This window comes from Benincasa hispida, chromosome 5 (assembly GCF_009727055.1).
Source record: "Benincasa hispida cultivar B227 chromosome 5, ASM972705v1, whole genome shotgun sequence".
Lineage (NCBI taxonomy): Eukaryota > Viridiplantae > Streptophyta > Magnoliopsida > Cucurbitales > Cucurbitaceae > Benincasa > Benincasa hispida.
Genome location: NC_052353.1, coordinates 9,364,655 through 9,436,743, shown reverse-complemented (window position 1 = coordinate 9,436,743; position 72,089 = coordinate 9,364,655). Strand labels below are relative to the sequence as shown.

The following is a 72,089-nucleotide window of genomic DNA, read 5'->3' as shown; positions in this document are numbered from 1 at the left end:
AAATTAAGTTTTTCAAACACACTATAGAAGGATGTTACACAAAATGTTTCAGCACTTGTAAAGATAAATAGTATAGAACAAAGATAAAAGACATAACACAAAGTTTAGTAACCCGGTTCGATGATATGCCACCTATGTTTGAGAGGTAGTATGCCTAGGAAAAATACTTTTACTAATATGAAATCAAGCAATTACAACATAAAACTTATCTATAAATAAATTGCAATTAAAGTGACATATATATAGCTCAACTTATTGAATAATCACTTAAGCTTCCCCTAAGTGCAAGAATTACTCTCAAAAGAATTTAGGCTTTCCCTAAGCTTGAATGTATTAGTAAGCAATCACTTAGACTACCCCTAAGTTTGAGACTCCCTCTCAATTATAATCTTTCTACTTTCAAATGAAGTCCACTTCACTTGCATAAACTTAGGCTTCCCTAAATATGTGACTCTCCTCACACATTCAACCAATTAATCTCAACATGTTTTCGTGATTGTCTCAAATAATACGACGATCTTCTCATACATAAGTTTCATATCATATAAGCTCGTGTTATACAATCAACCACTTCATAGAGAACAACCAGGAAAAAAAACTACAAAATGGTTAACCCTAAAGCAACAACCTCCAACAGATTAAATAATCAGCACATGAGAATTTCCACATGAGAGACAACAAACACACACCAAACTTGAAACAAATATTGTCAATACACAACTTCTTAACATATCGTCTCTATCTCTTCATTTTCAGTAGATTTTTCAACCAGTTCTTTTGAATCATCTTGAGGTACAAATTAGTAGATTGATTATTCAATTTCTCTACCTTAATTTCATTATTATTCCTTTTTGGAACACAATCACCATTTTCTTCCTTTTGAACAAATATTTCAACCTCTTTAAATGTCACCATTCTATCGTTAATAGGGTTGGCAACGGGATCGAGGTATTTTCCATCCCCGTCCCTACCAATTGAAATCGAGGACGGGGCCGAGATTCCAAAATAGAAAATAGCGAGTTTCTAAGCATACCCATTTCACCAAATTTCATCTTTCCATTTTCAGTCGGCACATTTCTGTCCGTCCTTCTCCTTATGGGGGTCTCCCTTATTGCTCTCCCATAAAGATATTGATCCATTTTCTTCTCTTCTGTTCTTGTTCAAAAAATTTGTTTCAGAGCCAAAGAAATATTTCCACATCAAAAGGAACAGGAACCCACCATTTTTCTTTGCAGATTTTGGTTGCTTTGATTTTGGTGTTTTCTTATCGGGTTTTGATTGGTTTATTATGTTTGTGATGGATCGGTGTTGGTAATGATACGAATGTGATTGTTTTGAGTTGTTGTTTGTGATTGTTATGTTTTTATGATCATAGATTTGTGATTCTTCAAGAAATTTGTATTCTCAAATGGGTTTGGTTTCTTTTTTGTGTTTTTATTATATATATAAAATTAAATTGAAAAAACTAATCGAAATCAGGGTCGGAGACGTGAACGGGGTAGGAATATCTTGCTGTTCCCAACCAGGGATCCAGTTATAATCTCCGATTTGATCCTATCTCCGATCAAATTGGAGATTCTCCACTCCAATCAGGATGCATATTTAGAATTTTAAGTCTTGAAATGTTAAATTTAGGGTTTAGACAACTATATTTAAGAAAACTGTATATGCACTATAGATTTCGATAGTTTGTGTTTGGAATGTAAGTATAAAAAGTCATTTTATAATAAAATTATAACTTAAAAGTTAATTAATTCATTATGGGGTAAATCATTATTCATGAATCTAATCCATTTGTCATGTCAACATCAAAGTAAATGTGATCACATATTAGTGTATTTTTTATTCTTTTTACCATATTTTGATGGGAAATTTGTCAGCAAGCACAAATACAAGATAATTCAATAAAATGCTGCACGCGCTATGGAGTTCTATAGTTTCACCTCCTACACTTTGGAAAAGAAAATTACTAAATTTTCTCGCCCAATTAATGAGAGCGTTGTTTAAACGCGCCTACCCGAGAGTAAAACACTAAGATCTTTTAATCTGTTTGATTTTGTTTACCAAATTTTCAAATAAAAGAAAAATGACAAAATTATTTATAAATATAACAAAACATACATTGCATATATATCTATTGTGATTAACATCAATGAATATCAATGATAGATGTCTATCAGGTTTATCACGATCCATCACTGATAGACAGTGACATTTTTGTTATACTTGAAAATAATTTCAACAATTTTACTATTTAAAATAATTATCTTTATTTTCGTCTATTTAAAAACATAATTTCTTTCTTTAAAAATGAAAAAAAAAAACTTAAAATCTCTTTTTCTAAAAATAATTTTGTTTTAGTTTTTTACAAACTTATAAATAAAATAAGGCTAGATTTTTGTTAGGGGAGAATCGAACTTCTAATTTTTAAGGTCAATCATATAAGTTTTATGTCAATTGATTTATGCACACATTAACAATTATATTTAAAATGTTATACTCTATAAACTTGAAAGTTTGTATCTAAAATGTCTTAGACTCTAAAAAGTGTTTAATAAATCTTTTTGTTGGGAGATTTCAAAAATAGAAAAATAAGAGAAACTATTTAAATTTAATCTTCTTTGATAAAGGTTAATAGACGCTAATAGAAGTCTATCAGTGTCTATCAATGATGAAAACTAATAGAAGTCTATCATTGTTATTATGTAATATATGCTATAGAAGTCTGTATATTTTTTTTTTTTTTTTTTTTTGCTATTTCTATAAATAGTTTGACATTTTTGAAAATTTTCTATTCTTATTTTTCAAATTTGACTCCATCAATTTGCGAATTTTAAAAATATCTATTGGATTCCAAAACCTTCAATTTTGTGTCTAATAAATTCCTTACATATCTAGAAACTTTAAAAAAATAGTTGATCTCTAAATTTAAAATTGCATCTTATGAAATAGGACCTTTAACTTAACTTTCAATTTTATGTATAATTACCAAGGTTTAAAACACATATGTCGAGATGTTGAAGCCTTAATTTTACAAAAAAATGTTAATGAAAATATTGATAAAATGTTGATGTCGTGAATTTAAAAAAAAAAAAAGTTATAAAAACAACAAAATTAAAAACATTATTTAGATTCATAAATGAACAATTTACTATGGTTTTTAAACAACTTGACATGTTTATTAATCATATTTTATTTACATAAATGACATTTTATTGTTTTTTTTTTTTTTTTTATGTATCTTAGATTTTGTTACGAATAATGAAACTTTTTTATTTATCTCTCATGATGATATCTATCCTATATAATGTAGAAATATTGATGGAGAAATGTCGATATGTTGATTAAAAATTTAATACGATGGTAGTAAGTTCATGAATTTTAATGTTTATCGAAAGATTATAAGTAAATTAATAATTTATTAAACATAAATTTGGAAGTTAAAATCTGTACAATACTTTTTAAAGGGACCTTGTAGATAGAAACTTAAAAATTTGGAGACATCACTATATACAAATTTAAAAATTTGGAGACTAAATTGTGATTTAACTAGAAAAATAAAAATTAACCCATTTAGTTATACATATGAGAGTATAGATCCAAGTTATAAAAATAAATAAATAAAGACTTAGTTTTAATGTAAAAAAATCAAAATAAAATAAAATAAAATAAATTATACTAAATATCCTTAAACTTTATAGTTTGTATTAAAATATCCTTAAACATTCAAAATGAGTTCAAAAATATCTTTTGCCGTCAGTTTTGGATGAAATCCATTAGTATTTTGTGTCAAAAATATCCCTGAACCTTCAAAATTTTTAAAAAGTACTAGTAAACTTTTAAAAAAATGATCTTACTATTGGATGAACAAAAACCATTAATACCGTCTTACTTCTCTATTTTCCACTCCCTCTCCCCCTTCAATATCCTCTTACTCCCTTTTTTGTTAATTATTTGACTATTTTGGAATTTTTTGAGATTTTATATTTTAATTTTTTATTTATATTTTTTATCTTGATTGCTAAGAAAATTGATGTAAGCTAAGGATCATGAAATTACGAAAAAAATGAGAGCATCTATATGAAAAAAAGATGAGGATATATTTATAATTTGTTTTCAAATTGGTTCTTTTGGAATTTAAGAAAACTTCAAATAAATTGATCGTCATATTAATGATAGGAACATTTTAATTTTTTTTAATTTTAAAGTTATTTTTGCAGCGAGGTATTAACATTTTCTATTCATATACTAATAGTGAATGTATATTTTCTTTATAAAAAAAAAAATTAAGTTAAGGATATTTTTGAAACTTTTAAATGTACAATGATATTTTTGAAGCAAAACTTTAACGATTTTAACGGTTTCCATTCAAAATTAATAAAGGTAGTTGAACTTTTTTTAAAAAAGTTTAAAAATAATAATAAACTTGGATGAGCAAAAACATATAAAAGAAAATGATTTATTTATTATTATTATTATTATTATTATTATTATTTTTGCAAAAAGGAAAATGATATTCAGCATGCTTATTTATTAGAAAAAGAAAATATAAAATATATTATCAAATTGTCCTTAGAAGTTTGGTTGGAATAATAAACAAGGAATTAAATGAACTCCAGACATAGCAAATCAATCAACTTCTTTTGAAAATTGATATAATATTATTATTCCTTTCATGTATCCAATATAGTGAGTTAAATAATAAATACCAAATAATATTATATTTTTATTATGGAAGAAGGTTCTTTTTCTTTTCTTTTCTTTTTTTTTTTCCATCCATCCCACTATGTTTTTGAAAACAAAAAATAAGCTGTTTGAAAATGTTCTAATATTCGTTAGAACAAAAATTTAATGGTAGTATGTTTGTATAACTGTTTTTCTTATTGAGTATTCTTTTATCATAATTATTTAATGTGGGTGACATATATTTTTCCAAAAGAAAAAAATAATAAGAAATAATTTTCTTTCAATATTTCAGAGATGATAAATAAATAGAAATTTATTTTAAATGAAAAAACTATTGGAAAGATTTTCAAATATAATAAAATGTCATAATCTATCGGTGATAGACATCTATCAATGATAGATGATAGTAGTCTATTAGTGTCTATCACTGATAGACATTGATATTTTACTATATATACAAATATTTTGATTTATTTTTTATATTTGAAAATAGCGTTAATAAATAATTATTTTAAATGCAAAATACTAACTTTTGTATTTATTTTTTCAAAATCATCAAATTTTTAATTTAATTTAGCCCTCAATTTTTTAATAATAAGATAGAGGAATTTGAACTACAAACCTATTACTACGAATACATCCGAATGTCAGTTGAGTTATACTCACTCTAAAAATTTAGTCCTAATATGTTTAGTTTTAGTATCTAACTATTGTATATAAAACTATTAAGTAGATGCTTATAGAATTACTATATATTGCAAGAAAAAAAAAGTGTTTTTATGTTAGATTTATATTAAAAGGTTTATTAAGCTAATTAAAAATACAGTTAATTTTATAAAACCAAAAAATGGTTAATTTTGTTTAATATTTGAACTTACAACATTGCATTTATTTGATCCCTTAACCTCTCAATTCACGTCCAATACATCTCAGAATTCTTAAATTTGTGTCTAATAAGTCATTGACATATTCAACATTTGAAAAAAAAAAAAAAAATCTAACGTGTTAGATACAAAATTGAAAGTTTAAGGTCTCATTACACACGAAATTCAATTTCATATACATTAAATTAGTTAATTTTAAAAAATTTTGAATATGGTAAAAAATTATTAAACACATACTTAAAAGTCGAAAGACCTGTTAGACGTTTTAAAATTTAATAGATCTAACTACTAAATATATATTTAAAAGTTTAAGTAGGTATTAAATATTTTTTATAGACATAAAATTAAAAGTTGTAACATAAAAAAATATAAGATTTAAGAATGAAAATATAATAACAAAATAGAAAAAAACTAAGAAAATAATTATGCAAAGAATATACTTGTGAAAACAATAGCCAAACAACCATTTGAAGATCTAAAATGGTGAGAGACCAAAGTGATGAAATGACCTTTGAAGTATGAGCCAAGTAGAAAGCCAACAGAATTTAATGTTGATAATTATGATATGTCATTGTCTTTCTTGTTTGGAAAAGATAACTCTTTCTCTCTCTTGTATTATTATTGCTCTTTTTCACATAGACAATTAGTCCACACCAAATACCATTCATGGAATTTCTTTTAACTTCGCTATTATAGCTTTTAAAACTTCTTCAAAATGTAAACTATTTCTTACAACTTATTACATAGGAAAAATACTTTTTTTTTTTTTTAAGTCTTCTAAATTTCGAATCTAATTTCTATTTAGTTCACGACTTTCAAAATGTTACACAATTAATTTTTAAATTTTGAGTTTCGATTCAATTTTGTCTCTGAACTTCTAAATATTACAATCTTACTATTGACATTTCAATTTTACTTCAATTTAGTCTCTATGTTTCAATATTCACACTTTTAACCTTGGTTATTCACTAAATACTCATTTTTCATCCTTAGGATTTATTTATGTCAACAAATTGAAAATCATTAAAAGGATTATACTTAATTAAGTTTCACTTTTTTTATCCTTTTAAAATAAAATTTAAAAGTTCATTTTATAATTTTTTTAATTAATTAATAGAAATTTACGTCAATGATTGAAAACGAGTATTTAATGAAAAATTGAAGTTAAAAATGTAAAATCTTGAAACCTAAAGACAATTTTTTTTTAAAAAAAAAAAAAATCCTCAAATTTCAAAGGTAAGATTATAATATTTTAAAACCTAAGGACTAAATTGAAATACAATTTAAAACTTAAAGATCAAATGTATAATATTTGAAAATCTAGGAACTAAATAGATACTAGACCAAAATTTAAGGATAAAAAATGTACTTTTTTTAATTAAAAAAAATGTGTAATATTCATTGTTTTGATTAGTGCCTAAAAGGTACGTTCTATTCTATTTTAGTATATAAATTTGGTATATAATTCTAACAAATTTTTAGTCATTCCACACGTTAGTTTTTATTGAAAATTGGTAAATAATAATAATAATAATTTTCATATATATATATATATATAAAGACATCATGTGTGAATTTAATTCTAAAATTTATAAAGGTAAAGTTAATTAATACATACTAATCTTAAAAATAAATAAAATTCTATATAACATTCAAAGTATAGAAACTAAATTTGACCTTTGAAAATATAGAGACTAGAATAGAACGAAATTCAAAGTAACATATAAGATAATTGCAATGGGTAATACTTTAGGACTAATAATTAAGTATATAACAGTACTTTTAAATAATTACAAATATAGTCAAATCTATTCGTAATAGACTCTATTGGTTAGACTCCTATATGAATGATACAGTCTACCATTTATAGACTTTGAGAGCTTGTCTAAATTTTGTTATATCTGTAAATTATTTTGTATTTGTGTCATTTGTTAATACTTTGGACTTAATTATTATATCTGTAACTACCCCAAATATGTAGACGTTTACCAAAGATTTATGTTTTAATATATATTTTAATTTTAGACTTCTCTTAAAATTGATTAAAAGACACTTACTCTTAAAAATTGCATTCTCAAATAAAGATATTATCATTACACTTCATTTAGTAAACTTGTTTGTTTAAAAATAACATTACAAACTTTCCAAATGCCCTTTTTCTCTATTTTTAGAAGCCTTCATGAGGATATATTTTACTTATAATTTAAATAAATTAAATATAAAAAATTATGAGATTATATTTATGTGATCATAAAAGTCAAATATTTCATATTTGTTGTACTGAAAAAACACGAATAAAAATACAACGAATTAAGCTCAATTTGAGAGTCCTTAAACTAAAGTTGCGTATGGAATTGAATAACACTAAAATTGACCATGATGTGAACAAATATGTTAAATGACTTTTTTAAACACAAATTCATTCTCATGATTTTTAAAATTTGTTCCATACTAACTTCTAAAAATAGATTTTTTATAACATAATTTTTCAAAAAAAAAAAAAAAAAAAAAAAAACATTGCACCTATTCCTCTTATATTTACAAATAATCTACCGCAAACAAAATATAAATTTAAGTTCAACACATAGATATAACATTTTAAATAATGATTTAAAAATATAAATTATCAACAAAAAAAAATTGTGTAAATTTTGATAGTGGGTCTATGTAAGTCATTATTGTTAATCACAACAAATCAACATTATTTATCACTATTACAAATTTGGACTTGTTGACTAAAAAAAAATTAATAATAAAAAGCCTTTATTGATGGCTAAAAAAATCAATCAAACCTCTATCAACGAAACCCTTTTCCGTTCAAAATCGAAATTTATCCGATACTAATTTATTTTATTTTGTAGTTGATTTTTTCAAAAATCACACTTTCCAATAATTATTTTAAAGTTCAAACAAAAGACCCTTTAAATATCTCCAACAAAATTGGTCAACGAGCAATAAATTCAATAGTGAAAAAAACAATAAAGCCCTCAAATATGGCTGCGTTTGCCTATTACATTCCCAATAGCTAGGGTTCATAGGATGCATTTGAACTTCATTAGCCCTTTTAGTTATATTATATAGTATGATTAATAATGATATTAATTTCTCCCTCCTTTGTCTACAAAATCATCACATCAATCACTTTCAAAACCACTCTCTTTGTCCTCTTCAAAGTGCCCATCTCATTCAACACCCTAATTAATTTCTCATAATTTCCACAATTTTTTTAAATAGTACTCTAGTCTAAACTAAACTTTGTTATTTATTTTGAAAATTTACTTAAATTTTTTTAAAACTTGCAATATTGTTATTAATAGAGATGTTCAATTTTCCCTTAGGGACGGCATCCCACCTCGAACGGGACGAAAATTTCTCGATTAGGTGGGGAATGGCCAAAATTTGAGTAATTTATCTTTAAATTCAAATTGCATATAAAATTAATCATAATAAACAATTTAGTGATAAAATTAATTATTTAATTAAAATTTTTTCACATTAATGATTTAAATTAATTTATTTTTTATAAAAACAAAAAGAAACGGGAAAAAAATTTCCCGCGGAGAATCCCCACCCCGATTCTTGTGGAAAATTTCATGGGGATGGGGAATGAAATGGGAAGCGGGGACGGGGATGAGGAATGGCATCTCCGACCTCGTCCCACTCCATGTACATCTCTAGTTATTAATCTTTCTGCAAAATTACTTTTTTAAGTAAAAATTCATCAGAATGTTACGAGAAAAAAAATAGATTTGAAATAATGTAGCAATAACCTAGAATATAAATCAGGATATCGAAATATTGCTAGACCTTTTTACGTTCCAATTTTCAGTGGAAGTTTTAATGGTTTCTCGTTTATTCAAAAATAATTTTGAAATCTTTATGGAATGTCAAAGTTAATTACAATTTTTTTAAAAAAGAATATGAGTATTTTTTTTAAACAAATGATAAAGTTTGATTTTTTTTTTTTTTTTTTTTGAAATTTTGCCTTTTATTTACTTGTTTTTTTGACACATTCAAGATTCTAAATTAAAGGAAAAATTATTTTTTTAATCAATGAGTTTTGAAAATTGTGTATATTAATTGATCATTGAATTTTCAAATTGTATCCTTTTAGTTCTCGAGATTTTAAGAATATATACATTTATTCCGAAAGAAAAAATATGCATTAGGTTCCTAAAAACCTATTTGGTAGATAACTCAGATTCTGTTTTATATTTCTAGATTCACTGAGTTGAGCGAATATGTGTTTGGTTGATAGTCAAAATTCTATTTTCGAAAACTGTTTCTGGATTCTGTTTCCCAAACTGTGCAAATTTTGAAAACAACTTTTATTATGTATTTAGTATATTTAGATTTTGAATTCAAAATTTTAAAAATGCATAACTATATTAAAAATGATAAAGAAAATAATAATAACAATTATATTGTTTCATGTAATAAACTCAATCATTTTTGTTAAATTTAAAATATGTAATATATTATATATATTATATGATATTACTAAATAATAATTATACAAACATTTTAACATAAAACAAGTTTAGAAATGAATTAGCAATGATTTATATTCAACCTAATATTTAGTGAATAACTAAATATATTTTCAATCACATTTTGAAAATTTTTTAAATTGAAATTTAATTTCTGAATTTGTTACTAAACTCATCTGAAAATATGAAATATAACTCTGTTTTCATTAAATTTCTTGTTTTCAAGCTTCTGTTTTCAGATTACCTACCATACATGCAGTAAGTTTTCAAAACTTACATTTTTAGTTTTTGAATTTTTTTTTAAAAAAATAGGTTTAAAAGGTCTCTACATTATTTTTTTTTTTTTTGTATTTTTTGAATTAAGAGAAAATAATTTTAAAATTTTAACTTGTCTCTTTAAAATTGATTTTCCAATTCAAATGACATATAATTATTTAAAAAAAAAAAACTACTTAAAGGTGCTTAAACCTATTAATCTTAAGAATTCGACAATTAAAAATGTATATTTTAAAAACTCACGGACCAAATATATTTATTCTAAAAAAAAATTCCAAATACATGTTTATAATTTAGGGATTAAAAAGATACTTTTCCCCTTAAAGATTCCAATTTCTAAGTCCTTACTAAAGCATTCATAGCAAATTGTGATGGGCACTCTAAATATAAATGTTCCATGCATATATTATGTGTACCAATGTTTTATTTGTCTCTTTTATAGTTTACCATATTTGTTTTCAGTAATCATCTCTCAGAACTGAGTATCTGAAATGTCCTGATTGGTCAAAAGAAATAATAATAATAATGATAATGAAAATGTTCATTACAACAAAAAGAAGGGTATGGTTTGTTTGAGTGGTTTAAATAACTTGATGATACATATCATTCAATTACAACAAAAGAAGATGGCCCCATTTCATCTCTCAATTATTTCAATTACACATATCAACCTGAATATAATTTAACTAGTGAAGATATTATATTTTCTCGAAATGTGAGAGGTTTGAATCGTTATGATACCATCAATGAATTTATTTGAAAAGAGAAGAACGTAACCTACAAAAGAGAAAATCTGCAAATTGATGTGGTACTTGCCACACACACTCTGATCCTATGCTTAAGTCAGAGAGTGAAAGAGTGTGGAAGCTAGAGAGAGTTTGAGAGTAAAACTCAAGTTACCTCATATGAAGTTATAATAATATATTTATAGAGAAAGTTGATATAGGGTATTCTCTATGGTTTTCGAGTCGGCTTAAGATAATTAGATAATTGTCGAGCCAAGGGGTGAGCCTGGTTTCGTGTTTGTTTAGGGCGAGGTCGAGCGTCTTCCTTAGGCTATATCTTGGGCCTAAACTGCTACTTTGGACCAAGGCATGTGTAAAACATACCCCATTAGGAATTTGGCAAGGGTCACCCAAGCCAGTCCCCTTTTTCTAGGTCTATTTTGGTCTTTAGTTGACAGTTTTAATATGTATCATGCTCTTCTTGACTTTGTCATTTCGAGATGTCAATTATACCATTCAATCCAAAATCACCCATACCATATATATATACACTTTGAAGAACACCTTTTATATTTATCTTAGACTAAGGCTAAAATGAGTTTAACTCAGTTGGTTAATGCATTATACATTTGTCAAAATTTTTAAATATTTGAATCTTTATCCACACATCGGTAGAAAATAAAGTATTTAAGAAAAGGAAGGTGAAAAGGAGAAGAAGAGATTTTTTTTAAATAATAATAATAATAAAAAATAGTTGACAAATTTTTAAAGGCCGTCAAGAATTAGTCAACTGTGAATATGAATAGTAGGTGTTATTAGAAGGGGAAAAAAATCTTCATAGACCATGTAGATATTGAATATCTTCTTTATTTTGTAGCATGTTTCTTTATATCCTGACTAAATGTCTATGTAATTGATCAATGTAGCTTTTGTTTGAATATGAGTAATGAGAAATAGTTGGACATGTGAAAATGCCCCAATATTATAAATATCATAAAAATAGATGTTCAGTGTTTATTGTCCTAAAAGTTATGTGTCATTTTTCATGTTATTCATGTGACTTGTAATAATTCAGGCTTAGTATTCATGTAAGTCTACATACTACTTACCATTTTGTTTATAAATAGTGACATTTTCTGGATTTTAAAATTATGCACATTAGTGAGAATAAAAAGAAATTTTCATATATTTCTTATTTCCGTTAAATCATATTTTCTATTTCTATTATTTCTATCTAAAAATTTTAATTTTAGTTATTTATAAGTTTAGTTATATTTTATTATTTTATTATTATTATATTATATTTACTTATTTATTATATAACATGTTATCAGCACGAGCTCTTGTTGCTTTCATCGCTGAAGGTAGGTCAGTTTTTTTCTTTATTATAATTAATAAATTAAATGTTATTTTGCATATATAGTACATATTAAATTTCTAATATAAATACAATATTTTGTGATAGTGTTTCCATGACAAACCTTAAAAAATTAAAATTCGCAGCTCTTAACATTAATGGCAATAATTATTTGTCATGGGTGCTCGATGCCGAAATTCACTTGGATACCATGAACTTGGGGGAAACAATTAAAGAAGGAAATACGACATCCAACCAAGACAAAGCCAAAGCTATGATTTTTCTTCGTCATCATCTCCACTTGGAGTATCTTACAATAAAAGTTTCCTGCATCTTGTGGAAAAAATTGAAAAGAAAGGTATGATGATCAAAAGGCAGTCATTCTTCCTAAAGCCCATTATAAGTGAACGCATTTGAGGCTACAAAATTTTAAATCAGTAACGGTTACAATTCTGCATTATTTAAAACCAATTCAATATTGTTGTTATGGGGAGAAAAAATTACTGATGCTGATATGTTAGAGAAGACATTTTCTACATTTCATATCTTGAATATGTTCTTGTAGTAGCATATCAAGAGAAAGGTTTTAAACAGTATTCTGAATTAATTTCATGTCTTATTGTAGTTGAACAAAATAACGAGTTATTGATGAAAAATCATGAATCTCAACCACTTGGAACGACACCATTCCCTGAAGTGAATGCTGTGAATTTTAATAATAATCATGGTCGAGGTTGTGGCCGCGGTTCAGGTTGTGATCGTGGCAGAGGAAGAAATAATTATGATTTTCGTGGTAGTCATTTTAATCATTCAAATTTCAAAAGAACTACACAAACTGGGGATCACAAAGGAAAATCTCCACAAGATAAGAATTAAAAAAGTATTGAAAATAAATGCTTCCAATGCAGTACCTGTCGTACATTAAAACACTTAGTTGACCTCTATCAAGACTCCCTAAAGAAAAAATGGGGAAATGTGAAAGCAAATTTTGTATACCAGGATAATGAGATATTTAACTCATCCCATATGACAAATTTGAATGTGGCGGACTTTTTTGAATCTCCTGAAGAGAAGATTGGTGCAGTCAATGGAACATCAAGTGTTTCTTTTGATTTTGAGAATATCTAGACTTAATGTTGTTCTTTTCTTTTATCTATCTTCATTTTTTTTAGTAACTCTTATATGTTTTAAGTGTTGTTTTTCTTATTGTAATTATTATTTTTTTTTAATGAAGAAACGTGGATCATTTTCATATATTGGGTGTTTAGAAAATGAGCAAAGAAGATCTATGTCTGATAGACAGTGCAACTACACACACAATACTTACAAATAAAAATTATTTTTCCAAATTGACAATGCTGAAAGCAAAAGTAAATACAATATCAGGTTCTACAAACTTGATCAAATGTTTTTTAAAAGCAAATATTATTTTGCCTAGAGGAACAAATTTACAACTGACAATGCATTGTTCTCTAGTTAATCAAAGAGAAATCTACTAAGTTTTAAAGATATACGTTGCAATGGTTATCTTATTGAGAGTAATAGTAAGAATAACGTGGAAGATCTATATATTATCTCTATTGTCTTAAATGAAAAACGTATGTTGGAAACATTGTCTGCTTTACCTTCTAGATTGTATTATACTTATATACGAGTAATTCAAATATATGCAACAATCAACCTGAAGTTCATGGATCCAAACATAGTTACAATTTGGCATGACCAATTGGGTCATCTAGGATCTATAATTATGAGGAGAATTATTGAGAATTCAAATGGACACTCATTGAAGAACCAGAAGATTCTTTAATCTAATGAATTATCATATGATGTTTACTCTCAAGGCAAATTAATAATTAGACCATCACTAGCTAAAGTGGGGACTGAAACACCTGTATTTTTAGAATGAATTTATAGTGATATATGTGAACTTATTAACCCACCAAGTGGACCGTTTAGATATTTTATGGTGTTAGTAGATGCATCCAGTAGATGGTCAACCGTGTGCTTATTATCAAGTCGAAATCTTGCATTTGCAAGATTACTTGCTCAAATAATTAAGTTAAGAGCACAATTTTCTGATTATACAATTAAAACCATTCATTTTGATAATGTTGGTGAATTTACATCCCAAGCTTTTGATAATTATTGTATGTCAATTGGGATAAGTGTTGAACATCCTGTAGCTCGTGTTCATACACAAAATGGTTTAGCAGAACAATTATAAAACGTTTGCAATTAATTGCAAGATCATTACTTATGAGAGCTAAGCTTCCTTCATTTTATGGGGACATACTATTTTGCATGCAGTGTTACTTGTATAAAGGAACTCGTACTGAAGAGAACCTTGAGCGGAAGCAAGATCGATCCAAATCCATTTTTTATTGAATGTAAATTTTACAGTAAATAAAGAACAAGATATGTATTTATATAAATTACAGCATGCTATTAAAAGAGGTTTTAGAAACCTTACTTTTGAAGACTTTTCTTCAAGAATCCATCGAACGACACATGAACGTCTTGAGGACTTTCTTTAAGAAAACTTCGATCAAGAGCACGAACTCTACCACAAAGGCTCCCTTGGTATTCTCAGGTAGAGAATCCAGGAGAGGTGGGCTTTGGCTATTTTGGATTGGGAGAATTTTTAGTAGTAAGGAGGAAGGTTTGAAATTGTTCACCAACAACTCAAACCACACATAAAACTCTTCTGTTTCTTTTCCAATCACTTCAATGAAGAAGAAGACTCTCTTTTTAAACATGCCAAATATATCAACAACCCACTTACGTGGGTGGAGAGAAAAGAGGGGGAAATGAGTTGATATAAACATAAATATGATAACTAACTTATCATATTATATATAATAATATATATATATATATATATATATATATTATATATATATATATATTATATTATATGTTATATCAAATATAACATATAACCTATAGTTTTATTATTGTATCACATACAATATAACCTATAGTTTCTTTCTCTCTTATATGACATTTAATATAAATCACATTTATATTAAATTTAACAATTATGAATCCAATTCATAGAATTAATATTTGAATCATATTCAAATATTCATTTCCTCTCACTAAAAGCTATAATATATCAAATACATTATAATAATTATATCATATATAATTAAAATAACTTAATTATATCATATATAATAAATCCCTCTACTAATTTAATCAATTCAAAATTAATCCAAAAACTAATTCTTAATTAATCCTATTGAGCTACCAAGGGGACCTCATGGACCTATAGCTTGAAGCTCCAACAGTACATGAATAATTAATTAAACTCTTTAATTAAATTATTCACTATCCGTTAACTGTTAGACATTCCATTAAAGACCGACAGTTGCACTCTTTGCACTACAGATATATTTTTGTGTCCATTGGATATAACCAATCAACAGTACAATGATCATTCACAAATTGCTCGTAAGTACAGCTAGGCCAAAATTACCGTTTAGCCTCTGTAGTTACATCTAATTCTTTAAGTACCACTGATCCCTCTAATGAACAATAGATCATAGTCCAACTATGACTAAACCTTCTCGGGCTAGGAGAAGGTATGACGCCACATTGTTCAAGCCTTGGAATCAGCCCTTAAGGGAGCAATTTTTCTACGTACCCCCACCTCTAGGAAATATTGAATTCCTTCTTATGTAGTTGTATTCCCAGCTCCCCAATCAAACGAATCCCCAAAATGGTACGCTTGTTGAGTCAGCGATCTGACCACTCTCATCCATACAAATCAAAGGATCGCCTTCATAAGCAGGGGTTCACAACTCACTTAGGATTCATATCATGTTACCTATGATCATCATGGTGAAATGTAAGTCTCTATTACGAACGGTATTATATAATGAGATTAAACATTTCGTGGTTCGGTCTTATACAAACTCCTTTGTATAGAATATCTCCATTCACATGTCTATATATGAATGATCAGGATCAGATCATTTATAGCAGTTTACAACAATTGTAACACCTACAAAGCGGGTCATACTCGTAGTGTCACCAGGATAAGATGTCCAGCCTTATCCATTTACTACAGACCATTTAGGTTATCACTTAAACATGATTCACCCGTATGTCTCTACATACATATTTAAGTTACAAGATAACCTTGGATGTTAGTTTATTGGTTTGTTGTTAATGCAACTAAAATATCATATATTTTATTAAATAGACAATGAATTTAAATAAAATATCATATATTTTATTAAATCAACAATGAGTTTGTTCGATAAGATTTACAAACTATAGGACCCTACCAGATTTAGAGCATCAACCCCAACATTGTACGCATTAGACAAGTAGTTTATCGTAAGTACTCGCTGTTACAATTAGCTTATGGTCATAAGCCAAATATTTTCCATATGATAATTTTTTAGTGTGCACAATATGTTCCAATCGCTCCACTACAACGCACTAAGATGGGTCCTCAAAGGAGGTTAGGAATATATGTCGGATTTAATTCTCCATCAATTATTGAATATCTTGAATCCCTGATGGGTGATGTATTTACTGCATGATTTGTTAATTGTCATTTTAATGAGATAAATTTCCCAACATTAGGGGGAGGAATTAAGAAATTGGAAAAATAAATTGCATAGAATGCATCGTTATTGTCTTATTTAGATCCCCGTACATATTAATGTGAACTTGAAGTTTAGAAAATAATTTATATGCAAAATATAGCAAATCAATTACCATGCATTTATAGATGCAAAGAAAGTAACTACATCACATATACCAGTTGCAAATGTTCCATAAAAAATTGATATCCCAACATAACAAGTTTTCACTAATGAGTAATGAGTCTGAAACATGCTAGAAATGTGGTAGACCAGTGGGTTCCGACGATAAAAATCCTAAAAATGAAAAATAATTAATAGTAAAAAAGACTTGGTTGAGGATGTAAATAACCATGAAATCCTCAACATGACTAGTGAGGAAGGTGAAATACTTAATGATAATAATGAAATTTTAATACTAAAGATAATAATGAGATTTCAATAAACTATGTCATGACAGGAAAAAGATGGAATCGAACTAATGTAATTATTGACAACATTTTTTCATATAATCTTGCTCTTGATATTATATTTGAAAGTGAGGATCTTAAACCAAAATGTGTTGAAGAATGTCGACATAGAAAAGATTGGCTTCAGTGGAAAGAAGCAATTAAAGCAGAATTACACTCACTTTAAAAACAGTAGATTTTGGACCAGTAGTCCAAACACTAGAAGATGTCAAACCTGTGGGATACAAATGAGTATTTGTTTGAAAAAGGAATGAAAATAACGAGGTCACAAGATACAAAGCAATACTAGTTGCACAAGGTTTTTCACAAAGACCTGATATTGATTATGGGGAGACATATTCTCCAGTGGTGAATGCAATTACACTAAGATAATTAATTGACTTGACTATATATGAAAGTCTGGATGTGCATCTTATGGATATAGTCACAACATATTTATATGAGAATTCTAGAAAGATTTAAGGTATCTAAAATATATACATTAAATTCCCGGGAATGGTATTCAACAAAGTTACAGAGATCCCTATATGGATTGAAACAATCAAGACAAATGTGGTATAATCGCCTGAGTGGATATTTATTAAAAGAAGGATATCAAAATAATCCAATTTGTCTGTGTGTTTTTATAAAGAAATCATAATCAGGATTTGCTATTATTGAAGGATCTCTTACCGAAGAGTTCCATGAGCGCGTTCGGATCGCTCCGACCTCACCGTGACCGAAATACACATTATACATTCAAAACATACAGTTATGCAAACAAACACTAATTATCGGCATGCTATGAACAACAAAATAACAAGGAAAAAAGTGTCATACCAGTTGAAGACGTTTTTCAAACTTCAGCATTCAAAGCAACGGAAAACCTCCACGCGATCTACCAATACCCAGCGGAAGTTTCGACTGCAGCAGCACAAACAACCGCGAACACGAACTCTGTGGAGACGACACCACTAGAAAAGAGCCGGGTATTCTCAGAGTGAGAACCCAAAACATGGTCTTTCGTGAATTTGGTAGAGAAGAAGGAAAGATGTTTAGATTTTATGTAAGCGATCGTTTAGATTTTCACCAAAGATCGTAGAGGCTCTCGTTTTACATAAGCATCGTTTAGATTTTCACCAACATGCGCTCTCTCTATTTCTTTTGGACGACTACGACGGACGATTAAAAAATGAAACAATTTCATTTTTATTTCATCAGTTATAATAACCGACTCATTCCCACTAACCCATGTCCAAACTTGATTTTTGACTTAATTATCATATAATTAACCAATTAATTAATTAATTAATATAATCATATTATATTTTTAACCTATGATTTGATATCACATATCTACTATAGTATTTTCTCCTCTACTTGATATAAATCATATTTATATCTTATTTCCTCCAAAATAATGTATCTCATACATTTAGCTAATTATATCATATATAATTAACCAGTTCAATTATATCATATATAATCGAACTTCCTCTTGTCAATTTGAACATTTCAAATTAACCCAAACACTAGTTCACGACTTTATCCAAGCTACCCAGGGGACCTAATGGATCTGTGGCTCGAAACTCCAACGCTCCGTGAATAGCTGACTAAACTCTTTAGCCACGAGATCCACCATTCGTTAACTGTCAGATATTCCACTAAAGACCAATAGCTAAACTCTTCTTACCATAGATATATTTCTGTGTCTATCGGATATAACCAATCATGAGTACGATGACCCTTCACAGATGCTCGTAAGTACAGTTGGGCCAAATTATTGTTTTGCCCCTATAGTTACATCTCACTCCTTAAGTACCACTGATTCCTTTAATGAACAACACAACATAGTCCAACTATGTGTGAACATCTCTTGGGCCAAGATAAGATGTGTGGCTCCATATCATTCAAGCCCTGGAATCAGCCCTTAAGAGAGCTATCTATCTACTTACCCTTGCCTCGGGGAAGGAGTGAATTCCATCTTGTGTAGTTGAGTTCCCAGCTGCCAAATCAGATGAATCCCCAAAATGGTAAGTTTGAATCCTCGACCTGGCCACTCGCACCCATACAAATCAAAGGACCGCCCTCAATGGCAGAAGTTCCTAACTCACTCAGGATTGAGGTATGTTACCTATGATCATCCTAGTGAAGTGAAGTCTCTTTCATGAATGGTGTTATATAATGAGACGTTAACACTTCATGGTCAGGTCTTATACAAACTCTTTGTATAGGATGCCCCCACTCGCATGTCCCCAACACGAATGATTAGGATCAGACCATCTATGACAAGTCACAACACTTGTGACCATTCCACAAAGCGGACCGCGTCTGTAACGTTACCAGGATAAGGTTTCCCTCCTAAATCCATATACTATAAACCATTTTGGTTAACACTCAAGACATGATCCACTTGTATGTCACCACATACATGCTTGAGTCACATACAGATAACCAGGGATTTTATGTTTATTAGTTTGTGGTAAAGCAAATAAAACAAGTAACCGAGCAAAAATACAAGATGTAAAGTAAATACCATATATTAACAACACAAGCGTTCGTACAAACTATTTACAAACTACAAGACACGAGACTTTAGGGCATCAACCTCAACAATTATAACTATATATGTTGATGACTTAAATATAATTGGAACTCCTGAAGAGCTTTCAAAGGTAATAGAATATCTTAAGAAATAATTTGAGATGAAAGATCTCGGTAAAACAAAATTTTTCCTTGGTTTACAAATTGAGCATTTAGCCTATGGCATATTTATTCATCAGTCAACTTATACAGGAAAAATATTGAAAAGATTTTATATGAACAAAGCACATCCATTAAATATTCCAATGGAAATTTGTTTATTGGATATAAAGAAATATATATTTCAACCTCGAGAAGATAATGACAAACTTCTTGGTCCTGAAGCACCATATCTTAGTGCAATTGGTGCACTTATATATCTTGCTAATAATACAAGACCAGATATTGGATTTTTCAATAAATTTATTGGCTAGATATAGTTCTTCTCCTACAAAAAGACATTGGAATGGAATTAAGCATATACTCCGTTATCTCCGAGGAACAATCGATATGGGTTTGTTTTATTCAAAGAAATCAAAATTTGATCTAGTTAGCTATGCAGATTCTGGATATTTATCTGATCTACACAAAGCTAGATCTCAAACAAACATGTTGAGTAACTGCTATATCATGGCAATCGGTGAAATAGACCATAATGGTTATTTCCTCAAATCATGCTTAAATTCTTGTAATTCACGAGGCTAATCGAGAATGTGTATGGCTAAGGTCAATGACTCAGCATATTCGTGAAGCGTGTGGCTTATGTTCTAATAAAAAAATCTTCCAATAATATTATATGAAGACAACACAGCTTGCATAGCCCAAATGAAAGGGGGATATATTAAAGGGGATAGAACAAAACATATTTCACCGAAGCTTTTCTACACTCATGATCTTGAAGAAAATGGCAACATCACTGTACAACAAATTTGTTCAAAGGATAACCTGGTAAACTTATTTACAAAGGCATTACCAATTGAAAATTTTGAAAAATTGATGCACAACATTAGAATGTGACAACTCAGAGATCTTAAGTGATTTTTTCATGAGAGGGAGTAAATATATTATATTCTTTTAGAAGTATGTATTATATGAAATGTGTATTCTTTTTCCTTCGCTAGGGCTTTTTTCCTATTGGGTCTTTCCTAGTAAGGTTTTAACGAGACATATTTTAATATTTGGGCATCTAAGGGGGAGTATTATAAATATCATAAAAATAGATTGTCACACCATTCCCAGATTATCCTCTTAACCTAAAAGAGAATGTGACAACAGCAGTTACCAATCTTCTTGTTGGCAGTATTGCCTACTAACATGCTTAACCTGTCTTAGAAACACTGAATTATACAAACATACATTTACTGATGTAACCAACATTCAACAGGGTTTTATAACAACCATTCATATACATGACATATGTACATACAAGATCTTGTGTGCCCCAGCTTACTAAACTAGTCTCTGTATGAACAAAACATATGTACAAATATTTATAAAACAAACACCTAATCTTTCCCAAGTTGGAGTCTTTGAATGGTAGAGTAGCAGCAGAGTTAACTTCTGGGGAGTTGACTACTACCTGGGAAGGGCAAACATTTAAAAACAGGGTGAGCTACTAGCCTAGTTAGTGACTTAATAAAAACTAGTTCTCATGCTGAAAACTGAAAGCTAGAAAACTGAATACTGAAATCTGAAAACTTGTCAAGCAAACAGGTGCATAAAACCGAACCTTTTTGCACAATCCCTTGACGTCAAATCTACCTACGTGCAAGGTACAACTGCTCAGATACCTTCTCTAAGTTTTTCAGTATCGAGCTTAACATAACTTTCATTATATAAGCTTACTATACATGGTATCATAACACATAGCCTTTAGTGAAACATGACTTTCCAACGCATGCTTATAAATATTAAAAGCACATGCACTTTAAACATGATAACATCTGCTTATAGCTTAAAACATGCTATAAAACTCCTTTTTTAAAACTAGCATGTGTTAAACAACATTACTGAAACATGCTCATAAACTTTGTAAACTAGCATGCGTTCGTAACTTAGGAAAACTTGTTTGCTTGGAAACTTATTGTAAATTAATTAGCATGAGAATAAACATTCATTAAAACATGGATTCCTAAAACATTTATAAAACAATCATATTCACTTACAGCTTTGGGCAATCCTCCTAGAGTTGATAAGCTTTTCCTATTGGTGTCAGCCCTGTGAACATAGCAACTTACTTTAGCTACTAGCAATGATCTCCCTTTTGAGATTAACTTGCATAATTAAGCCCACATTTTCCTTAACACATTGGTCTTACCTCTCAACACCTACCTTACCATGCATTGAACACTTAGAAATTTCTTTAGGTTTTAAACTTTGTCTATGCGGCAGTCACACACCATCAACGCACACCACACTTGCCCTCAACGCATGACTAGGTGCTCCAACGGCCACAACTCATCGCACAGCCCTACCCTTATGCATCCAAGCCTTTCATGCTTGCGTACACAGCCCCACACTTAGCTCAACGCACGCTGGTGCTCACTTCTGTCCTTGCACGCGCGTCAACCAACAAGATGCCTACTTGTTCATCTTAAGCAGCTGCCTGCTTGTTCAAACTTTCCAGATTCAACTTATAATTCAAATAACTCATTTTCCAGACCTTTTCTCAGAAAATTTTCTTTTACAACCTATTCAAAATTGATATCTTAAAATTTGAGCTCAAAATTTCTCGTGGTTTAGCCAGAAACTTCAAATCTTCATCACTGGCCCATATTCACTCGAGAACTCGAACTTCTTGAAATTTCTTCAGTTTCCAGCTTTGTTCCTTTGGAGTTTCCTTCCGGCAGCCCTATCTCATCAACTAGACTCACCAAGCTTTCAGATGGCTTTGGAATTACCTTCATATCATGAGTAGATTGCTCAAACCATGCATCTGAAGTCAACCCTCCTTCTTATACTCGAGTATGCTTGCTAACCTTTAATTATTAAGTTGCCACCTCATTCCTTAAATGGGATTAATTTATCTGATCGTGACAGTTGGCCACTTAAAATGGTGGTTAAGCTGATTATCTTCCCATAATTCCCAATGTATAGCTACTTGACATCAACACTTTCCATCGCAACTCACTTCCTTTGCCATCGCACAACCCCTTGGCCGCTTGCCTCAAGACCATCACTTGCACCATCACACACTCCTTTGGCCACATGTCTCAAGACTATCGCTTGCACCATCGCACACTCTTTTGGCCGCATGTCTCAAGACCATCGCTTGCCTAAGCCCAACTCCTTGCTCAAGGTCGTCGCCTTGACTTCCCTAACTTGCAGCACCATTGCCTAGACAACATCTTCATGCCAACGCCCGACCAATGTCTTCATTTCATCTCTTGGCCTCATCAACGCCCACATGCCTTCTGAGCACAACATCCCATCGCTTGGTGCCATGCTTAGCCACACACCACTTACCAACGCATGGTGTCCTCATGCGTCCAACACTTAGCCAACAACGCTAGCTCTTCTAGGTGCTCACCTAACCTCTATTGACAAGATCATCGCCTACTAAATCCTCACACCAAAACCTCATGGCATCCACACCTTCTCCCATACTTGGTCAAAATTTCCACTTGCTAAGGCCAAACTCAAAACTACCCGAGACCTCATTTCCAATACTTGGAACTTTTCCTTTATTCTTAAATCATCATTTTTCATTCTTCAATTATTCCTACAATATAACATTAACTCATATTTAAACCTACTCAGCATATTAATTAATATAGTTAAATAGGGTAAATAGGATTTGAGGTTTTCACAGATACCCAATGTTTAGTGTCCTAAAAGTCATGTGTCATTTTTCATGTTGTCCATTTGGCTTGTAATTATTCATGCTTAGTGTCCATGCATGTAAGTCCACATCCTACTTGCTACTTTACCTATAAATAGTGACATTTGGTGGATCTTAAAATTACGCACATTGGTGAGAATAAAAAGAAATTTTCATATATTTCCTATTTCCATAAAATCATATTTTCTATTTCTATTATTCCTATTTCCATAAAATTATAATTTTAGTTATCTTTAATAATTATTTATAAGTTTAGTTATATTTTATTATTTTATTATTATTATATTGTATTATATATATATATATATTATATTTTCTCCACATCTGTTGTGTTCCTTAATTTCTACAAAAATTATTGTAGCATGCTATTAAAAAATCCTAATTAGTCCCACCAAACAAATATTTCAACTCATATAATTAAAACCGAGTTAAATTATTATTTTGGTTACCCTATTTGAATTTCATTTCATTTGAATTTATGTATTTTCAATCATTTAGATTTAATTCATATATTTTCAGTAAATCTTAATTTAATCTACCAAAATTATTATTTATCACAGAGCAACTTTCATACCATAAGACATGTAAATATATTTTCAAAATTTATAAAAAAAAAAAAAAAAAATGCACACAGTATAGGCTTCTTTATTAAACAAAATCAACCATAAACTAAACATTAGAAGCTATTTTGAAGATTTTTTTAAAGTTTATTTCAATATTTGAAAGCATTGTGCCTAAAATAATATTTTAACAAATTAAGTTAAAATCTACAGTAGTTTTAATGACATGGCAACGATTTGTAAGGCATAAATTGAAGTTACTAATCTATGTATTCAACAAAAGACATTTCAAACGAAATTTTTGGACCTGTTTGGTAATTATTTGGTTTTTTTATTTTTGTTTTTAAAAATTAGACCTATTTCATTCACATTTCTTACGATGATTTGCATATTTCTTAACTATAATAGTTGAATTCTTAGACAAATTTTAAAAATAAAAACAACTTTTTGAAAGCTACTTTTTTTAGTTTTCAAAATTGACTTAGTTTTTTAAACGATTGGTGAAAAGTAGAGAACAAAAAAAGAAATTTGGATGTATAAGCAGTGTCCATAGATTAAGTTTTTCAATAACAAAAACAAAAAAATAAAAAACAAAATGGTTACCAAACAGAACATAAGTAGCTATTATTTAAACAAACAACTAACAGAATGTTTATACTCTCCATAAAAAAAGGTCTGAAGTTTTTTTTTAAAAAAAAAAAAAAAACAAAACAAAAAACTAGGGTTTTCAAATAAGATCATTTCTCTCTCTAGCAAATAAGCCTATACTATATATTTTAATACTAAATTTGGGCTATACATAACTATGAAGAGAGAGAGGAAGAAAAATGCATTTTTTAAGTATTTTTATGCCCAAATGACTGACAAAACTTGAACAAACCAACCCATAAGAGTTTGGTACTCCAAATTTATTGCACATTTTCCTCCTAACCATTTTTATGTCCAAATGACTGACAAAACCAAAGCCTTGAGCTACCCAAAACATATCATATATATATATATATGCATTTCGATCTATGTACTTTCAAATGTCTAATTTTAGTCACTCCATTTTTAATAAATATTTAAAATAGATTTTACATTCAAGGTATTCAATTCTCGTCAACATGTTGATATTTTTTTTTTTTTATATTTCTACATTTTCATGGGGTTCAATTCAACATTAAAGGTGGATCGATATTTTTCATTATATCATTAAAAAAATTCCTTAAACATTCCAAAACAAATAACAAAATGTCTCTAACGTAAATATAATGTAAATAATAAGCATATTGACTTGTTTAAGAGTAAAATGACTATTATAATTTTTTTTAAAAAAAATCATAAATATCCATCGACATCAACATTTCATTAATAGTTCCATCAATATTTTTGTAAATTTGAGACCTCGACATATCGATGATAATGGCATTCTAAACTTGTACTTAATATTTTTTTTAAAAATAGTCAATATTAGCATTCGATTTACAAACTTAAAAAATATATTCATATAATGTATTTTATTGCATGAAAATTATTATTATTATTCAATAAATTTCGATGAAATATAATTTTAAATAACTAAATTTAAGTTTTATTGAAAGCACAAGTATTGAACAATTGAAACTACCAAGATTAAAACGAAATAGAATTCAAACTATAGATACAAAAATAATATTTATAAGATTACATTAAACTATCATTTTGGTCCTCATACTTCGAACTTTATTCAATTTTAGTCATGTATTTTCCAAAGTTAATTTTTTTTCAAAAATTGGTTAAATAATAATAAAAAATTTCATGTAAAGGAATGTAATATGTGAATATATTTTCAAAATCTATATTAAAAATGTTAATAAATAAATAAATAAATAAAAATAAAAAATCAACAATAAACTAGCATTATTGAGAACTAAATTACAAATATTAAAATTGGAAAACTAACATTGTAAACACTAAAATTAAACAAACTTTAAAGTATAGAAATTACCAAAAATGAAAATTTAAGCTGATAATAATAGACCCTTACATCGTTAATTTGTAGATAATTTATTCATAATTAGTATTAACATTTTTCTAAGGTATTTCTGATACTTTTCAATTTAAAAACTAACAAAAAAAAAAGCATTTTTGAACTCGTTTAAGACCGGTTTTGAAATTTTTAAAAGTTTAAGAATATTTGAGACAGAGAATAAAAAGACATTTTTTAAAAATAATTTAGGCATAATAATAATTTTGAAAAATAAAAAGGAATAGGGGTGAGAGGAGAGAGAAAATAGGGTAATATATAGAATGAGAAGGGAAATAATTTGTGCATCATTACACTTATGATTTAGTTTTTGGGGCAGAGGTGAAAGGGACCCCTTTCTTTCCCTACATTTATAGGGCCCTATCCCTATCTTCCCATCACATCTTAGGATAACTCTTGTCCTTTTGTATTTTGTTTCTTCAAAGTTGACATTTTTTTTTTCCTTCCCAATAAAAAATAATAGTAATAATAATATTTACAGTATTTACAGCCACACAACAAACCTTGAGTTGAGTTTATCCACATTTATCCTTCCTTGGTTTTTCTATTATTTTTACTGTTTTACATGCAGTCACTTTTTTCTTTTAAATTATCTATGTAGGTTAAAACTAATGGTCTACATTGGTTAGTTTGACCTCGAGTTTTGATTTTGTTTCACATTAGTTGAAAAAAATGAGGTTAAGGCCATTTTTTAGCTTTGTTTAATTTTAATTTATCTATTTTTAAACATCCTCATTTTTATAGAAATTGATAATATAATGTTAATATTTTTCATGCAAGAAAATATAATATACAAATATGTTTTCAAAATTTATGACGAACATGCTAATAATAACATTATAAAATTGTAGTATTTTGAAATTTAGAGTATAAGATGAATAAATATTTAATGAATGATATAAATCAAACGATCGCCTTTATAGACAGGAGTTCACAACTCACTCAGGATGCATGTCATGTTACCTATAGTCATCCTCGTGAAATGTAAGTATCTATTATGAACGGTGTTATATAATGAGACTAAACATTTCGTGGTTCGGTCTTATACAAACTCCTTTGTATAAAATATCCCCGCTCACATGTCCATACATGAACGATCAGGATCAGATCATTTGTAGTACTTTACAACGATTGTAACACCTACAAAGTGGGTCATACTCATAGTGTCACCAGAATAAGGTGTCTAGTCTTATCTATCTATTACAAACTATTTAGGTTATCACTTAAACATGATCCACCCGTATGTCTATACATACATGTTTAAGTTACAAGATAACCTTGGATGTTAGTTTATTGGTTTGTGGTTAATGCAACTAAAATATCATATATTTTATTAAATAGACAATGAATTTGAATAAAATATCATATATTTTATTAAATAAACAATGAGTTTATTCAATAATATTTACAAACTACCCTACGAGATTTAGGATATCAACTCCAACATTGTACACATTAGACCAATAGTCTCAAAATTTTTGGATATGCAATATATGTTCCAATTGCTCCACCACAAACGTACTAATTAATACAATTATTAATTTTATTTTATAATTTTCTATTATTAGTTTAAAAGTATGAGTCTTGAAATCTTTTAACTAAATTGAAACAAAACTCAAATTTCTTTACTTATTTTTATTAATACAATTCTAACTAAATTTTTTACACAACTTTCAAAGTTTCAATTTGATTTTTCCATATTTAATTTAACCTCGTTATTAATTAATACTTGAACATTTTACTTATTTTTATTAGTCCTCGAGTTTTGAGCAATAAATATATTTAATCCCTAAAATTAAAAAATATATCCTTTCAATCACCAAAATTTTCAAAATAGAGTTAAAATGTCCCTAAGTACTTTTTTATTATTATTATTATTATACTAAATATTAGCACGACATTTTGAATAAACATAGTAACTAAAGAAAAAAAAAAGGAAATGAGGAAGGAAGAGGATGACTTAAACATTTTCAGCAACCATAGAAAATTTATTCATAAACTCCTCAAACCTACTCTTTAAAATTTCAAAATAAAATGCTACTTAGAGACCAAACACATTTACAGCTCAAAACTTTTGGGGAAAATAAAATATGAAAAATTAAAAAATTAAAATTAACGTTTAAATCCTATTTTAGTCCTTCAACTTTGAAGCTTGTTCTTTTTTGGTCCCTAGACTTTTAAATATGTATATTCTAGTCCCCGAACTTTTAAAAGTGCTTAATTTAGTCACTACTATTTAAAAAAATTGTAAAGTATCAATTTTGAATTAGGTGGTCAAGCGATTTTCTATAGAACTCAAAAGTCATTTTACTTTCAAGATTTTGGTTGTTCAGTATTTTAGTGCATTGGTTGTTAGCATTTTACTTCACCTTCATTTTGCTCACACATACTAGATGCAATTTCATCAAAGAGTTAACAAAATCTTAATAGTAGAAAACAAAATAAACACTTTTTAAAAGTCCAGAGATTAAAACGATTGTTTTTTAAATTAAAGGATCAAAATAGAACAAGATCCAACGTTTAAGAACTAAAATAGAATTTAAACCTAAAATTATCATATGAAAGGAAGGATTATATGCATTATGGGTTTAAAATTAAAAAAATGTTAACAGAGAAAAAATGTTGAACTTTTATAGAAATAACCAAAAAAAAAACAGTAATAGACACAAATAGACTTTCATCAGTATTTATTAATAATAAACTTCTATCAATTTCTATCACCGATAGTCTTCTATCAATTTCTATAAAAAAAATTAAAATTTCATATAAATAATTTTCCTTATTTTTCTATTTTTAAAAATCTTCTTTTAGAATTGTCCAAAGGTAGGAAGTGAATAAAAATAAAGTGGGAAAGGTGATGTGTCAAAGAAGTAAGACAGTCAAAAGGAGAGTGGGGGCCACTGTCAGAGAGTTGAAAATTAAAAAATAATTAAAAAAAAAGTGGGCGCAAAAATCGAAGTAGAAAAAAAAAGGAAAAAAAATGATTTTGCCATCCATTGCTTTATGATTACCTTCGTTTGCTGACCGCACGGGCAGTCCGGGCAGGGAAAACGAAAAACCTTTGGTTTGACAGTAACATTACCACTTTTCTTCCACTCTTTTTTTTCACCCTAAAGTCCTGTCCTTGTCTGCCCGGCATTCAAGCCGGGCTCCTCCTTTTTTCTATACATACATATATATATATATATATTTACCTACTACTTTTTTTTAATTAAAATTAAATATTTTCAAATGGGCCTATATTGCAAATTTCTGTTTCTAGTTTTGTGTTTGTTCCTTTGGACAAAACATTGCTTTAAATTATTCCCCTAGCCTTATATTCTTTGCAACTCTTCTTTTTTTTTTTTTTTTTTTCATAATATATTATTGAAGGTTAAGGAGAGATAATATCTATTTGATGGAAATGCGTTAATACTTTATTTTTTCTCTTGATAACTATATATGGAGTAAGAATTTAAACTTTTATCTCAAATATAAGAGTAGTAATTTTAGATTTTAACGATTAAGTTATACTCATCCAACCATTAATTAATAATAGACATTAACATCGAGGTTGTAGAATTGGAAATTTAAGATTAACTCGTAGAAAAATAATTGATATCTCATAATTCCTGTTTGAAAATCATTTGATATTTAATTTTTAAAAAATTTCATATATAGAAATAATATCAAACTATTTACAAAAATAACAAAAAAAAAAAAACTGATAGACACTGATAAACTTTTAAAACAACTATCATATAATATTAATGATAGACTGCTATCAGTTAAACACTGATAGACTTTTATAGTGTCTCAGTGATAGACTTCTACAACATCTATCATATAATATTAATGATAAATTTCTATCCATTTCTATCCCTTATAGACTTCTATTAGCTTTTATCAACAAAAGATTAAATTTTACTATTTTGTGTAAATAGTTTCTTTCTTTTTTTTTTTCTATTTTTCGAAATCTACCTTAAGTTTTCAAAAATTAAACTTATAAAAATCACTCAATAAGTTAAATTGTTTTGTTATTTATTTTCTAGTAATATTTTCAAAAACCAACCCATGATTTGAAAACTTTAAAATAATAGTTTTCAAAAACTTATTTGTATTTTGTAATTGGACTAAAAATTCAAATATCTTATAAGTTTTTTCTTTTTTTGGTATTAAGTCATAACGACCCAATTGATCAATTTCAAAGACAAATCAAGTCTAATGAGGATTTTTTTTTCTCTCTTTCTCAAATTTAGAAACTCAAATAACTAAAGTCAATCTCTTCAAATTAAGGGGACATTTGATACAAGAACTATCATACTACTCTAATAACTATCTCTTGCTACAGTAAATAATATTTTGTACTCCCCAATTAGCTACAATCAACACTATTTCAAAATCCACATTCGCTACAGTATTTACTATTTACTACAACTTTTACTATTTTACATTCATAATTTTTTTTATTCTTTGCTATAGTGTTTACTATTTTCTTCTCATATTAAAATAGTTTACACCTCAAACACATACTATTATAATCCAGACTAAAATAATCTACATCTCAAACACAAACTATCATAACTTAAGACTATAATAACCATCTTTTTACCTCAAAGGTCCCCTAAGTGATTTGAAAGAAGAACCATAAATTTTTTTTTTAAAAAAAAAACATGAAATAAAATCATATTCATACATATAAATCAAAGAAGCAAAAGAAAAATAATAATTAAAAAAAGAAAGCCAAAAAGGTATAAAAGAAAGGCAAAAAAGTAAGAAGAGAGAAAAGAGAGTGGAAAAAAAGGAAGAAAGAGATGGTAAAAAAGAGAGGTGCAGTTGGCAAAGATTGAGGAAGGATAAATGAAAGAGGGACAAGAAAAGAAATTGTTGGGTGGGTAAGAAATGGGAATTCGAAAACATAAGAGGCCAAAATAAAATTTTAAAAAAATTTAAAAGAAAAAAAGAAAAAATAAGTCAGAAATCAGAAACGTTCCTCTGTAGAGGTGACAGAGACTCAGAGTTTTTAAATAAAGCTTTATCCTAAAGCCGAAATTGAATCATTCATTCATAATTACTTACTTTTTAAAAAATGGGGTATTGGCAGATGGTCCGCTCTGACTTTTGCGTCCACGTGTTACCTGCTTTACACACACCAACAATACAAAACAAATTCAGTAAAATATTCTAAAACTAATTATTTCCATCCCTTTTTTTCTTATTATTATTTTCTTTCTTTTAATCTACATTAATGGAGAAACTAAAAAATTAGTTTTTAAAATCATCCTTCTTGTTTTATTATCTACTCTCTGTCTCTGCCCGTGTTTTTAAAGACAAAACTAAAAAAAATAATTTTTAAAAATTTGTTTTTGTTTTTAAATTTTGACTAGAAACTCAATTGTACTTGAAGCGGAAATTTTGTTCTTTTATTTTATCTCTTTTCCTTACCATGATTTGCATTCTTAAGTGTAAGAGTTGAATTAAAAAAAGAAAAAAAAATACAAAATAGATAACCCAACAAGAGTTTTAGAGGTGGAACGAGTGTTTATAGACTTAACTTTTAAAAATTAAAAACAAAAACTAAATGATTACTAAATAAGAGCTTAAAGTTTGAGATCTAAAGTTTAAAGATCAATTTGACATAAATTTTGAAATCATGTCTACTAAATCAATTAATTAAAAAGATAAGAGATTGACAAATTGAATTGTATTGGCTTGATATGATTTATACAATGGAGGGATTTATGTACATATATCCCAATAATTGTTTTGCTGAAGGCAGAATTTCAACATAATATTTACTATGGAAAACACTAATTATTGCAAGAATAATGAGTACATAATGAACAGTACCTTCTCATCTCTCATTTAACTTTGTCCTGATTGTATGGTTTTATGCCATATAATGCTATTGAATGATTTGTAAAACATTTTAAAAGTTAGTTGAAGAAAACACTTAATTAAGTGGTGTTTTTATCTGAAAAAAAAAAACAAATGCTTCATTTAAAAGATACTGGTCTTGGAAGTAATTGCAAAACACACTTTTAATGGAAAAAAAGAACTACTTTTAGTTCTTTTAAGTAACCAAATACAGAGAAAAGGGAAGTGAAAATTCTAAAAGAAGAGAAAAATAAAAGAAGGAATAGCTTTCATATTTTGTGATCTTGCCTTTTGTCTTCTTTCATTAAGGCTTCGTCGGTAAAAGTGTTCGAATGACCCGACAACCCGAACAACTTAGACTACCCAACCCAAATTATAAAAGTTGAATTGGATTCAATTTTTTTTTCCCAAGTTGGTTTGGGTTACGCTTTTAAAAATTCGGGTTGGCCCAACCCAACCCGAATTTTTTATATTAAATATATATGTGTTATATTATTACTTATAAACATTATAACTCATATTTTTATGGTGTTTGCTTGAAGTTTGTAATAAATATCTTGGATTTTGATATTTAACATTTGAGTTTTACGAAATTTTAGTTTAGTATATGTTGTAGACAAATTCAAGTATTTTAAGTTAATAAAAAAAAGAATTAAAAAAGAAAAGAAAAATAAATAAATAACCCGACAACCCAACCCAACCCAAATTTTAAGGGTTGGGTTAGGTTGGAGACCCAATTCTGGGTAACCAACTTGACCAACCCAAATTTTCAAGTTGGTCCAAAAAATTCCCCCAACTCATCCCAATCTAACCCATGTACACAAGGGACGGTGATCCTCTATTTCTCAAAATAATTCATAACAAACTAAGCCTTTAGGAAACTTCCAAGTAATCCACAAATACCTAAAGTCTTTCAAGCCAAGTCCCTTGATCCATATGTTATTACCTTCTAGTCAATATTTGGTTGGTTCAGAGTAAGTTCCTCTTCAATTCTTACACAAAATTTCAACTTTAGCGCAATTTGTGCTAAAAATGAAACAACTAACTTGTTTCCCCAACAAACACTTTCTAAAGATATATTTTGTCTTTCAATTCCCTTCATATCCCTAAGAACTAGGATAACAAGAAATCCTTCAATTGTCAAGGCTCTAACTAGATAGTTTATCCTGTTTGAGATTGATAGTGAAAGGTCATAAATGAAACTATATCATGCTCCATGTGGGGGCATATATATATTATATGGGAAAAGTAAACCGATAACTTCGTACCTATGATAAACTTCTTACCAGAGCCAAACGGATCCAAAAATTTATGCTCAATCTGCAGTTACAGAAAAGAAATATGCAAGAAGAATTCGAGTACTTAAAAGCCTCTTACCATGGCCGAAATGGTCCAAGAATTTACGTTCATTCTGTCTCTACAAAATAGAAATATGCAACAAGAATTCAACTTTTGAGTAAGAAATTGAGATAAAACCGACGGGTAAAAGAGGTGAGATGTTAAAAAGAAAGTAAATTGGAAAAGTTATGACAGATCGGCTTTTTCCAATTGACCTTTAAAGTTCAAACGTTGCCTTTTCTTTATCAAACCCACTGAGCAGAGCTAAAAGGGGTCTGATAATTCAAGGACGTTGACCTAGCAGAGCCAAATATACACATAACATGTGAATAGTAATGGTATTCGTACTAGAGAAAAAAAGAAAAATAAAGCACTTGCAAGTTTACCAGCAAAAAGTTTGAACAGTTTCCAATTCGCTCACAAACGACAAATAGAGTAAAATAAAAAAATTGGTAACAGTGCAGAATTCTTAAGCACAGCCAGACTACATACTTCAACCAGTGAACACATCAGCTAAATTGTTTGGTGAAAGACACCGACACCAAGAATCGATCAAGAATCGATATCTAAACCTACACGTGCGAATAACTGCTTAAAGAATAATCTTAATCTCAATTTTCAAATCCTCTGTGAAACTTGATCGTGATTATATCCAATATGGACCATTGATGAATGGAAGAAAGTTTGAAACATAAGTTAATAGCACATTGTGGACAGAAATGAAAGGGAGAAAATTGTAAAACAAACGATAATATAAGAATTGAAGCAATTGACTGAGTATACATAAATAAGCAATTAACTGAGGTACATTGGAAATAGTAACTGTTTCATATAAGCCTATATCGAGATGTCACAAATCAGGTCGACAAATTCAAAGGCAAAATAACAGTAAGACACCATGTACATTAGCAACCCCCGTGACGGAAAGCACCTAAATACAGACTCTTACCAACAGCCTCAACATTCTTTCTCCTTCGGAACTTTGAAAGTACATGGAGACTTTGCAGGTAGCTGAAACAAGAAGAGATTACTTAATTTGCAAACCATCGTCCATTATAAAATCCATACATAAATGTGACAGTGGTCGGAATGTGTTGGTATGTTTCGTGAAAATACGTGCTTATTTCCATATTGTGAGAATTTAAAATGTCAATGTCCCAGTACAGTACATTTTAATTCAAGGTTAAAAAAGAAAACATGTCTATTCAACAATTATCATTTATTGGTCTGTTTGATAACGGTTACAATATTGATTCTGTTTTAAAAGATCATACTTGCTTGCAATTTTTTTTCCCGTATTAAAGATTTAACTGTACAAAAAATTAAAAATGAGGGAGAGAATAACCCATCCCCAACCTACAGAAGATTCAAAATCTTTACAAGTATTATAAGAAAATATGCCCTGTGGTAGGTGGCAACACACACACGCTCAATGGGAAGGTTTTTCTCCTATGGAATTTATTGTTCCTCTCAACAACCTAAACACCATAAACAAGAAGATTCTAGCAAACTGCTACCAAAACATTTCCTGTGTGGAAGTATGACCTTCAAACACCTAGAAGAGATTGTTCGTTTTAAGGGTAAACACATTTTTGCCCATTGAAGTTGAGAGAAATTTCATAAATTTCCGGCGAATTTAAAATGAGAAATAAGTGCTAGACTGTGATACTGAAACATTTGCAAGACTAAAATTTCATGAGAAACCTCAACAAGAATGAAGAGTAAACGACGGCATTCTTAAGATCTGATTCCTTACAAAAATCAGCCCCACGGCGGGATATGAGTATAGAGCACTGAACAGGACAAAGATGCATAATAGGAACTTCATCAAGTATCACTTTTTTGAAGTGATTCAGGGACTTCTTATGGTTGGATGTGAGATTAAAGAGTTAGCTCAACTCTCAACCTTTCAACTGTTTCTCAGACGACAGAGAAATGCTAATTCTCACCATGCTTCACTTTCAATACATCCATTTTGGACTCAACTTCAATTACAGAGACAGGATTCACTATCCTTCCTCTTCTAATAGATGTATAAAGGGGATGGATGTAGTTCCCAAAGTTGACGCTAAATTCATTTAAGATATGAATTAACCGCTGCAAATTCATGCAGCTTTGATGAAACTGGATAAATTTTGTACATGCCTTAAAATCTAAACTTAGCATAATCGCAGAAGTCTTTTGTAATACACAAGACAGGATTCTCTCCTTTTGTAATTTCATACTATCAATGAAATTGCTCCTTATCAAAAATATAAAAATAAAAAATAAAAATCTGCCCATTTACCAGTGCTGTCTGGTATGTGTATTTTTGGTGGGGAAGATAAGGAACGCTTTTGTAAATTGTAGCCTTTATTTTAGCTTTTATAACAACCCTATTGAGTACATTTCCTATCCTTCTAATCAAACAAATACACACTCGAGGAAAAGAAATTTGTAAACTATAATGTTGACCATGTGCAAATGATCCATATTCAAAAGCCAGTCTCTGAACTCTCTACACCATACAAGAACTTAGCAATACCAATCAGACGTATAACATACACATACCTTGCACTGAAGACTCATTAGTGTAGACCTCAGTAGCCGATCCCCAACAATGGACCTCAACCTTCTTATGAATTCGTCCCTACTGATCTTCTTTTCCTATTACAGTACCAAAAAAAAAATATATATATATATATATATATATCAAGATTATCTATAAACAAATAAAATTACAGAAAAGCACTTATAGACACTTTCACTTACTCTAAATAACCCATAATTACCATACACCAATTTCATTTGATTGACAGAAACGTCTTCTGAAATGGCATTAAACAACATTGAGAAGGGCATCCAGGGGGACTTTGGAATCTTCAGAGAGCTAGATCCATGGTCAACCTTTTCCGAGCATCTCTTTTCAGGAGCTGGCGAAGACACACAATCCTCCTCCTAAAAGTAAATGGCTTCCCTCAATATTAAGATGAAAGGAGAAAATGAACAATCTAGCTTTAAAAATTTGAGAGTCCCAAACTTCCTTTACTATTCACATGTACATCTTCTAAGGTCTAAGAGGATTTCTTTTAACTCTTATGCAAAACTCCCTTCTTTGCGGAATTGGGGGNGGGGGGGGGGGGGCGTTGCGGGGACACTTTGTATTGATACAGTAGAAAATTATGCTTGGGGGAAAAAAAAGAACAAAGAAAAAAAAATCTCTATTTGATAATTTGCAAAGAAATGGGGGGAGCACCAGCAAGAGCAATGATACTTTGCAAATAAAAATTTTCTTCCCAGTTCCCATCCTTCCCCATAATGTTCTTTGATTCTTCCCCATCCATACTCCCAATAGCTTTTATTGCTCAACTAAAAGAACTTTTACATTTCTTCTGAACCTGTGACCGCATAAGGACTCCAAATTTATGATTTGTTGCACGAAACCTGACAGCATCCGAAGGTCTGAAAAAAGTTTGCTCACAGTTTTAACTCTAAGGGCATCGATGAAACAAGATTGTTTCCGTGATCTTCCTATAAAGAACCCAGTAATCTGGCCTGCCCAGTATGCTATGTAATGTGCCAGTTGAAATAATTACAGAGCATTCTAATCCTACAATAATTAAAAGGAAAAAACAAATTGGCTAGTGAAGCCACCTAAGAGTTAGAACCATTACATTCAATGAATCCTTAAAGGCAGGTCATCCAAATATTGAAGTAATAAAAACTTGTTTAATGAGTCGGAAAGAAAACTGATTCCAGCCAGTCATCAAACTAGGAATTGTGAATGCAAACAATCTTAAAGGTGGTCAGGGAAAAAACAAAAACAAATTAGCTTAACTATGCACAGGAATAAAAGCTTTGGTTGGACGAGATTGGAGGCAACCTTAGGAAATCTATGTTGGCCCAAAATTAAGCTCAACTCATTGAATAAATAACAGCTTTCACAAACATGCATACACAAGCCCACACCTAAAAAAGAGTGGCAATGAGACCACTGACAAGAATTCCCTGATTATTATAAAATTAAAACCTCAGAAAATCCCATATAGAACATAATATTAGAGCCCATAAGAAATGGCTTACTGATTCAATCGATGAGCAATTTATCTGCAACTGGTCCTGCAGCCCTTCAGAATCAATTCCAAAAAATTATATATATATTAGAATGGTAACTTATATCTCCACCAGCCCCCCCAACAAAAAAAAAAAAAAGTGGGGAGAGAGAGAATTGAGGGGAAAATAAAGTAGTATATAAATAATCATTATTTAAAAATAAAATAAAATAAAAAGAGTGTCATTCACGCATCCTGATCAGTTCCAACTTTCATCAAGATACGTGAGCCATGAAAGATTAAATTTTTTTTTTTTTTTTTAAAAAAAAAAAAAAAAACACTATGATCCCATATACAAGAAATGTACAATGGCAACCAAAAGAGAACTTACCACGTTCAAGAGGACTTGATGATATCTTGAAACTTACAACATACTCTGGAAAAATGTGGCTTTTCATATTCACATTCCAAACTAAATATTGACTTGGATTATGAAGGTCATCTACTCCACTGTCAAAGTTTACAGAGCTGGGATGATATGGTTCACATCCAGGAGCGACAACTTCCACATTTCCCAATATGACATGACAGAACGCTATGTATCTAACCCCTTTTTCATCATCATCGCAATAGCTTGCACTAAACCAGTGCAGAAGTCAATCTCCAGTAATAAAGTAGAACAAAAGAGTTATCCATACACCTAAAAGCTAAAAATAACATACTACATTTGTCCATTATACTGTTTCAACTTTCAGTATCATGATGACCATAATATGATTTTTTTTCTTTCTTAAGATCATATCACGAAAAAGAAAATGGAGGAGGTGATTTTTTTAACATGAGGTGTGGGTTTATTCAGAGCATTCTTTTCCAGGTTTAGAGGTCCATTTCATAAAAAACATGAAAAGATATATCATTATAAGGTAGCTATTAGCCTATTATCTGATCTCGCAGTAAACCCCCATTAAATTCCATATACTATTGAACTGACGAAAGATGAAATGCATACCTAAGATTTGCGCAGCTTGAAGGTGAAAGATGAACACTATATGAGGATGCAAGCTTCGGTCCAGAATGACCTACCCCATATGGCATTCTACCAGATAAAACATCCTTATTCAGAGCTAGCCAACCATACTGAACATTGGCATTCCCACGACTCTTCTTGGTTATCTCTATTTGTTTTTGAAACAGATCCAGTCTATCCTGCATTAAAGGACTAGACCAACGTTTGACCTCGAGTATTTCAACGTTCTTAATAGATTCCATGCTCATTAAGAACATATTTTTTACATCATCCGAATTCACAGTTGAATGAATTGATTCAATTTGAGACGTTGTATAACAATCAATCTCTTTTATTCCTCCAACAGCCTCCTGCGTTTCAGCAGCTGGTTTCTGACTTCTAGTTTCACTGCCTTCCCAATCCCCACCATTATCATAAGTTTTTGTTTTGATATTAGATATCTTGGTATCTCTATTTGACTCTTCAATATACTCTTCTGATTGAGAAATATTTGCTTCAGTTAATCCAATTTCAAGATGCAAATTGATCTCTCTCATTCCTTCATGGTCTGATAATCCAACAGCAGAAGCATCTTCCAGTCCATACTGGTGGAACTGATGCATCACATTGTCACCCGAATAAAATTCTGGAAAGAAACATCGACCATTGTCATCAATCCAGGCAATGTGCTGCTGAATAGCTGTTTTCAGTTCCACTTGGATCATATACAAAGCATCTAGCAGCAAATGACGACCATTAAATTCAACTTCAATTGCCGCATTTTTAATCTGAAACTGTTCCCTAATCAACTTGACAGTTATCTGAGGGTAATCTACCCAATCCCCATCTTCGTAATATAAAAACCTCTGGGGAAGTCCACTTCTGCTAAAATTTTTATAGTTTCTAAGAAAAGATCTCCTTGAGTTTGGCCCACAACTGACTTCACAGTCATCGAGTCTCTTGGACTTGGCATGTCTATTCCTAGATGAGGTCAACTTGGACAAAAATGCCTTGTAGCCAGCTCCAGCATGTGCCGTGCCTTGATTTTCCCTTTTCCTCTTCAAACCCACAACAATCTTTTGGCCATTATGCAGAACCTTAGTTAACTCTGTTTCCATATTCATCTACAAGAACAATCCTTATCTACAAACTATATCCTAAAGATCAACTATTAGAATATTTACAAATCTCTTCTTCACTATCCAGGGGTTAGATAAGCCATGCAATTGAGAAAATTCAAAAACCCTGCAAAACAAATTTAGTTGTTCAACTTTCAATTTATTAACTTGCAGATTTTTGTTCTTGGTCTGAAAAATTACAATAATGCTCCAATGATGAGCATCAATATCTTATAGAAAATTATTTGGCACATTTTAGCACTTCCAGATAATAAATTATTTGGGGGAGAAAGACAGATGACTAACAAAAGAAAATATAAAATCAGACTACAGAACTAATGAAAATATGTTAACATGACACAGATACAAGATATCATTGAAATTATTCCTAGTGTTTTTCAAGGTATTCTGTATCACATGAGTTCATAGCAAAATGAACTTATTGCAGGAACGGAAAGTCCACAACATACAACTTTTCTGCGTCCTGTAAAAGTCGAGAAAAATCTCACTTTTAACATTTCTTTGAGCAGGCTTGAGGAAAAGAGAAAAACTGAAAGAGGAGCATGCAAAGTAGCAATAAGGGTACAAAAATAGTTCAGCACAAAAACAATCTTTCATCATATCAAACATTCTTCCCTGGACCAGAAATCCCAATGTCAATATAAAGTGAGTTCCAGCAAATGGGGCAGTTTGAATAATATTCAATTGAAGGGTATCACTGTCTTCATAGCTCCTTAACAATAAGCCAGAATACCAGCATCAGTTTTTAGTTTGTCAATGGATTCGTGCTTCCCCAATGCAATAAATTTGTCATAAAACAATTAACATGGTCTTCAAAGCCCTCCGTAGTAAACAAATGAGTGGAGAGATACTGTTCTATAAGAACCATTAGAGAACCAATTTGACAGCTCCTTGGCTTCACAAATGCCTGGTTCATGGAATATAATCAAGCTTCCAACTCAGTGCACATCGATGAAATATCAACAAAGAACTCTATTCTCCTGTTTCTGGTACAATCATATCTACCATCTGATTTGATCTGTCCAGTTCACTGGTATTTACAACAATCGAGTTCCACACATATTCTTCTGTTCTCTTCACAAATACACAACTGATTTCTGTATCTGTTCACTTCTGTTCTGCTCATTCACCATTCAACAAGTCCAGAAAATGAATAATAGATTCAAGATCCAGCCTTCCACAGATCTAACAAAATTGGACATTGGAGTGCCATCTGTCCAATCTAAATATGGTTCGAAAACAAAATAAGATCCACAGCTTTAAGTAAATAGTTTGGACAATAGAGCAAAAAAAAACTTCTTTACCACTTTCAAATCTGTATCGTAATAACTCATCATAATTCATAAGCAATTATAAAGATATACAAGTCAAGATCAAGTACAAAGAAGTGTGGGAACCAAGAGGCACAAAGATCTCTATCCCTTTTGGGATGAATGAAATCTCTCCTTTGATTAATGCTCTAAGAAACATTAGCAAAAGAAGGAACCCCCCATTGTTATACTTCACCTAACTGTTGCCCTCTCTGTCCTGGAAGTACATGATCTCAAGACCACCTCTTCATGTATTGCTCTTACCCTCAATTTCTATGATGCTGGTCGTTCGAATACTTCCAATGTTCCGTAGTGTGCTCCCCTTTCGATCATCCAAGGCTTGACTCAATTAGTGGTAGGCCACTATATAAAACAAAAGTGAGGTCTTATCCATCAGAGACTTTATTTAGATGCTTCAATGAAAACAAAGAATATAGCTTTTCACCATCTTTGTAGGGGTGCCTGTTCCTTGTACGACACTTTGGTGCTCTCAAAAGAGTTCTATTGTAAATATAATTCTTTTCTTATTAGCACCATTGGGAGAATCTTACGTAATCCAATTGGTATGGTTAAGGCAATCTCTCTTCAACCTTTTACCTTTTTGCAGTATTTCCTTCTTATCAGAGTCAAAGTCTGGTTGTTTCCTATGATTTAATAGGAAAACAAAACAAACGAAATACTTCCCACTATTATTGACCATTTCAATTAATCTAGTCTACTACAAACCATTCAGAAATTCATGGCACTCTTAGACCATCTTAAACCAAAAGATCGGGTGATCTCATTTTGACACAAATTAAAAGGCCTCATATTTCTGTCATTCTGTACAACCTCTGTGTCTTATGTATAAATGTGGCACCAAGGTTTGTGAATGGTTTGTTTCTTCTCTGACTACTCAGTAATGGGCTTTCTTTAAGCTACATATCTTTATATGTATATGGCCCGGAGGAGAATTGTTAGCTATTTAATTTTATTATAAGAAACAAATTTCATTTATGTATGAAATTACAAAAGAGATTTCTCCAATTGGCCAAAATAGAAGAGAGGTTATAAGAGCTAAAGAGGAAAAAAATTTGAGTATATAGCAACTTTTAAGGTCTCATTAGGAAATATGGCAAAACCCAGAATCTTTCAGATTTTTAGCAAACCAGCTCTCGAACACATGCATCTTCCCATATTCTGAAATTGCCCTCAATGAATTCTGAAAATGCACTCATCACCACGAACATATATAGTGTAATTGCATCTTGTGTTAGCAGCTTTAAATCAAATACCATTCCTGAATTTTCTCCCCAATCAAATTTGAATTTCAAAATTTATCTTCTGTTGTTCTCAGATTCCCTTTTATGTATTATCTTTTCCTTTTTCCGATTTTTCACACATCATTTTCATTTGTCTTCTTTTTTAGAAATATTTGTCATATTGTTAACAATATGGTTTCTATTATATAGAAATCTACTTCTTAAAATTTAATCAAATAATATATCATTGTTATATAACTATATTTATACATTTATTACATTTATAATATTTTATGTTTTTTAACGATAATAAGCTTTTAATTGATCATAGTTTTTTGTTCTTAACAATTGTAAGGTTCAATCGATCTCCATAATCCAATCCACTTTGATCTTTTGTTATGTAGCGCTTAATCAGCAGCGAGTACAAGCTCGGCCACAAAATAAAATCTACCCCGGTCAGTTCCAAGCCACCATTGTGCTCCAATTTTTAGCTTTGAGTTTCATGTATGAAGTTATTGATTTATGACTGAGAATTCTGGAGCTTACTACATTCTAAATTTGCTGAGTTGCTTAATATGGCCGCACAAAAGAGAGAAAAACGTGTTTGGCTAAGATTTAGTGCTCGACATTTCCATAGGCAAAGAAGGGAGAATCGGGATCGAACCTCCACTAGAAAGGCTTCCAACTATGGGAAATTTATTGAAGTGAGAATTGTACGTTATGTTTTGATCGTTTGATTAGTTCTTCTGTTGTGGTTGAATTTTGTGAGACAATTTCTTGTGGGGATTGTGATTATGAGTTTCTATAATGTTTAGGTTACACTGTAGGCCAGAAGCCAAAGGGACTCGAATCAACCTTCAATCAATAAGATCTTGTGATTGAGGCTCGGCTTTGTCCATCAACGAAATCATCTGATTGGAGCTATTGCTATGCTATTCTGCTACTCATATTGAGACGTTCAAAATCATCATTATCAAAATTGTACGATATGTTCTAATTGTTTGATTAGTTTCTCTGTGGTTGCTGAATTTTGTGGGACGATACCCTTTTTTTTTTAAGAAACAGAATACAAAGGCATACTAGAACCAAACCCTCAAAAAACCCACTAAAAGTGATTCCAACCGCTTTCATTGTGCACACCCCAACTAATCTTATAAACCACATTTGTATCAAGAAAAAGGAACCAACTCAAGGCATAGACGCACATGTCAACCCCAATGATAGGTTTTGTTTTCATAAGGAAGGAATAAATAAAAAATATATATGTATCATATGACCAACATAATAAGGGATTTATCCAACTAAGTGATCACATAAAAGGACGAAATGCAAAGGAAAAATCAAATTTTAAAAATAACAATAATATTAAATCAAAAGCATGTATCGAGGAACCATTGAGGTGAAAACAAAAAAAAGAACAAAACGATGAAGAACAACTATGATCAACTAGTTCTACTTTCAACAGCTTAATGTATTCAAGTTCCTTATCCAAGAAGAAATAATAATAATAATAATTATTATTATTATTATGGGGAAAAGATTAATAAAAAAAATGGAAAAGAATGATAATGGACAATCTTGGACTGAAGTTAATTTTTCATGGCCTCCTATCGAGCCTCTAGTTCTAAGCTTTATAGGGGCTTTTAGCCTTAGAATACGATTATCAACGAACCTTGCTTCTTATCATTTATCAAACAAAAGAGAAAGCAGGAGAACGACTTAAACATAACATTTCTAAACATTTCTAAACTACAATGGTCTGATCTGAAGGTAATAAAACAAGATCCGAGCAGAAAATACCGTTGTCTGCAGTCAGCGGTCATTCTGTACAAGCCGCTCCTTTTCCCCATTCTCTGCAGCTACCAAATCAATCCAATTATACCCAAGCAGCTAACATACCAATGAAATCCTTCAACATAAAAGAAACCGAAAGCAATTAGATAAAATATTCCACAGATCAAATACACATACTATCCATATTTCAAACTGCAACAACATCAATAGATCAAAGATACAGTACACGATTTCCAAAAACATAATCGCGTGAGCAGGAAAGAGAACATATAAAATCGACATAAATACCTCAAAGTCGCAAAAAAAAACTCAAATTGAAAAGAGAAAAATACAAAGACGAGCAAATCGAATGAGGAGAATCAGAAATTGAGAGAGTAATTACATAAACTCTGAGTAGGAGACATAGAGATGGAGGACGAAGAAGATGAAAAAAGGGAATCTAGGTCTTCGGAGGCGGTTTCAGGAAAAGAGGAGAAGAGCGTTGAGAAAGAGGGAGATTGGAGATGAAACGACGCCGTTCGAGCGGACACCTACCAACCGATTCTGACTCGTGGACTCGGCTGAGTCCACTTTTGATTGCGACTTGAAACTCGAAAGTAAAGTTTGCTTGGGCCCGAAGTTCCACGAGGATAACGTTACACGAACGGTGTCGTTTCGTCAATATAGACCAGGCCCCACACAAATTTTTTCTTTTTATAATTGTTTAATTGGTTTTTCCTTATCTAGAGAGACAGAGCCTTGAATGAAATGTACATGATTATTTATTTAGTTAGTATAGAGGGGATGGGAGGATTCTTAGTGGTCAATTCGATTTTTTCGTTTAAGAGGCCAATTTAAAATCAAATTGAATTTATTAATTTTATAAAGATGAAACTAGTCTGATATTCAAATAAAGGACAAAATCAATAAATATGTTTCTATTCGATTTAGTTTATTATTGTTTTGATTCTCGATTTTAGGTTAATTTTTCATTTTTTTTTCTTCTCATTTTTAATTTTAATTTTTACTTTTGTTTTTAATTAAGTTTTTATTTGCTTTTTTAAAAATTAAAATTGAACATGTTTATTTCTTTTATTACCATTTTTTTTTCTAAATAATAACAAGTAAAATGCTAAAAGGGACCTAGGGTTATAATTTATTTTTAATGAAATATATTTACCCTTTGTTGGGTTTGGTTCAATTTTTTACTTGTTTTTTTAATAAAAAATCGTTATGAACCAATAATTTGTTGTTTACTCCGAAGACAAACTATAAATCCAATTTAATACTAAAAGTCAAACCAAACTAATAGAATGGGTTGGTTCGATTATATATATCAGAAGCTTTGAACATAAAAGTAAAATTTGAAGGACTAATTTAAGTATATACTACTCAATTAGTTCAAGTTGTCTTAATTCAATAATAACTGACATGTATTCCTCCTTCACCTAGTAATGTACGAGCAATATTTGAATACATCCTTAGTTATATCTATCCCATTATAATCTATTTTTTAGAAAAATAGGGGTTGAAGATTCAAAGCATGGACCTCATGGTCGCTAACGCATCTCGAATGTCATTTCAGTTATGTTCACTTTGATGATACAATAAAATAAAAGAAGTTTACCACATAGCAAATTGTAGTTTGACAACCGCATAGACTACACAAAAACAAATGTAGCACCCAACGCGGCAACACACCTAAGTATTTTCATAAATTATCTATAAAATCGAAAGTTTTGTGATTGTTTTTTTTTTTTCATTCAATTATTTGTATGAAAAAATTATTTATTGAGACCATCATGACTATCTTTTGATCACAATAGATGTAGATTCAAAAGCCTGACATATCCCCTATGGCAACTATTAAATACAAATTTAAAATTATTACACTCTTTTTTTTCTCATACATTAATTGTTACATTATAACCTCTCTTAATAATTTAACCTTCATATGTGCATACATTTATAGATGAAACTGTTAGGCACAATTGCAAATTGAACAAAAAAAAAAGAATAAAACAAAAATAATCACAATAATAATAAATTAAAAACACACTTGTAGAGAAACTTTGGTCTAATCCTAGTTTCCCAACAATTTGATAGCCCAATGTTATAAATAAAATTGGGTGAGGAGAAAGACCCAAACGAATAAGGATTGTGCTCCTTCTTCAAGTTCAAAAAATACTTAGGTACTCTATGTGTTAGCACCTATGTCTGTGCAACCCAGAGAGGTGTCCAATAAAATTTGCCACATGATAGTTTCTATATTTTTTTATTTTTTTTTTAAATAATTTTTTTTTGTATATTAAAAAATGACAATATAGGATAAGATGCACCTAATCAATACGCCTTCAAGTTTTTTGTATTTTGCCTTCCCAACTCGACCACTACATGCTTAGAGTCAACAATGCTTGCAATGCCTATTTGAATCTAAGTCGTACCAACCAACTATGCCATTTGCATCCAACTTCTTTCCACTTGTAGAGAAATTTCTTAAAGTTTGATTAAATTCGATTAAGAATTTAAGAGAATGGTGAAAATCATAGTATGGAAATTGAAAGAAAACAAACTGAAATTTTAAAAACAAAAAACTAAGATGAAATCTTTACCAGACAAAACCTTAAATTTTACAATTAGAATTTATATAATACAACCATTTTTCAACACAACAATGAGAAATTCGAACCTCAAACATCTTGAAACATACACCTGAAGCATATTTCACTAGTTTACTTATGCTCAGGTTGGCTAGATGATACAATTGTTAGTGTAGAAACAACATTTATCCTTTATAAACTATGTCACTCTCTATTTTGACATGCTATATTAACCTTCCTATCAAGCTTGATAGATATTTCACATCATTATTTTTTACTTAAGATGTGTTTGAAATACATCTTTAAGTATTTATTTTAAAAGAATAAGTTATTTTAGAAGAAATTTAAGTGTTTGACAACCATAAATGTATTCTAATCAACTTTTATTAAAAAGTATTTAAATAAAAGTGAATTTTTTATAAACATTTTTTCTCAACGGATCCTTAATAACAAACTTAAATGTTTAAAACGTTTGAATGATTAACTCTAAATAGACTCAATCATAGAAGATGAAACAATTTAACCTTAGTCTATACCATACATGTTTGTCTATTTCTTCCAAGAATCACAATATAATTTATGCAATCCATACCGTTTAATATAGTGAAAAGTTAGGGATGTTGAAAACAAAGAATCAATACTTCTACCTCCACAGTATTAATATAAGACGTTTGATTCTGTAAGGCCTCTGATACTTTACACCAATAAGAGAAAGGTGATAGACCACCAATATTATTTCAGTATCAAAGGAGGAAGAGTAAGGGTAATATGGGAAAGTTTAGAAAAGATGAATGTGCTTCGGTTGAGAAGATGGAGACCACCCCGACTGGGGACCCTTAGTTAGTTAGGGAATTTGTGATATATTAAAAGGGAAGGGGAGAGAGCTGGGTGGGTTTATGAATATTTTCGTAGTTGTGTGGTTAGGGCAGAGAGGAACCTCTCGTCTGTGAAGGAAAGCGGTAGAACTATCTTTACTTTCAGTATATGTGCTCTTTCAGTTCTTGAATTCAATAAAACTCCATTCCTAGTTTGGTATTCTATCAAAAGGGTAAAAGAGAATATACGAGAGACAAATATGGCAAGGGACGTTAACCGTGAGGAGATCTAGAATGGGGGGCCATGAGTATGGGAGCCTGTGGAGAGGGGATATCTTGAGTAAAGGCTGACCTTTTGAGAAGAGGATCACCAATTCTCTCGAATGTGCTGGTCTTTTATTTTCTTTCTTTCTCAGATATCGTAGCATACTTGTTTCCTTTTCTGGTTATTGTAATTGAGACTATATCATCATATTTCGTTATCAATACATCATCAGAGCTGGTTGCTCTGTTTTCTTACAAATTCATCCAACCGTCCTTCCGAAAAATTCCAATCCACATTTTCTGTATGTGCACAAGCCCTGTAAGAGATTATATATAATACTAAAGAATATAATACTGGTAAGATATATTTCAATATATGAAACTATAGCAATATAGAAGAATGTTTTAAGTGTACTATAAAAGTAGGTTGATCCTCAAATAACTATGACTAAAGAAGCTAATTTTGATTATGATATTTTCCAAACCATTAGATGTGTTTCTTCAGCAGAAATTGAGAGAGGATTACGTCACGCTCTCACTTTTGCTGCAGCTTCCTTGATCTGTTCAACTGTGAATACACCAAAGACATCGTCGTCGGTGATCGCATTGATGGTAGCAAGTGCTAAATCGTCCACGCTGACGGGGGGAGCAAGAAAAACGTCGGAAGCAGGAATGGAACTTAGAGGTTTGATGAAGTTTCCAAAGACAGACAGAAACTTTTCAACTGGTTCTCCAACCAAATCCAAGGGAATCTCAAAACCATCTACCCTCCTTTTTCCATATATGAAAGCAGGTCTAAGTACAACGCCTGCAAATCAACGAAGAATATGGATCAAATTGAATAGAATATGGCTTGATATCAGTCGAGAAGTTTGACTGATGATAGAGATTTTTCTAAGTGAAATAATTTTTCTACTATACTACCTGCTTGGTTTATGAACAAAAATAATGGCCCTAAATTTTGGCCCTCATAAATATTGCAAGACGAGTAGGAAATTACCAGATCTTGGAAATTTGGAGAGGACCTCGGATTCTGCTTGCCTTTTTCCAGTGAAGTATGAAGATGAAAGCAGAAACGAAGGTAGATTGTAATCATAGACTGATATTAAGACAAACTTGGGAATTCCTACCAGAGACAAGAACATTCAGAACAGTGCAGCGAATAATGTACCCTTGATCAAAGAATCACAAAAATTGAACTGAGCAACAGAAATTTTAAGTTTACAAAGCTTACTGACAGAGAGATACTCATCAAAATGTGCAATCGAAAAATTGCTTACCAAAATCATATGCTGCATTAACAGCCGCAACATTGGCATCACCATTAATTCTTTTCATCTGTTCCTCACTGCCAAAACCTCCAATTGTTGAGACCACTGCCGTAGCCCCAACAAGTACGTCATCCCACTTGAGGTAGAAAACATCTCCTGAATAATGTAAAATGCGTCGTTAATACCCTTATGTACGAAGAGGGGAAGGTTTTTTCTTCCTTTAACGAAAGTGAATATAGTATAGTTCATTCATAGCAATCAGGTACAAGCTTCTACGTTGTTCCTATTTCTATACTGTGAATGCCACAAATTACAAGACTTCCTAAATTCATCCAGAATACCATATGTGATAAACACGCCAATGACAATAGATAACATAAAGAAAATTCAGGTGGAGAGAGAGGCAAAACGTATAAATTGGAAATTCCCTTATTTCTTTCTAAAATGCATCAAACCGTCCTTGTGAATAGCCCACACACTCATGCTCCTTACGAACAGCCTAGAAAGACCGATAAAAATGTAGACAGTATATGACTGTGGAAAGCAAATTATGTGTGTGCATTCCACAATGACCATTCCTAAATAACTGTTTGCATCTACAGCGTTCATGCGAATGTGCCAATAATTCTGAACTATGAATATCGTTTAACTCCAATTAGCAAGTTCAGGCAAAGTGAAATTTGGTTGATTTCCAACAAAGCAATTCTTTAACCATTGCCAGTTTATTACAACATGAGATTGATTTTGTCTCACATTTCTAATTGATAGACTTTGTACATAGGTGAGTGGATACCAAAACGAGACTTCACAGTTTTTAATCTTTCCCCAGAGAACAAACTGAGGGAAAGTTCTTTTGAATCTCATTTGATCTTATGCTTGTTCGTCAGGAAATTCCCTTATTTCTTTCTTTTATATCCAAAAGGTGCATAAGTTTGAGATCAGAATATTATCATCGTTAACATGATATTTTTACAAATCTTCCTCTCCAATCCCCCTAATAGAGATCTCCACTTAAAATTTTTGCCTTGAGCCAATTATTTTCCCTTTCTCCATGATCTCCAGACATATAAACCTTCGTCAGTAAGTACAGAATTTCTCACTTCTCAAAGCCAAACCAAGAGATTGGAAAACTAACTTTTTAACATGTAGGTCATTGATGAAGCAGTTATTCCATCTTTTCATTCGAGATAATTCTATGTTCTATATTTAACTAACTGCCTAAATTTTTATGATCATGATACAGTTGATAAAAGAATTCCAAGGTGTGCTGACATGCCAAAGAAACTTGCCTGGAACCCAAGTAACTTGATCTACCCATGAACTCGTAATGGTTGGACGACCTGACCTGCACAACATGACGTTCGTATGAAACAACATATGTTCAAATCAGTCATAAAGAAAGATTAAAAACAACACCATTTACAAGACCTGCTCACACCAACAACTTCGATGCCCTTGGATACTGCCGCCTTACATATAGCAGAACCAACAAATCCGCTACCTCCTAAAACCACAACCTACTAAGATAAGCCACACAAACAGAGAAATGATAAATAATCAATTGCCTGAGATAATCGATCTTCATCCAACAACAGCATACCTTCTCACTCCTAACATCCGCAACTACATCAATAGTATTTGGCGCATATTCATCCCCCACTCCCGCATCTGCATAACTGCATCTAACTCCAAACCGGCACGAACTGAGATATAACAAAAAAGAGACCCTAATTACCAACAGATTCGGACTTCACTCGAGGCGTATTACGCTATTACGAGCGGCAGAAGTCAATAAAGAGCAAAACGCGCAAAAATTAATGCAACAAACTGGACGGTAAAGTGTTCAAGTGGGAGTAATGGAAGAAAGAAGCATACCGGGGCTGTAAATGCAGGTCGGAGCGAGGTCGGAAGGAAGCTCTTGGGAGGGCGGAAGCGGAGGAGACAGCAGGTGAGAAGAAAATTGACGCCATTATTGGGGGAATCGGAGAAGCGAGTGGTGAGGAGGCAGTGAGGGATTGGAGTATGGAGGAAGGAAATGGAAGATGGTGGAAGGAAGAAATTGACGGGCGAAGAGTTGGTTATGGAGCTATGGCTGAGAACTTGCTGGTGGCAGAAGCCCCTAAAACGCTCGTCACAGATTTTTTTTTTTCCTACTCGAAGTGACACGAGGACGACGACATTAAACAAAAAAAGAAGAAGAAAAAAAAAAGAAAAACCCACAACTAATAAATTATTAAATTCCAAATTTAGGGGTACTGCGGAGTTAATACGTTGGAGAAGATGGTAGGTTTACGTTCGGGTTGTAAAGTTGTAAAATTAAGTTGTTCGATAATTGTGAAAAATAAATCAATGAAGTCGGATAGAGTTACTTGGTAAATATAAAAAATAAAGATAGAAGGGAAAATTAAAGGCATGTTTGATAGATAATTTGAAAATAAAATTTTAAAACAAGAAATTCAATTAAAACATTGTTGTATTTCATGTTTTCAAATATATGTTTGGTAGCAAATTTAGTAATTGGATTTTTATTTAAACAATTATTTAAAATATGTTTGATACTATATATTTATAAATCATAAAACTAGTTGTAGTTACCCATCGATATTTAGTTGATAATAAACTATTATTAATTTATTTATGAATATAATTTATGTAAGACAATTTATATAATTATTATTTTGTAATATTACATAATACATATTGTCTTTTCTTTTAAACGAATTGAGTTTTATAACATGACATATTGTATTTTTAAATATTTTTATATTTATTTAATATAATTCTGCATTTTAAAATTTAAAATTCAAAATATGGTTATAATGAAAACATTAAAATGTTGTTTTCAGAGTTTGCACTATTTAGATCACAAAATCCGAAAATAATTTTTGGAAACAGAATTTGAGTAGTCTACCAAATACATATTTGTTGAACTCAGTAAATCTAAAAATTGAAGGAAATCACAAACAGAGATCTCCATGAGCAGTGATCGTTCAAAATTTCATTCGAATGAACACAAACAATTACAGTCTTAAACGGAAATTAACAAGTCATGCATAAACAAAAATTACAATATGCTACAAGAGATTCAAGGGATAGAGTATACGTATCTTTGAAAAACCATTCTTCAAGTATCCCTCGATCAGTCTCCAACGTGTCCAGAATAACACTCAAACGCAACAAACGGACCACCAACTTGATGCTCCTCGAACCCAATCGAGTCCAACTTGATTCACGAATAAAGTAAAGACACCACCACAATGGTTACCTTGGTATTCTCAGTGTGAGAATCTAGGAGTTGTGGGCTCTGTATGATCTTGGATTTAGGAAGAAAGGAGGTATGTGATCGAGTAAGTGGGAGATATAAACACTGTCTATTACATAGACGATGTACTCGATCGTTTAGAAAACGCAAGCCTATCGCATGGACTTTGCTACTCGATTGTGTGGCAACGATTAACTGAGTAAGTATCGTATAGTCAACTCTAAGCAATCGTTTAGCTTTCAACAGCTATCGCTTAGTAAAAACTCTTTTTACTTGGTAGCCTATTTTCGTGAGTATTTTTCTGAATCAATCAACTACTAATTTTGGAAAAAAAATTTCTTTTTATCTCACGGTTACCATAAAACTTCCAATAAATCTCATTCAATCGGTTATTAGAGAAAAAGAATTAATTATCATATAATTAACATATTATAAATAAATATGATAACCAACTTATCATATTATATTTATAACTTATAGTTTTTATATTTCATCATATGAAACATATAAACCATAGTTCTTTTTCTATTTTATGGTACTTAATATAAATAATATTTATATTAATTCTTCCAATTAATGTATCTAATACATCACACCAATTATATCACATATAATTGAATTTCTTCTTGTTAACTTGAATAATTCAAACTAACCCAAAATCTGATTCTCAACTTGAACTCATTGAGCTACCAAGGGGACCTCATGGACCTGTATTTGAAGCTCCAACGGTACGTGAATAATTGAGTAAACTCTTTAGTCACGAGATCAATCATCGTTAACTGTCGGGCACTCCACTAAAGATCGACAGCTGCACTATTCTCCCATATAACCAATCAATAGTGCGATAATCCTTCACAAACCACTCGTAAGTACAGCTGAGCCAATTTACCATTTTCCCCTGTAATTACATCTAACTCCTTAAGTACCACTGATTTCTCTAATGAACAATAAGTTATAGTCCTACTATGACTGAGTCTTCTCTTCCAAAGAGAGGGTGTGGCCACTATGTTTAAGACTCGGAATCAACCCTTACAGAAGCAATTTATCTACTTACCCCTGCTTCGGGGAAGGAGTGAATTCCGTCTTATGTAACTGAGTTTTCAGCTCCTCAATCAGATGAATCCCTAAAAAAGTAGGCTTGTTGAGTTTGCAATATGACCACTCTCACCCATACTAGTCAAAGAACTGCCCTCATAGACAGAAGTTCCCAAAACACTCAGGATTAAGGTCATGTCATCTATAGTCATTTTAATGAAATGTAAGTCTCAATTATCAACGAAATTATATAAAGAGACTAATCATCTCGCTTATACAAACTCTTTGTATAGGACACCCCCGCTCGCATGTCTCCACATGAATGGTCAGGATTAGATCATTTGTAACACTTTACAACACTTGTAAATATCTACAAAGCGGGTCGTATTCGTAGTGTCACCAGGATAAGGAATCTCTCATTTATTCTTATACTACAGACCATTTAGGTTATTACTTAAGGCATGATCCACTTGTATGTCTCACATACATGCTTAAGTTACATGAAATAACCACGGATATTAGTTTATTGGATATGAGTAAATGCAAATAAAATAACACTTATTTTATTAATAACATTGTGTACAACAAGTTTACCAACTATGAAACCACCGGGAGAATTAGGACACCAATCCCAACAATCTCCCACTTGTCCTAATACCTCGGGAGACTAATGTATAATACATAAAACAGTCTAATATACAATAAACTAGGGCATACTTTATACCACAGTATCATCTCCCACTTGCCCTAGACAAGGTGTCGCATGTCCCGTAGACCCAGACTCTCCAGATAACCCTTGAACACTTTAGCCATGAGAGCCTTTGTAAAGGATCAACAACATTGTGCTCCGATGCGATCTTCGTGACTATCACATCACCGTGATGCAAAATCTCCCCGATCAAATGATATTTCCGTTCAATATGCTTGCCTCTTCGGTGACTCTAAGGTTCCTTAGAATTTGCCACAGCCTCGCTGTTATCACAATAGAGAGTGATCAACAAAGACATATTTGGAACAAATTCCAAATCTGTAAGGAACTTCCTAAGCCAAATAGCCTCTTTAGTAGCTTCACAAACGACTACATATTCGGCTTCCATAGTGGAGTCCGTGATGCATCCTTGCTTGATGCTTTGCTAAACTACAATCCCTCCATTCAGAGTGAACACTGACCCTGATGTTGATTTCCGAGAATCTCTATCAGTTTGAAAGTCAGAGTTTGTGTATTCTATAAGGATCAAATCCTTATCTCCATACACGAGCATATAGTCCCTCGTTCTTTGAAGATACTTGAGGATCGTTTTGACTGTCGTCCAGTGATCTAATCCTAGATTGGACTGATAGCGACTGACAATCCCTACTGCATAACAAATGTCAGGTTTAGTACATAACATTGCGTACATAAGGCTTCTAACAGTCGAAGCATAGGGAATCCGTCTCATTTCTTCAACCTCTTGAGGTGTCTTAGGACATTGCTCCTTAGACAAAACAATTCCATGCTTGAAGGTTAGTAAACCCCTCTTGGAATTCTGCATTGAGTACCTGATCAACATCTTATCAATGTATGATGCCTGAGACAAGGTCAACCTCTTGTTCTTACGATCCCGAATGATATGAATCCCTAGAATATACTGCGCCTCTCCCAAATCTTTCATTTGTAATTGGGTGGCTAGCCACGATTTGATGTCAATCAGAAAACCTACATCATTCCCAATGAGTAGAATATCATCCACATACAGCACTAGAAAAGCTACTGAGTTGTTGATGATTTTCTTGTAAACACGAGGCTCATCAACATTTTAATCAAAGCCAAACGATTTGATCGCACTGTCAAATCTAATGTTCCACGATCTAGACACCTGTTTCAGCCCATAAATGGACCTATTAAGCTTGCAAACTCTTTGCTCTTGATCTGGAACAACGAATCCTTCTGGTTAAGCCATGTAGATGGTCTCCTCAAGAATACCATTTAGAAATGCAGTCTTGACGTCCATTTGCCATATCTCAAATCATAAAATGTGGCCATGGACAGGAGAATCCTGATAGACTTCAACATGACAACAGGTGAGAAAGTTTCCTCATAGTCCACTCCCTCGACCTGGATAAAACCCTTTGCCATGAGTCTAGCCTTAAAGGTCTGCACCTTTCCATCTACACCTCGTTTTCTCTTGTAGATCCACAAAACCTATCAGGCTGATCCACAAGTTCCCAGACAAAATTAAATTACATAGACTCCATTTCTTGATTCATGGCTTTAATCCACTCATCTTTGTCAACATCCTCCATTGCTTACTTATAAGACAATGGATCCTCAACTTCATCATCATACATGATATTTTAGGCTTCAGTCAAACCCCATGTAGCGTTCTGGTGGGTTCGCAACCCTCCCACTATATCGAGGCAGTCTCAACTCTTGATATGGTTGACTAGATGTACCGACATCAACAACTCTTGTTGATCTATTAGTCTGTACAACAACTCTTGTTGAACTCTTAGTAGTCTCACTAGAAATCTCATGTAAAACAAGTTTGCTTCGTGGCTTATGATCCCTGATGTGGTCTTCTTCCAAGAAGATAGCATTTGTCAATACAAACACCTTATTCCCACTCGGATTATAGAAGTATCCACTCCTCATTTCCTTGGGGTAGCCTACAAAGAGGCAAACTTTCGAACGCAGTTACAACTTTTTATGGTTAGCCACAAGCACGTGGGCCGGACTCCCCAAATTCTGAAGTGGTGTAAACTACCTTTACGGCCTCTCCACAACTCAAAAAGCGTTTCAGAAATACTTTTCGAAGGAACGTTGTTCAAAATGTAACATGCAGTCTCCACTTTAAATCCCCAAAACGAGTCTGGAAGATAAGCATAACTCATCATAGACCAAACCATGTCTAACAGGGTTCTGTTTCTCTTTTGTGATACACCATTCTATTGAGGTGTACCGGAGGTCGAGAGTTAGGAATTGATTCCATGTTTTATCATATAGTTATGGAGTTCAAGATCCATATACTCTCCACCACGATCAGATCGTAGTGTCTTTATCTTCTTACCTCATCCTACTCCTTGAATTTGTCAAGAGCGTCTGACTTATGTTGCATTAGGTATAGATACCCATATCTTGAATAATCATCATTGAAAGAGATGAAATATTCATACCCACCTCGAGCTTTAACACTCATTGGACTACAGAGGTCTAAATGTATAAGCTCAAAGGTTTCCTTGGCTCTATAACCTTTTCCAATAAAAGGTCATTTGGTCATCTTGCCTTCAAGGCATGATTCACATACCGACAAGGAGTTTTCTTCTAAACCTTTAGAAGTTTACATTGCACCAACTTCTCAATCCTATTGAGGTTGATGTGACCTAACCTTAGATATCAAAGATGGGCATTTTTCTTAGGAGAAATTTTTGGTCTTTTTACAGTTGTTTCTATTTTGAGCATTTCAGTTTTAAGTAAGGCTTTTATGACTAATGGCCTTACTATATATAAGTTAATTTCTATTGAACCAAAACCAATCTCTATACCATTCTTGAAAATAAACACTTTACTCTTAGAAAAGGAGACAGTATAACCTTGTTCAATCAGACAAGAAACCGAGATTAAGTTCCTCTTGATATGAGGTGTTGGGATTGGTGTCCTAATTTCTCCAGAGTCTCGTAGTTTGTAAACATTGTACACCTTGTTATGAATAAAATAAGAGTTATTTTATTTTGCATTTAATCATATCCAATAAACAAAGCTCCATGGTTAATGTATGTAAACTTAGCATGTATATGAGGTATACAAGTGGATCATGCCTTAAGCGATAATCTAAAAAGGTCTGTAGTATAAAGATTAAGGAGGGATACATGATCCTGGTGACACTACGGATACGGCCCGCTCTGTAGAGGTTTACAAGTGTTATGAACTACTACAGTTGGTTGATCCTAACCATTCATGTGGAGACATGCGAGCGAGGGTGTCCTATACAAAGAATTTGTATAAGACCAGACCACGAGATGATTCGTCTCTTTATATAATGTCGTTGATACTTGAGACTTACATCTCACCTAAATGACCATAAGTGACATGACCTTAATCCTGAGTGTTTTGAGAACTCCTGCCTTTGAGGGCGGTCATTTAATTAGTATGGGTGAGAGTGGCCAGATTGCCAACTTAACAAGCCTACCTTTTTGGGGATTTATCTGATTGGGGAATTGGGAACTCATTTACACAAGATGGAATTCACTCCTCCTCGAAGCAGGGGTAAGTAGATAGATTGCTCCCTTAAAGGCTAATTCCGGGTCTTGAACATAGTGGCCACGATCTCTCTTTGGAAGAGAGGACTCAGTCAAAGTAGGACAATGACTTATGTTCATTAGAGAAATCAGTGGTACTTAAGGAGTTGTATGTAACTACAGGGGCATAACGGTAAATTGGCCCAACTGTACTTACGAGCAATTTGTGAAGGATTATCGCACTGTTGATTGGTTGATATGGACGCAAAATATATCCGTAATGAGGAGAATGCAGCTGTCAGTCTCTAGTGGAGTGCCCGACAGTTAACGGATGGTGGATCCTGTGACTAAAGAGTTTAGTCAGTTATTCACGTACCATTGGAGCTTCAAGCTACAGGTCCATAATGTCCCCTTGGTAGCTCAATGGATTCAAGTTGAGAATCAATTCTTGAGGTTGATTTGAAATGTTCAAATTGACAAGAGGAAATTCAATTATATATGATATAATTGGTGTTGATGTATGAGATACATCAAGTGGAGGATTAATGTAAATGTGATTTACATTAAATACCATAAAATAGAAAAAGAACTATGGTTCATATGTTTCATGAGATGAAATATTAAAACGGTAGGTTATAAATATAATATGGTAAGTTGGTTATCATATTTATTTATAATAATATTAATTATTTGATGATTATCTCTTTTTCTCTAATAACCATTTGAGTGAGAGGTTATTGGTGGTTTTATGGTAATCGTGAGATAAAAGAATTTTTTTTTCCTAATTTGACTGAGTTGATACTTTCGAAAAGAAACTCATGGAGAAGGCTATCAGGTGAAATTGTTTCACTAAGTGATAGCTAGTAGAGAGATTAAAAAATCATGGACTAAAACTATACAATAGTTCTTTTAGCTGGTCGTAGTTAAACGATCGCTTGGCATTGGCTATACGATAGACTACCATCTTCTATATGATTGAGCATTTGTCTATATGATAGATTGTGTCATCTCCCACTTACTCAATCGTCTACATGATTGTTGTTCCTCCAGTCTCTTCCTCTAACCAAGATCATACAGAACACAAAACTCCTAGATTCTCACACAAAGAATACCAAGGTAACCATTGTGGTGGTGTCCTCACTCAAAGCAATTGATATCGAGGTTTTAGAGGCCGTTCGTTGGGTTCGTGACTTTTGGCTGTTCGCGTTGTTCGTGTGGTGTTCGTTGCGATCGTGCTGTTGTTCCGGTTGTTGTGTTCAAGGGCTGAGGTGTTATTTTTGGACGCATTGGAATGATTGGGGGAGTTTGAAGAATGAGTCTTCAAAAAGGTATGTACATTCTAGCCATTGATTATTTAGTCAGCATTTTGTAATTTCTAGTTGTTGCATGACCTGTTAGTTTCCGTTTCTTGTACTGTAATTGTGTATGTTCAATATCGAATGGAATTTGGAATGATCCTTTCGCTGCTCATGGAAATCCTCATGTATGATTTCCTTCATGAGGAACTACAAAAACATTATCCAGTAACAGATAACGTTTCTTATCCAAAAATAACTTCAGTCTGCCTACAGCAATAGCTGAAACAACCTCACCAGTAACGACTCTAAGAGTCAACTCTCCTTCTTCCAACATTTTCCAGGAACTAAATCCTTGGTAGGAAGAACTTACATGATTAGTAGTACCCGAATCAAGTATCCAGGTATAATCATTATTCTTTACCAAACACGTCTCCAAGACAAATAAATCACATTTACTGTCTTTAGACTTCTTCCTCTCCTGGAGAGTAGTAGGATCAATATCAAAACCTAAATAAGCTCCAAGTTCCATTTCAGAGAACAATTCTCGTCGATGAACTTCATCAGAGTGAGCAACAATTGCTTTCTCTTGTACTCCCTTGACATTCAAGAAAGACTGGAGGTTATCTTGGGAACTGACACTACTGGTTTCTTTGTCATCCATTCTTTTGTGCTCAAAAAGTAAGAACTGACATTTAAACAATTTTTGCAACGAGTCCATAATCTTACGTGCAATGACCATGTTCTCATCCCTTTTGGCCAATGTATCAGGTATGCTAGCCAAAATATGAAGTCGGGCCAATGAGTTAGCCTTCATCCACACCTCATATAAAGTACGAACATTTCGTGATGCATCAAGGGTCGGGACTTGAGGACACTCCTCAACCATGACAAACTCGAGGTCGTTTACCATGAAATATGTTTTAAGAGACTCTTTCCAATGTATGTAATCAGTCAAATTAAAAGAGGCAACTAACTAACGGAAAAGCATACATGTTGTTGAAATACAAACACATTGATCTACATTAGATCTTAGCAAATACTCTTTAAAACAAAATCTAATTTGGTTTAGCAAAATCTAAATGAACACCATGTGACATCTAGTTTTGCAATGATGCTTTAGTGGTTTAGGACAAAAGCCACCAAAGGGTAGTTAATTTATCCTTCCTCTGAATTGAGACACTCTCAACCAGTTTTTAACACCAGAACAACTCTTATTCCTATAATGACTAGCCAACACTGATTTGGTCAAGAAATCATTAACTTGCTTAACAATTTCCTGTAATTGTGACCCTTCATTTTAGATCCTAGAGTTCCATCCCCATGCAACCAATCGGAAGGGAAAAAATTCGATTGGAAGCGACCCTATCCATTTATGGAGTTCACCTTGATATTGACCAATCACACAGACCATCCAAAGGGGGACACTCACAGGGCGCCACAAGGCCTTGCAAGAAGATCTCACGGTGCAAACCAATGAAGGAGACCACAGGACATGTTCACACACATATTTCACCCATTTACTATAAACACTCTCTCCGTCCACCTTGATATTGACTCATGCAAACACCATCCAAAGGGGAATACTCTCAGGGTACCAGAGGCCAAACATGAATCTCACGACATGAACATTCAGGGAGAAACGTGAGTGGAATTGACATATCATATATATCTTTTCCTCCCACTGAGTTTTTATAACCTAGGGTTTAGTTTACTTAGAAAAAACACAGCTAACGATTTTAACTAATTAACTTTTTAGGTTTGCCCAAAAGTAACTCTTATTTCAGAAAGTTGAACAACTTTTGATCATCATTCATTAAATTTTTTAACGAAGTCTTTGATTAACTATTGCATGCTTGCAGCATATCTATGTAATTCACCTTTTTAGGTAGGTTCCCAGTTAGGGGTATTTCGTTTCCGTTAGCTTAAATACCCCAGCCTAGATAGAATCCACCTTAGACAAAAAGTCCCTTATAGATAGATTTAATGCATATTTAATCTTTTATGGAAATCAATTTAATCCTATTAAACCGATTTAAAATATTAAACTTAGGTATCTAACTAGGAACTTAGGTCTATCTCAATCTAATTTTAAAACCCTTTTAAAACATGAGTTTACCTAAGTTCGCATGCAACTCTTTCTTATTGATTTTAGTTCTAATTTCCATTATAACATTTATAACAGGAAACAACTAAAACCATCCACAATGCAAAGCAACACATACAAGGCATATAGAACTCTTATAAATAAGCCTAAGTGTCATGCTCCATTCATTATTCATTCATTGTTACTTTTATACAACAGTTATACAACAAGCAATGAACCAAGCATACATGCTCTCATAAACCCTTATACTATAACTCTTATAATATAAGATGATGCATGAATATATTTAATGCATGCATAAATATAACTCTTATATTTCATGATGCATGAGCATGCTTTCTTGTAATTTCATCATGCCTTTAACTATATTATAACACTTATAATATATGATGCATGAATAAAATGCATAACCTAAGGTGGGTTTTAAATCTATATGTCGTACATTATGGTATATAAACTAATATACATCTCATGTACATTAAATAAAAGTTGATGAACTGGGATAATTAGCCTCAAAATCCTTAATAATAAAAAAAAAAACAAAGCTAACTATTACAAATAGCAATGAATCCACGGGTTCAAACAGGCGAACTGGGTCTTGAACCGTCCAGGCGAAAATCGCGTCTCCTTGATCGTGTACCAAATCCTTGTGATCGCCTAGCAATGCTATATGAGCATAAACGATCATTTAACAACGATCGTGTACCTTTGACTATGCGATGAAGCATGAAGGCCACTCAATTGTGCAACGCAAGCCTTAAACGATCAAGTAAACGACAATGATGCGGTGAAGCATAATCATCTAAACAATCGCTGAGCAAGCATAAGGTATCATATACCGCATGGTCGTGTAATTAGTGACTATGCGATGAAGCATGCTAAGCTACACAATCGTTTAGTGTGCACACCTTTTATTAAACGACGGGCATCAAATACTCTAAGCGATCGTTTACCTTAAGCGTCCAAGCGATCGAGCGTCAACAGTACACGATAGAGTAAACTCTTTACCCCATCGTTTACCATTAGCTATACGATCGTTTAGGAAATACTACACGATCGGGCATAACTTTTCTACACGATCGTTTAGTCAAATCTCAACGATCGTTTAGCTTATGCTACACGATGCGACCAACCTTTGGTCTTCTTCCTCGATGAGAACTGCATCTCCATGCTTCAAAACTTCATTACGAATGACTCAAACAACTTAAAACGCTTTGAATACAGACTCGATTGCTTGTTATTTATGCCCAAAAACGTAGAGGCCCTTACAAATGAACACTTTGTAAACTGAAAGAAAGCTTTAAATAGAGGCAACCATCCCATAAACATTCATCAACACATCCACAAACACATTTAACTCTTAAATGCATTGTAGAACAAACTTAAAACCTACCATGACTATAAAAGAAGTTCAATACGGCAATGGAATTTGGAATATCAGAACAACCTGGCTCTGATACCAATTGAAGGAAATAAAAAATAGAGATCTCCATGAGCAGCGGAAGTGGATCGTTCCAAATTCCATTTGAATGAACACAAACAATTACAATCTTAAATGGAAACTAACAAGTCGTGCATAAACAAAAATTATAGCATGCTATAAGATATTCAAGGGATAAAGTATACGTATCTTTAAAGAACCATTCTTCAAGTATCCCTCCATCAGTCTCCAACGCATCCAGAACAACACTCAAATGCAATGTACGGACCACCAACAGCACGAACAACTTGATGCTTCTCGAACCCAATCAGTCTAACTCGATTCACGAACAGAATAAGGACACCACTACAATAGTTACTTTGGTATTCTCGATGTGAGAATTCAAAATTTGTGGGCTCTGTATGATCTTGGATTGAGGAATAAAGGAGGTATGCGATCGAGTAGACGAACGAGTAAGTGGAAAATATGAACATTGTCTATCGCAAAGACGATGTACTCGATCGTTTAGAAAATACGAGCCTATCGCATAGACTTTGCTACTCAATCGTGTAGCAATGATCAGTTGAGTAACTATCATATAGTCAACTCTAAGCGATCGTTTAGCTTTCAACAGCTACTGCTTAGTAAAAACTCTTTTCACTTGATAGCCTATTTCCGTGAGTATTTTTCCGAATCAATCAACTACTAATTTTAGAAAACAATTTTCCTTTTATCTCACAGTTACCATAAAACTTCCAATAACCTTCCACTCAATCAGTTATTAGAGAAAAAGAATTAATCATCATATAATTAATGTATTATAAATAAATATGATAACCAATTTATCATATTATATTTATAACCTACAACTTTAATATTTCATCATATGAAACATATAAACCATAATTCTTTTCTATTTTATGATACTTAATATAAATCATATTTATATTAATTCTTCCAATTATTGTATCTAATGCATCACACCAATTATATCACATATAATTGAATTTCTTCTTGTTAATTTGAACACTTCAAACTAACCCAAAATCTGATTCTCAACTTGAACCCATTAAGCTACCAAGGGGACCTCATGGACCTGTAGTTTGAAGCTCCAACGACACATGAATAACTAACTAAACTTTTTAGTCATGAGATCAATCATCCATTAATTGTTGGGCACTCCATTAATTGTTGGGCACTCCATTAAAGACCGCAGCTGCACTATTCTCACTACAGATATATTTCTATGTCCATATAACCAACTAACAGTGCGATAACCCTTTACAAATCGCTTGTAAGTACAGTTGAGCCAATTTACCATTTTTCCCTGTAGTTACATCTAACTTCTTAAGTACCACTGATTCCTCTAATGAACAATAAGTCATAGTCCTACTATGACTGAGTCTTCTCTTCCAAAGAGAGGGTGTGACCACTATGTACAAGACTTGGAATCAGCCTTTAAGGGAGTAATTTATCTACTTACCCCTGCTTCGGGGAAATAGTGAATTCCGTCTTGTGTAACTGAGTTTCCAGTTCCCCAATCAGACGAATCCCCAAAAAGGTAGGTTTGTTGAATTGACAATCTTGTCACTCTCACCCATACTAATCAAAGGATCGCTTTCATAGGCAGGAGTTCCCAAAACACTCAGGATTAAGGTCGTGTCATCTATGGTAATTTTAGTGAAATGTAAGTCTCAATTATCAACGACGTTATATAAAGAAACTAATCATCTCATGGTCTGGTCTTACATAAACTCTTTGTATAGGAAACCCCCACTCGTATGTCTCCACATGAATGGTCAGGATCAGACCATTTGTAGCACTTTACAACACTTGTAAATATCTACAAAGCGGGTTGTATCCATAGTGTTACCAAGATAAGGTATCTCTCCTTTATCCTTATACTATAGACCATTTAGGTTATTACTTAAGGCATGATCCACTTGTATGTCTCACAAACATGCTTAAGTTACATGAAATAACCACGAATCTTAGTTTATTGGATATGAGTAAATGCAAATAAAATAACACTTATTTTATTAATAACAGTGTGTACAACAAGTTTACAAACTACGAGACCATTGGGAAAATTAGGACACCAATCCTAACAAAAACATAAATCTCATAGATGTTGTAGTTTATAAATACAAAATATTTATTTAATAAAATAATAGTTATTTTATTTGGCATTTAGATAACACTAGCTCAATCAAATAAACTAAGATCTAAGGTTGTTTCACGTAACTTGAACGGTATGTGGTAAACATACAAGTGGATCATGTTCAAGTAATAACCTAAAACGTCTACAGTATTTGGTTAAGGTTGAGTGTCTTATCCTGGTGATACTGCAGATATGATCCATTTTGTAACTGTTACATGAGTTGTAAGTGTTACAGACGATATAACCCATATTGTTCATATGGAGAAATGTGAGTGGAGTATCCTGTATAAAGAGTTCATATATGACCGGACCACGAAATGATTAGTTTCTCAATATAACACCGTTGCTTGTAAAAACTAACTTTTAACTAGGATGACCACATGTGATTTGACTTTAATCCTAAGTGAGTTGTGAATTCCTATCTACAAGGGGAATCTTTTGATCTGTATGGGTGAGAGTGGCCTATTTTACGGACTCAACATGCCTACCATTTTTGGAATGTGTTCGAGTAGGGAGTTGGAAACACAACTACACAAGATGAAATTCACTTCTTCCCATAGACTAACAAAGTAGATAAATTGCTCCCTTAATAACTGATTATGGATCTTGAACAATGAGATATCACTCTCTCATTGGCCAGCGAAGGTTTGGTTTATAGTTAGACTATAAACTATTTATTCGTTAGAGGAATTAGTAGCATTTAAGGAGTTATATATAACTATAGGGGTAAATGGTAATTTAGACCTAGTTGTAGTTATGAGCAATTTGTGAAGAATCAACTTACTATTGATTGGGTATATCCAATGGACACAGAAATATAACTACAGTTCAACGAGTGTAGTTGTCGAAGAGTAATCGACAATTAATGAATGTTGATCAATCTAGATTAATCCAATTAAAGAGTTTAGTTGATTAATCTTGTGTCATTAGAGCTTCTAATTTGTAGGTCTATAAGGTCCCCTTGTTAGCTCACTAAGGATAAAAACAAAGGATAAAAACAAGGAATAATTGTTTTTGGAATAATTTGAATTGTTCAAATTATTTAAAGAAATCTAAGTAATTAATATATTAATATGATTAATATAATGTATATTGATACATTATAATATATATTTAATTATAAATATGATTTATAATTGAAACTACATAATATGTGAGAGAAAAATATTTGAATGAGATTCAACTATTATTTGTATAAACAAGATTTATATAAAATCTATTGGTTAAAATTTAATATGAATTCAATTCATATTAAAACTTTAGGTTATAAGAGAGTCTTGCAATATATTATGATTATAATGCATATTATATGGTTTGTTAATTAAATAAACAAACATATAATATATATATTATATTATTATTAATTTAATAATATAATTACTCCTTATGATAACGGAGTTAGGTTGATAGAGGGAGTTACTGTAACTCCATCTCTCTCCCTCTTCTCTTACTATGGTTTTTGGAAAATCACAAAGACGTACGTTTTGTAAGAAAAACTCACAAAGCTCTTTCTCTCTCACTTTTTTCCCTGAAAATTTTCCCTCTGCCAAAAACGCTTTGGGAGCCCACACTTTCAATCCCTTATTCCTAGAGAATAACAAGGTTATTACTTGGTGGTGTCCAATTTTGGAGAAAGCGTTCCTGTATTTCTACAAAAGGTTTGTTCATGATCTCAAATGAGAATTTCATGAAGAATTGTTATTCGTCAAGGGTAAGTTTCACTTCTCTGAATTCTCTTTAGAAAGTATGCTTAGGTTTTATGTTTGTTTTTTTGGATTTTATGCCATACAACTCGTAGATAGTAAATGTTATTAATTGTCCATCATCAATAAAGAGTTATAGATGTTAATTCAATAAATATTATTGTTTGTGTTGTTAGTCTATTTTTGTCTTAATAACCCTAGATCCAATAAACTAACATCCAAGGTTGCCTTATGAGTCTTGAACTGTATGTGGAGACATACAATTCAAGATACAGCCTGAAGGGTTTATAGTATAGAGATAAGGTTGAGTACCTCATCCTGGTAACACTATGGATATGACCCATTTTGTATTTGATATAAACGCAATGATCCAACGTGTTTGTGTAGTTGACATGCAAGTGGAGGTATCCTATGCAATGAGTTTGCATAAGACTGGACCGCAAAATAGTAACGACTAGATATAACATCGTTAACTAGTTAGGTTCCTATTTCAATAAAATGACCTAGGTAATTTTGTCTTAATCCTGAGTATATTATGAACTTCTGTTTACGATGGATTGTCCTTTGATTTGTATAGGTGAGGGTGGCTAGTTCGCCAACCCAATATGCCTACCATTTTGGGGACAAGACCGAGTGGGGAGTGATGCGTTTTCAATATGCGATGAGATGAATGTCAAATGATGGTTTATAATGCATGATTTTATCTAGTTAAACCCAAGCATAAGCTCAACTAGAGTCCTAGTGAGTCCAGGGTTGAACTCAAGGATTGCGTTGTATGAATACTTTGGTAACTATTGTTTCGATCTTGATGCAACTTGTATACTAAGTAGGTGATGAGTTTTAATGCTATTCTAATGCTATAGACGACTTTAGTGATAAATGTGACGAAATTCACAACTTTAAGTGAAACAGTCTGTGCAATAAATATGAAATTCGATTGATGAAAGCAGGGTTGAGAAAAATATTCACTAATGTTCCTAAGTAAATGCATAAATAATAGCGTTCCAGCAGATCACTCAAAATTATAACTTAACACTTTTCAGTATACAAAGCCATAATATCTTGTCTCTAGGAAGCATACGATGAGTGTTTGTTGCAAAAGATATATCTTTATTTCTAAATAACCTCTCTTCTTATTTTACCATATCTAAATCTTTAGCCCTTTCAAACCTAAATTTAATCTACTCAGAATAATCTTTTGATTTATTCAAGTACTTAAATAATCATGCATAAAATAAGTAGAACGCATAGTCTATGTTTTACTTAATTCATGTTAGCTACATGTTTCTCAACCCATAGATAACTTAGTTGGTCATAATGAAAATAGAAGAGATGGATAAAAGATGAACTAAATATGCATTCATATTGAGAAAACGTGTCTTTCAACGTTTACACAATACAAATACACTAAGAAAAATAAGAAATAGAGATAGAGAATCAAGTTGTAGTATGCAATTCCTTGCTCCCTCCAGTTCTGTCAATGATTGCTTTACTAAGTGTGTGTTGAAAACGAGGTTCCTTTTCTACTTCTAGAGGGAAATCTCAAGCTTTCACTTAAGATTTCATGAGGGTTCAAAAGAGGAATAAGGATTTGAGCAAAGCTTTCTTCCAATTTCTTGGTTATCGTTTGCATGATAATCTCGTGGTGTATTTATAGCATCCAGGGGCAATTTTTCTTCTCTCATTAATGAATGCTTATAAGGTGCATTAAATTCCAGACCTTGATGCGTCGCCTGCTACGCATCAGAAGTTCATTGGCTCTGTCGTGAAGCTTTCTTATCAGCTACCAACTTGGTCTTTGATTTGACTTCTACTGCCCACACATCATGTCATTTCCCATCACATGAACTCACCAACTTGTTCAACTATGCAATTCCCCTATTGGTGTTAAGAGCTCATCGTGATCGCATAAGTAGACTTTTTGCACCAAACAAAGTAGGATTTTTATAACTTTTTTTTAGATTTTTTAATCATATAGGCTTTATGTGTATGTGATCACATGTTGTAATTCTTTCTATGAATTTCTTATCAAGATGTTGCATTTTTAGAGCTTTTTCCTAATTTTTTTTAGATAAAAGAAGTAAAGTAACATGTATTTCTACAAGTTATTAGGGAGCTAGGAACATAATAATATAAGATGGAATTCACTTCTTCCCGTCTTAAGGGTAAGTAGATGCGTGTTCCCTTACGTGGTGTCTCCAAGACTTGAACAAAGAGCCCTACCCTCTCATTGGTCTGAGAGGAGTTTTCTGCTTATTGGTTGGACCATAAACAGGTTGTTCATTAGAGGAGCACTAGTACTTAAGGAATCAGAGGTAACCCAAGGGTAAGACGATAATTTGACCCAGATGAAGTTACGAACACTCGTGAAGGACTAACTTGTTATTGTTGGTCTATATCCATGGACATATAAATATATCTTTAGTGAGAAGAGTGCAGTTGTAGGTCTTTAGTGGGGTGTACACACAGTTAACAAATATTAATTAACTTGGTTAATGAGTTTAGCCAACTAATCTCATATCATTGGAACTTCTGATTTATAGGTCCACCAAGTCCCTTGTTAGCTCACTAGAGGATATTTAAGAGGGAATGATTTAAATTGTTCAAATTAATTTGAGGAAACCATGTATTAATGTGATTAATATATAATTGATTATGGATATGATCTATAATTCAAATTAAAAAATAATATTTGAATAAGATTCAATTAATTAACTTAAGTGAATTAGATTCATAAAGAATTAATTAATAGAGAGGTATTATACATATACATACGATGTTTATGATAATTAAATATTTATACATATACATACGATGTTTCTGATAATTAAATATATATACATTAAATTAGGTTTAATGTATTTAAATAGTTATTTAATTAATGTACAAATTAAATTAAATAACTGTTATTTAATTATGCTAATTAATTAAATAAGTGTTATTTAATTAATTGGACTAATTAATTAAACAAGTGTTATTTAATTAATTAAATAAGTGCTAATTAATTAATTAATTGTGGAAAAAGGAAATAGGAAAATGATTAGGAAAATGGTTTGACCCTTCTCTATATAAAGTCCTCCCTATAACCCATTTGAGAGATATTGAGACAAAAACTGACAACACACAACACACAAGTGTTATTGTGCAAAATTTTTCCTAAGCCACAAAGAGAATCCCCTCTACTCTCCAAAACCCTTTTCTCCTCTCCATCTTCCGATAGTTGGATACTGCCTATCCCTCTATTGGAATCCTAGAAAATAACAAGGTTACTCGTGTGGTAGTGTTCGAGATTGTTCAAGATCGTAGGAGGAGTCATTCATTGGAACTTAAAAAGGATTATTCATGAAGCTTGGGGATCTACAAAGGTAAGAATGGTTCTAATCTTTTTCTTTAAAGCATGCTTATATTACATGTTTATAATATGTTTTAGTATACTGAATTTGTTTATATAAAAATCAAATTGCGGAATGCAAGACGTTCACAACACTTTTGCTGCGTGATTTGATCCCTTCAATTGGTATCAGGGCCATATTATTACATTTTTTTCTTTGTATTTTTAAAACAAAATCAGTTTAGAGGTGGGTTTAATATTCTGCATTTGGAATGTTTGAATGTCGGTTTGCAAGATTGGATGTTTTCGACTTTGGCACTAGACTACTTTTAATTTGTTTTAGTATACTGACTTTAGATGTTTTCGACTTTGGCACTAGATTACTTTTAATGTTGGTTTGCAAGATTAGGTTTAATATTATCCATGTGAATTCTGTCTCGAAGGAAAAATGATTAAAAAACCTTTTAGTGGAAAAGGTTATAAAGTCAAAGAACCTTTAGAGTTCATATATTCCGATGTTTGTGGTCCAATGAATGTAAAGGTTAGAGGAGGGTACAAATACTTCATCCATTTCATAGATGATTATTCAAGGTATGGTTACTTATACCTAATGGAACATAAGTCTGAAGCCTTTGATAAGTTCAAAGAGTATAAGATTGAAATTGAAAACCTATTAGGTAAAACAATTAAAAAAACTTCGATTTGATCGGGGTGGAAAGTACATGAATTTAGAATTCCAAAATTATATGATAGAACATGGAATTCAATCCCAATTCTCAGCACCTGATACACCTCAGTAGAATAGTGTATCGGAAAGGAGAAATAGAACCTTATTAGATATGGTTCGTTATATGATAAGTTATGCTCAATTGCCTAACTTGTTTTGGGGGTATGTAATAGAGACTGTAGTTCACATCTTGAACAATGTTCCCTAAAAGAGTGTTTCTGAAACACCTTTCAAGTTTTGAAGGGGGCATAAATTGAGTTTACGTTACTTTAAAATCTAGGATTGTCCTGCACATATGTTTGTGATAAATCCTAAGAAGTTGGAACCTCGTTCAAGATTATGCCAATTTATTGGTTACCCTAAGGAAACGAGAGGTGACCTATTATTTTATGACCCTTAAGAAATTAAAGTATTTGTATCAACAAATATTACATTTTTTTTAGGAAGACCACATGAAAGATCATAAACCATGAAGCAAAATAGTATTAAGTAAAGCTACTGAAGAATCAACAAGGGTTGTTGATGCAGCTGGTCCTTCATCAAGAGTTAATGAAGAAGCCAACACTTTAGGTCGGTCTCGTCCTTCTTAATAATTGAGAGTGCCTCGATGTAGTGGAAGGGTTGTGATACAACCTGACCGCTACTTAGGTTTAATTGAAACTCAAGTTTTCATACCAGATGATGGTGTTGAGGATCCATTGTCCTATAAACAGGCATGAGCATAGACAAGAACCAATGGGTCAAAGCCACGGACTGCGAAATGGAGTCTATGTACTCCAATTCAATATGGGATCTCATAGCCTGAAGGGGTAAAATCCATAAGGTACAAATAGATTTAAAAAAGAAAGAGAGATGTAGTTGGAAAGATACAAACCTTTAAATCTAGACTTGAAGTAAAGGTTAGACCCGAAGGGAAAGGATTGACTATGAGGAAACTTTTCCCCTTATTACTATACTTAAGTCTATAATAACTCTCTTGTTTATAGCCACATATTATGACTATGAGATATGACAAATGGATGTCAAGACTGCTTTTCTGAATGACAATCTTGAAAAGAATATTTTTATGTCTCAGCCCGAGGGGTTCATAGCCTGAAGTCATGAGCAAAAAGTTTGCAAATTGAATAGATCCACTTATAGGTTGAAACAGGCATCCAGATCTCGAAACATTAAATTTGATACAATGATCAAATATTTTAGTTTTGATCAAAACGTTGATGAACCTTGTATCTACAAGAAAATCATCAATGATAAAGTAGCTTTTCTAGTATTTAATGTATTCCCTATGCCTCAACTTGGGCAGCTTAATGTATGCTATGCGCTACACTAGGACAGACATTTGTTATGCAGTGGGAATAATTAGTCCAATCTACGGTTGGACTACTAGACTACGGTTAAAAACATCCTCAAGTATCTTAGAAGAATAAAAGACTATAAGCTGGTGTATGTGGCTACTTGTGAAGCAGAAAAGGAAGCAATCTGGCTTAGGGAGTTCCCAAACGATTTAGAAATGGTTCCAAATAAGGACTTGCCTATAATCTTATACTATGACAACAATGGGTTAGTAGTCATTGCTGATCCATTTACGAAGGCTCTCTCTCGACTAAAGTGTTTAAGGGCCATCTAAAAAGTCTAGGTCTACGATACATGTACATTGTATAATCTAAGGCAAGTGGGAGATATGTAATTGGTATATGGATGCCCTAGTTTATTGCATTTATTTACAATAATC

The 72,089-nt window shown here is 31.7% G+C and overlaps 2 protein-coding genes across 3 annotated transcripts; both read right to left on the bottom strand.

The window, feature by feature from the left end:
- Positions 1 to 34,405: 34,405 nt before the first annotated feature.
- On the bottom strand, positions 34,406 to 44,715 carry LOC120077812 (inactive poly [ADP-ribose] polymerase RCD1). 2 transcript variants are annotated; one of them, XM_039031872.1, is made up of 8 exons: positions 44,555 to 44,715; positions 44,179 to 44,287; positions 38,692 to 39,933; positions 38,074 to 38,321; positions 37,714 to 37,757; positions 36,403 to 36,588; positions 36,202 to 36,297; positions 34,406 to 34,662 (listed from the first exon to the last, which is right to left on the bottom strand). In XM_039031872.1, exons 3-8 carry the CDS (start codon positions 39,810 to 39,812, stop codon positions 34,609 to 34,611), a joined length of 1,749 nt encoding a protein of 582 aa, XP_038887800.1. In that variant the 5' UTR covers positions 39,813 to 39,933; positions 44,179 to 44,287; positions 44,555 to 44,715; the 3' UTR covers positions 34,406 to 34,608. The 2 variants fall into 2 exon arrangements, with proteins under 2 accessions (XP_038887800.1, XP_038887802.1); XM_039031874.1 differs by having other exon boundaries at positions 44,461 to 44,709.
- A 3,449-nt stretch (positions 44,716 to 48,164) lies between these two features.
- LOC120077488 (uncharacterized protein At1g32220, chloroplastic) lies at positions 48,165 to 51,282 on the bottom strand. The gene is made up of 7 exons (XM_039031386.1): positions 50,977 to 51,282; positions 50,702 to 50,804; positions 50,530 to 50,618; positions 50,391 to 50,446; positions 49,111 to 49,257; positions 48,831 to 48,956; positions 48,165 to 48,638 (listed from the first exon to the last, which is right to left on the bottom strand). The coding sequence occupies exons 1-7, from the start codon at positions 51,069 to 51,071 to the stop codon at positions 48,358 to 48,360; spliced, it is 897 nt and encodes a 298-aa protein (XP_038887314.1). The 5' UTR covers positions 51,072 to 51,282; the 3' UTR covers positions 48,165 to 48,357.
- Positions 51,283 to 72,089: the final 20,807 nt, after the last annotated feature.

Coding starts and splice junctions, on each gene's coding strand:
- LOC120077812 (XM_039031872.1), bottom strand. CDS start 39,812: ATGAATATGGAAACAGAGTTAACTAAGGTTCTGCATAATGGCCAAAAG. Junction 37,758..38,073: donor ATCAAGTCCTCTTGAACGTG/GTAAGTTCTCTT, acceptor TTGATTCTGAAG/GGCTGCAGGACCAGTTGCAG. Junction 36,298..36,402: donor GTAATTATGGGTTATTTAGA/GTAAGTGAAAGT, acceptor GTACTGTAATAG/GAAAAGAAGATCAGTAGGGA.
- LOC120077488 (XM_039031386.1), bottom strand. CDS start 51,071: ATGGCGTCAATTTTCTTCTCACCTGCTGTCTCCTCCGCTTCCGCCCTC. Junction 50,805..50,976: donor GACCTGCATTTACAGCCCCG/GTATGCTTCTTT, acceptor GTTATATCTCAG/TTCGTGCCGGTTTGGAGTTA. Junction 49,258..50,390: donor TCAAGTTACTTGGGTTCCAG/GCAAGTTTCTTT, acceptor TACATTATTCAG/GAGATGTTTTCTACCTCAAG.